Below are 70,586 nucleotides of genomic sequence, written 5' to 3' on the forward strand. Positions count from 1 at the left end.
CTCTAGAGTTGCAGAGGAGAAGATTGCGGTGGCTGAAGTTGCAATGGAAGAGGTTGCAGTAGAGATGCAACCAGAGGTAGTTGAGAAGTCAGAGAAGAAGAAGAAGAAAAGAAAAGGGAGAAAGGCTGAAGAGGGTGATTCTTCTCATCATCGAAAGGAGAAAAAGAAGAAAGAAAAGGATGATGACGAAGATGAATAAGCCAAGAAGGAAAGGAAGAGGAAAGAGAAGGAAGAAAGAAGAGAGCGCCGGCATGAGGAAAGGTGCCTAAGGAAAGAAGAAGAAAAGAAGATGAGGGCTGCGAGCCCAGAGAAGGATGAAGAATCAACCTCCTATGGGAGAACAGGGGGGAAACATCGCAATTAATGGAGCCGACGCAACCTGAAACAACACAAGTGGTTGCGACCGACGAAGGTGAAGAAAGAGAAGATACCCCCTGATGCGGCGTCGCAGGGAGAATGCGCCACAAAGGTCTACTGTTGACCCTCAAAGATTGATCTCCACATTAGAGAAAAAAGAAAGAAGGACAAAGGAAGAGGAAGAGAAACAAGAGAAAATGGAGCGGGCGAAACTCATCACCGGAGAAGGTGATAGAAGAAGAAGACTGCATGATGAGGAAGTTCGCCGCAATAACGAGATCTCAAGGCTTGAAGAAATAAGGCGGATTGATGAGGAACAACGCCTTTTGTTGGCTTCTGAGCAGTTTGTGGAAGAGTTTAAAAGATAAGTGAGAGAAGAGGAAGAAGAAGAAAAGAAAAAAAAAAGGCAGAAGAAGACAGAAGAGTGAGAGAAGAGAAGGAGAGGAAGCGCGAAGCCAACAAGCAGCGCTTAAATAAGAAGAAGGGCAAAGAACTTGTCGAACAAGAGAAGGAGGAACAACGCAAGGAACGGGAAAGAAAACATAGGTAACAATCCCGCCTTGCGTTAGCCAAGAGAAAGGGCAAAGCAGTCACAGAGAGCAGCAAGCCCGTGTTGGCAAAGGTGCGTCCATCAAGAAAGAAGAAGAATGATGACTTGTTGATGGAGATGGGCTTTTTCCCTGCGCCAACATCACTACGAGATCTGATCACGAGTGTGATCGTGGAACATGGTTGGGATACATTTTGCCAGTGCCCAGCCATTGTTATTTCAGAGGTGGTGAGGGACTTCTACCATGGACGACTACATGGCACCAAGGACGTGGTGACCATAAAAGGGCAAACGGTGTCTTTCAGCGCAAGAGATATTAATGAACTATACCAGATGAAGGATAACCTGGGTGCACCGGGCAACAAAATCATTGATGATCCCACGAAACAACAGATGGAAGATGCGCTGCGAGTATTAACGAAACCGGGCACGAGGTGGTCGGTTTCTTTAAAAAGCATCAGACCCTAGCGTCCAAGACTCTGCTTTCAGAGGCAAGGCTTTGGGTTTATCTAGTTAAGAAGCGGCTGATCCCAACTTCCTTTGACAAGACTATTTCAAGGGATCGAGTTATGGCCGCATATTGCATTACGCGCGGCATTCCAATCGATGTTTTCCGATTGATCGCAAGTCAAATTCGAGGCTTTGTGGGGCACATCAGAGGACAATACTTCTTTCCATGGTCTATCTCAAGTTTGTGCCTATCAGTGGGAGTAGGCATTGAGAAAGAGCCCATGCAAGAAGTTCACGGCCTCATCAATGTCAAAATCTTGAGGTTGCTCCTCAAAGACTCCCCACATTGCCCAGAGTTACCTTTAAAGAGGCCCGCAATCGATCTCAATGCACCGCAAGAACCCAGGCCAAAGAGACAGCGTAGAAATGATAAGGGAAAAGAAAAGGTCCAAGAATTACCATCGCAAGAAATAGTGCTGCTACGTCTAGGGAGGTGTTGATCAATATTCAACGCAATATTTATAAGGTCCATCGCCATCAAAGACAGATTGCGGAGCGACACCATGAGTACTTCAATTTTCTCATAGCATATCTTCGTGGTCCCATGGTGCCTCCGCATCTCAGGCAACAATTGAATTTTGAAGAAGCTCCTTTAGTACCACCTCAAAACCCTCCTCCAGATCCTCCTGCCCCTCAACAATGATTTCTACATTTTTTTTTGCGGCCATTCATTATTTTGTTATTCAATTCATTATTATTTTTTCTAAGTTAACGAAATTCTTTGATTCTTTGTACAGGCGACAATTTTTGTATTGCGTTAATTTTTAATTATTTGTATACTTTGTTAATATTTAATACAATTGAGTATATATTCACTCCATTTGCCTGTGCCTTTTTCTTTATCATCCTTTGTCAATATTTGCGATGTTCTTGATCTTCTACTCTTTTGTTATTCATTGCGCTGCCATGATGTATAATATGTTTATACTTAGAAACATTTCCCGTACTTTGTAAATTCTGACTAACACTTAGTTAATTTTTAGCTTTAGCAGTACTTTACCTTTTATCTTTCAAAGTTCTGCTCAAACCTTCTTTCTGAATTTTTTTTTCTAAGTGTTTGTCTAGTCTATCCAAACAACGTAATGAGGACCTTGCACATCTCTAAATTTAGAGGTGGGGAAGGTTTGAGCATATAAGATCAAGAATATGCGGTCATTGAGAAAATGCGTGCATTTTCAGTTAAAAAAAAAATTCATACAAAGCTCCAATGTCAGTGCAAGGGAAACCTCAAAAACATTCCCAACCTAATAAGAGTTAGTTGTGAAAGGAACCTGCTCATAGTTGGATGTTCGCATGAACCTGTGGGAGCAAGCCAAAACGAAGGTGGGTTTCCAAGAACAACACAGTATGAAAATGAAAAAGAAAAACAAAAGAAAAATAAATGCAAGAGACAACTCCTCTGATTATCATGAGTTAAAGTAGGAAATTGGCACACAATCGTAGTTGGATATTTGCATGACACTCGTGGGAACAAGCCAAAACGAAGAGTGTAACCATGACCAACAATCTCTAAATAAATGATGCAAAGTTTGACCATCGCATATAGATACATCGAGTTGTTTTGACAAAGAAGAGGTAAACATTCTATTTTTAAAACTAGAAAAGCATTTTTTAGCATAAATTTGTTATGTAAAAGAATAAAGTAGGGCTTTGTTAGGAATTAGCAAAGATAGGAGGAAATTGCGTTGTAAAGTAATGTGCCTAAGTGTAACACTCGGAGTAACCAATCGACGTAAAAATATAGGATAGGAATTCAGCTTTATTGCCTTAGTAGAAGATATGCTTGAGGACAAGCATATATCTAAATTTGGGGGTGTGATAACTTGTAGAAATACAAGTTATTTATACTGCCTTATTCAGATATTGCGACCAAAAGAGAGAAAATATGCGTTGATTGTTTGAAAATTAGCTAAGAAATACAATAAATATTAATTATTGCAAAGACACCCACTAATACCATTAAGATGGTAGAAAAGGATATTTCTATTCATTTTTGTAGGAAACCAAGTCACCGCTTGCGATCAAGACTCAGAGAGAAATTGAACAACGCATCTCCGTCACATTACGCCCGTCAAATCAATATTGAAGAAACGATTAACGCAATGACGGTGCAATGCGACAGTCGATCCAGAGCTGAACTTCACCCGCATGCAATAATAAAAACAACACCGCATGCAGACACACGATCGAAAGATGCAAATGAGCAACGCAAACGCGGAGGATTGTGACACGTGTACAACTAACCGTTGTGCATAATCGACAGACTGATTTCATAACAGAAGGAATATTTATTCCACCATTTTTGGACTTTCCATGATAATGAACTGGGGACCACAAGTCAGAGAGTCAAAGCCTTCAGCCTATAAATACCCTCAAAGAATTCACTGAAAGATATACTTGATACGAGGGATAATTGATATGAGGCTATTGAGAGAAAGCTGATCTGAGTGCTGATCGGAGGAAATCCGGAAAGAGAAGAGACAAGGCCAAGAGGTGAGTCTCAGTGCAAATCTGCCAAATCCCCGCCGAGAAGCTCTGTACTTAGATCCCTTCTATCGGTTGAGCAAGCCTGAGAAGGAAGCTCATCCTTCCATTCACTCCATTGACACCGACAAGCAATTCTCCATTTCAGATCTGTGCCAAGACGTTGGCGCTTATTTGTATTTGTTTCTAACTCTATTTCATCAATTGTATTCCATTGCCTTAATCTTTTCATTCACAACCATGTATCAGACACTAAATAGTATTATTGAATGTCTTGATCATTTCCATTTCCACTTCTCTGTCTATTTTCGTTCATCCCTAAATCATTTTCTCCGTGATGTTTTCTTAATCCCTTGGTGATTAATATGAATTAAACAAGTAACTTAATCTGTGCTAAAGAAATAAAGATGTTTAGCTAAAGCATACTAGATGGCATCTTCACCTGTGAGAGCAGAAGTGAAGATGCCATTCTGATCTGTCGAAAGAAGGTTAGAAGAATGCGTTAACTAAAGCAAGAAGTACTTCCAGAGATGGAAGCAACCTTGCGTTCATTACGTTTGTCCCTGTTTCACCACAGAGATGTGGGAACATGGCCGATCATCGAGAGGTGTACGCCAAGGGAAAAGCGGAACTGTATTTATGCCTTTAACGCAATTAAGGAACTTGCGATGTTTGTACTAATTATCTTTTCTCTTTTTGTTTCACACATAAGGCTTTCCACCGCATAACACGATCTTTGTATATCTTCACAGTCAGTCTCAACCTCGGTATCTTGTATCATCATATCTTAGGTTTATGTTATTACACTTTACCTTTACCGCAATTTACTTTATTATCGCATTTTATCGCTTACCTTAACTTTATTGCATTTTCAATTTCCTGTACACACAACTTTTTTATAAATTGAAAAACCCCTAGTCGCATGTATCACAAACATAACGCAATAACCTCAAACAGTCCCTGTGTTCGACCTCGGATCACACCGAGAAACTTGCAGTGGAATTATACTTGGTTCCAATTCAAGGAAACTTGTGACAACGCATAGTATACTACGAGATTCTCATAAATAACGCATATCTAGAAGTAGTATCACATATAGATAATAAAGTCATCATGTTAAAGACTAAAATTATGTTGTCAAGTTTATGGACTTGAACCTTGCTTGCATCTATTGTATGACTTAAAAATTTGCATAACAACAGGCGAAGCACGAGTGGATTCTATGTCTTCCATTGTTCAAGCCTCATTTCATGGAGCTTCTCTAAGCAAAAGGTCGTCTCTCGATCCAGTGTCGAATTAGAATATCGTGGCTTGTCTAATGCTGTCGCTAAGATTTTATGTATCCAATCAGTTCTCACTGAACTTGGTGTCAAAAACATCTCCACCCCTCTGTTGCTTTGTGACAATCTCAGCGCCACTTACATGGCCGCCAATCGTGTACTTCACAACCGGACAAAACATCTTGAGATCGACCTTCACTTTCTTAGAGAAAAGGTTGCCTCTAAACAACTTTCAGTTCGCTTCCTTTCTTCTGAGGATCAGCTAGCCGACATCATGACAAAAGCCTTACCGAGTCCTCGCTATCTCAGTTTGAAGACCAAGCTCACAGTCGCGGCAGTTCTTCGTTCGCTTGCGGGGGGATGATAAAATGAGTGGAACGTTATTGAAGAAATACAACATACTTTTATTCGTTTTCTCTACAATTTTCCTTCTCTACTTCAGGTTCCACTATTCAGTGGTTAAATGTGTATTATCTCTTTCATGGTTGTTATTATAGACCATTAACATTCTGCCATGTGGCTTTTTTTATGCTAATAAATAATGCTACACGACGAGCGATACTGGTCGTGAAGGCCGATCGTCTTAATCAATTTCTTCTATCGTTTATGCTCTCTACCAATCGTGTAGTAAATCTCTTCTGTCGTCTAAATCCTATCGTGTACTCTCCTTCGTGTACACTTCAACCCTATCGTCTACTTTCTATCGTGTACTTTCTGTCGCCTACACGATCAACCCAATCGTGCAGTCTCCTACCCATCATCTACACACTTTCCTCAATCGTGTAGACGCTTATCCTATCGTTCACCTTTTTCCCAACGATCGTTAGCCTTTTTCTCAACGATCGTCTATCCTTTTTCCCAACGATTGCTTAGCCTTCACCTCTCAACGATCGTTTAGTCTTTGACAACGATCGTCTAGCTACCCTTTCTTCTTCTTCCTAACACTGCCAAGCCGTTGCAATTTGAGTTCAACATCGAATTACTTATTAATTCAAGCGATTTCTTGTGCTAATTTGTTATAGTTTCCAAGTTGATGTGTTGTTATAAAACCAATTTCTATTTTTTAACTACTTCTGTTTTTCTCTTGAATGCAAAATCTGGAAAAAATGAAGGTAAATTTTAGCTACTTCTGGTATGAATCAGTGCTGATGTAGAGGAGAAAATCTTCATCGGTAGCCCAGGCCCTCGACGTACAGATTCGTTGTAGCCCAACCCCTAGACGTGCAGATGTGGTACTTTGCACTTTTTCTTGTTGTCTTGAAATCGTTTGCTAAATTGGATTAGTTTTCATCTATAGATTTATAAAGTGCCTGCGTCAAATTGGAAATCCTTGAAGAATAGGAGGCTGCAAAATTGGGATATGTAGAAATTAGAATAGGTATTATATATTTTTGCTACTTTTTGAAGCTTTGAATTTTTGAAAGATTCAAGATTATCCTCTTTATCTTACTAATTATATTGCTTTCCTTATCCATTGAATTATAGCAGGTGGCAATGTACATAAAAAAAGGTCTTCTACCCCAAGAATGCAAGTTTGGAGGAAACTAAGCTTGAAATTGAATTTAAGTTTAATGCATTGAGATACACTTCTTATTGACTTGATTACGAAATTTTTTGATATGTTCAATATTCATTGAAGAACAATAGTGGACATGTTGTGGGTTGGTTCTGCTCAATCTGATAGATTGAAACAAATGCTAAACATGACACCTTGTGGATCCTTGTTTCTATTCAATGCCTATTTTATGTGGAGTCTCTACTTTTATACTTTTCCGCAGTAGAAAGGAGGTTGAAGCCTTTTGTTTTAGTATATTTTTGCTCTTTTTATGTTAAGAAGAAGACAACTTGTTATTGCATAAATCACATCTATTTTGGTGTCCGTTATCTTGTTTATGTTTTTATTAGTGTTTGAAATGTTGATTGAAGATATTGGAACTCTTTTGTTGGAGTTATTTTGAGTTTCTAAATGAAGAAACAAACTTCCCCAAGTGAAATTGGTACATTCTAGTTTTGTTTGGTTTTAAATGAATTTTGTAATCAATGGATCTCTTATATCTTCAGACAAGCAAGATGCTTGTTTTCTTAAATTATATTTGGTGTCTAAAAAAACCATACTGGCTTATGCATGAGAAATTTAATAGTTGAATAGTTGGTAAGGGTATTCAAAAAAACCCGATAACCCGAAAAAACCGATAAACCCAACCCAACTTGTGCTGTTTGGGTTGGATTTTCAATTCATTTAGGTTGGGTTGAGTTCAAATAAACAAAAATTTTATGGGTTGGGTTAGTTCATGGGTTCACCTAATATAACCCGAACCAACCCGAATTTATTATTGACTTTAAAATATTTTATTTTGTTACTTATAACACAATTATTTATACATATATTGATTTTAATTTTATTTAATTCCAATATTTTAAGAATAATTTATTTTTCAACAACTCTTAAATGTAGTTTTTTTTGCACTTTAGAAAGAAAATATCCACTATATAAATTGAAATTGAGTTGTTAATCTTAATTCAATATATGAAAATAATTAAATTAGATTTTTACATATTTACGTTTCTCTTATTTTTAGAACAAAATTTTAAATAAATGACCCGATTAACCCGAACTAACCCAACCCAAATATTTTATGAAAGAAATTTACAATCCGAACAATTGAATTGGGTAAAAAAAAGTCTTTCAGTCCAACCCAACTCATGAACACCCCTAATAATTGGGCTTAAAATGGTTGCCATTTATAAATATATAATTTGGTGCAAAGCAAAGTATGTAATAATTGTGCTTTTGATTTGAAGAATCAATGTGCAAATACATGAATTGTGGCTTATCTGTCTTTCGTGAAAATTGAATGGTCGTAAAAAAGTTGAATATTATTTTAGTTTTTCAAGTAAAAAACTTTTTGTCCCTTTGGAAGTGTGTGATGATGTTTCTGAATATTTGCATAATTTTGTTTCTTTTAGTAAGCAATAATTTATTTGCTTTGTATCAACAGCATATGTCATATCTTTATAAAGGTTGTCGTCGTTTGTAGAGGTATATTATTAGAATTGATTTGAAAATAGTTATATTAAAAATTTGTAAGGTCTTAGAAGATAGTTGGAAATGGATTTCTCTATATTTATGAGGTTTATTATTGAAATAATGTTTCAAGTTTTTTTTTTTTTTTTTTTTTTGTTATCAGCTGTCGGTGGTTTTATTTGTTCTTTTAGCAAACTTAAAAGATTTTAATGTATTATGGTAATTTTTAGAGCTTGGACCTCTAGTTCTTGGTGGATCCTATTATATTTTGGAGTATGGGAACATAAATAAGGCATATGCATATTGGGGTGGGGGGTTTGTAGAAATCTTTTCATGTGTTTTCATATCTGCTACATTTGGTTGCAATGACATGTGTAGGGTGACATTGAATAAAATGGTTGATAGGATTTTTCAATTCACATTTGTCAAGTATCTTCACATGATTTTGGTTATATTATACAAGGAAGAATCTTATATTTCATGTCCTAAGCCTAACTGTGAAGTTGCTGAGCCATCATGGAAGACTTGTTTGTGATTTGATTATTTTGAAAGAGTAAAATGACTATCAATATTGCTAATATAGTATTGCTATTATCTAATAATGATTTTTAGTCGACATTACAAAAGGTAAACCTACTTATATTGTTATCATTGTCAATATTGAGGTGTTGAGTTGTACTCTAAAATTATTTTTTATTTTCTTACTAGGTTTTGCAAGAATCCATTGGAATAGTGAAACCACAAAATAATTGATTGATTTATAAGATTTTTTTTTAGGCCGTGGCAAAATTTTGGTTGTAATGTATTTATTTAAGATTTATTTGTAGATTGCACTTAGCTAGCTTATTGTACTTTACCAATAGTTCCTTAGTCGACCTCTTTGTAAAAACATTATGAACTTTATTATTATATATGTATGAAAGTCCTCCATGTTTATGTTGTTTTAATAGGATAAATAAATCACGTGTGATGACAGGGTTCAAAGAATTAACAAACTATCAATCCATGTATAGTATTGACAATACAAAAGTGTCATAAATATAAAGTTCTGTGACAATAAAAATGTGTCGGTGATAAAGTTGTTGATATAAAATGTTTGTCACGGTTCAAATATTCTTGACAATAAAGTGTCATATTTTAGATATTCTTGATAAGAAAAAAATAACATTATATATTCATTTTTGACATTTTATAATTGTCGCCAATACACATAACGTTACAGAAATAAGCCAATTTAGATTCAATTGATGACAATGATAACATGTCATAGTAAACTTGACGATGTCAATTTATGATTATTAGTAATTATTCATTGTTTACGTTTATTTATTGTCATGAGAAGACCAATTATAATATATTTTTTTTTAAATTGCCATTAATGTTATACTTTTACAAGCGATACAATAATTGAAAATAGCTGTCACGAATTTTTAATTTGACAGTTTTTAAATGTCATGAAATCTCAATTTTGTTGAAGATGACAGTTTATAATTGTCAGTAACTATTCATTGTTTATATTTATTTATTGTCATGAGAAGACCAATTATGACATTTTTTAAAAACTGTTATTAATGTTCATACCTTTACAGGCGATACAATGATTGAAAATAACTGTCACAAATTTTAAATTTGAAAGTTTTTAAATGTCATGAAATCTCATTTTTGTTGACGATAACAGTTTATGATTGTCAGTAATTATTCATTGTTTACATTTATTTATTGTCAGGAAAAGACCAATTATGACATTTTTTAAAACTGTCATTAATGTTTATACCTTTACTGGTGATACAATGATTGAAAATAACTATCATGAATTTTAAACTTGACAGTTTTAAATGTCATGAAATCTCAGTTTTATTGTAGTGTACTTATGATCTATTTTGTACCCTATAAACAAAAGGCCACTTTGTCATGTAAATTATTTAATTTGAATTTCAATTTGAATTATATTGTAATAAATGACAAAATAGGCATTATTTAAAAAATAAAAAGGTAAAATGAGGAGGTAAAATTCTCCTTTTATATTTTATTTTATATATGACTTAGATATACCAATACTTAGTAGGATGTATCCCTAAAGAAAAAAAGAAAAGAAATAAATATATTTTAGAGAAGATTTTAATTTATACTCTACACTTTGAGGGTTCTATCAATTTAAACCATGAACTAACAATTGTATCAATTTAAATATTGAACTTTCATAAATATATTAATTAACATCATTGGTTTGTTTTAGACGTTTGAAAATATCGTATATCATTCTATTAGCATTTTATTTTCGAGAATAAAAAGCCACGTACATAATGGGAAAGAAAATAAACTAAGTAGACATATAAATATGAGGTTTTTTTTTTCTTTATGTAATTTACATTTGATTGTTTTAAATTTATATCTTCAAATGACGTATGTAGTAAAAAATACATATTAATTATAATATTGTCCATAAGTCAATATTAATAAAGCTTAGGGAATAAATGGTTGTATCATAATTCTTAAATTGTGATTATAATATTGTCCATAAGTCAAAATTAACAAAGCATAGGGAATAATGTGTCCTTGAAAATATATTTTTATTAATATAATATTAAGCAATTAAAGACACAGTGATTACAGTTACATATGAATAGCTTAATTTCTTGATGATCTCTCAAGCTCTCGCTAAATGTGAGACTAAGTGTGAGACTCTCTCAATAAAACTTAAGTTCCCCCTAAGTGTGGTTTTCTCTCACCTTTCACGTAATTAGGCTCCCTCTAAGTATAAGAATATTAGTGAACAATCACTTAGGCTTCCCTTAAATGTGAGACTCTCTCTAAGTTTGAAACTTAGACTCCCTCTAAGTTTGAGAATCCCTTCTTAAATTGTAATAAAACGGTGAACAAGATCTTCTCAAGATCTGCAGCAGTAACATGCTTTCACAATCCCAAGGATTGATACACACATACACACATGCACGCACGAACGCACATACAATGTGGTCTTTCACATTACAATGTCCATGAATCACAATGTGGTCTTTCACATTACAACATCCATGAAAATGTCTTAGCTTGTTGCAAGACATGTCCCAGGTGATAGGAAGGCACACCAATAAATATGCACTACACATCAACATATAAGGAGCCAATCACAAAGCAGAATCAACACGATAAAGAACATATAATAATAACATGTTGTTCAAGTTTTGCCTGTAGTAAAATCAGCCAATTATATTGCAAAAACAAACTCCCCAACGAAATAAATATACAGTACACATATCAACATATAAGCAACCAATCTCAAAGCAGAATTAGCACAATAAAGAACATATTATAAAAATATGTTGTTCAAGTTTTTCCTGTAATAAAATCAGCCAATCATATTAAAAAAACAAACTACCCAACAACATTTATCGATGAATTTCATATTTTATTATTAATATACTTTTTATAATTATTGAGAAACTCAATCTTACAACTTTACACCCCTAAACACAAATTTATTAACTATAACATGTTAACCTCAGACTTATTAATTTCACTTAATGGTTCAAAAGCCATAACTCTTTCATATAATCTTTATCAACTGTATTATCATTTGAATGTTGAAAATGATGTCTTTTGTTTAATAATCCAAAATACACAGAAAAGTAACCTTTTACTACAAACAAATAAGATGAAAAATTAGAAGATTTATATACGTCTAACCACACATACCTTGTTTCTGAAAAATGGCTCAAATAAAATAAAATAAAAACTAATGAAACATGACCAAATTGGACCAAACTAATATTTTATGGTTTTCTCCAAATACAAATCAAAATGTCCAAATTTATAATGAAAAACCAAACCAAACTCCAATGATTAATTTGGTTTGGTTTGGTTTTTCACTTTTTCTATTTCTTGTTGTACTCTTTAAACTCATCCTGCGTTAGTATTTCCTGACCCATTTGGCTCGAGAATTAATCTAATATGACTCAGAAACCCTAATATAGACATCTTGGATCAAAACTTCACTATAAATGCACCATTATGACTTTAGAAGAAGTAAGTTCATCTCATCCTTAAAATTCTTGCTACTGTTAAAAGTCTCCACTTATGCATTAGAAGTGTTATGACAAGTATCATGACTCTCCTTGTTTTGCAGGTCATGTCTCACCTAATTTATATATTCACTGTTTCTATCATGTAAATGTTGGTGCGTTTTCTCCCATTTAAATTTTGTCAACCACAGATGGAGTTATCATTCAGGATCAGAAAAGTTTGAAGATTTTATTTTTATCGTTATTTATTTTTTTATTTTTTTTTTCAAAACTCATGGTGTCAGCATGAGTGGAAGCGACTGTTGTTAATTACATGATATTTTTTCAGTATGGCTCCATTGTATTGTTTTAATGTTTGTGAACATTAGGTTGCTGTGTTTTTTAAAATCGCTGTTGAAGCCTCACTCGATTACCCTCTCCAATACCAATGGCCTTTTTTCAGCTTAACCTCAAAGTGAAATAATAATATGGGCTTGGACCCATTAAGGCTACGAGAAGAATTGGATCTCGGCCCATTTCTCTATTGGGTCAAAATTTAGGCTCACATCTTTTCCGTCACCATGCAATGCTGCCACGTTGCAGCATATAGGACCAAGAGAAACATTTACATGTGAAGTGTCTAGTTCCTACCTCCACTATTTTATTGGACAAAAACAAGTATTTAGAAGGTTGGCCCGATAAATATCAAATTTAGAGGTTTCAATTGGAAAAGTAGTAAAAAAAATTTTAATTGTGAAAATGGCAAAATTGAATTAAATATTAAAAAATAATAATGATAAATTATCAAAACTGCCCTCACTTACAAATAAATACCTAATGTTCGTAAGTTGAAACAAAAAAAACTTCGGATTCATGCTAATCAAACAATTACCATGATAACCAATGTAGCCTATCAAAAGTCCAATCAACATTTACATGATATGATTACTACAATTCTCTAAGCATTGATAGAAAATAAAAAATAATTAAAACCAAAANAAAAACTAGATTTGAAAAACTTCTCCTCTCTCTTTGGTTTTCCTTTAAGAAAGAAATTAGGGATTTGAGAATTTCTTCACGCAACCACAAAAACCATATATTGGAGTTGTATGGCTGCCGATTACAAGTTCATGACAAAAAAAGTGAAAAAAAGGAAAAAAAAAAACACACCTTGACCGGCTAGTGGTATGTTATACAAAATGGGAAAAGAGAAAGAAGTTGTAGCCCGTAGGGTTATATATATATATATATTTTTTTTTTTCCTTTTATTCATTTTTTTCTTTTTATTGATTTGAATAATATTAAACTTGAATTCTAAAACAAAATCTAGACATTTCAAACTCAACTAAAATTTATTGGGTTGTTAAAAAATGAAATCTATATATATATAATTCCAAATAAGATTGACTCGTATATTTTCCCTCTTAAATTTAAAATTTACAAATTTCAAATCTTTTATCAACTTAAATGCAAAATATTCAATCTCGTATCAAATAAATTTAAATGGATTATCTTCTCAATTACATTAATTTTGACACTAAAATACAAAATTAAAAAGGAACAAAATCCAATAATTTGAGATAAATTTAAATTAACAAGATCTCAGAATATTACAGTTTATATACCAATGATATATTATTATATTATTATATTACATTAAAAAAATAAGTTATATAAATAGTAATAATATAAAAGAAAAAATGTACGAAATAAAAAAATAGTTAAACCGTGATAAGAATACAAATCCTTAAATATATTTAAAAAGTTGAAAAAGAATTAGATAACATTGAATCAATTTAAAAAAAGAAGGTAACAAAAAACTGAATTTGATAACAAAATATATAAATAAATTAAAAATGAATAAGATAAAACCAAATTTGATAAGAAAATGTATAAATAAATCAACAATGAATGAGATAAAATCAAATCGAATAACAAAAGATAGATTTAGATAGATAATCATGGAGAAAAATCATGAAGATACAAAAATTTTGTTATAATAACAGATCACAAAAGAAAAATTATGTTAAAATCTCATAAGTTTACTTTACAATTACATTGTATGTGTAAATGTAAAATAATTAAATCTCATAGCTTCATATTCATTGTATATGTAACTATATGATGAAATCTTTTATAAACATAACTATAATAATATGATAAGTGGTAAAATTAATTTAAAAAAATTGAAGAATATTTTAATGATTTGGAAAAAAAGAAATATCACTCCCTAAAAAAATGGTCATTCAAGGATATGGGAAATATACAACTAATTTATTAAGAATATATGTATATAATTATGAAAATCGTTAAAATGATAGCAAAAGTAGTATATAAAACAATTTAATCCTTCAAGGATATGAAAAATATAAAACTAATTTATTATGAATATATGTACAAAATTATGAGAAACAATTCAAATATTTGAATAAAATTGAATATATAAAAAGTAATGAAAAAGCATTCAAAGATTTGAATAAATTTGAAATTTGATTAGATAAAAAAAAAATTTGATAATATATGGATATTCAAAATATTAATTTTGTAGAAAAATCTAGATATTCAATTCCGGTGAGATTAATTCGAAAAGTAGTTAAACATAATCTAAATTAATAATAAAATATGGAGATTATGTTAACTACATGAGCAAAATCAGGAGAACAGTTGTTAAAATTAGCAATTATACTATATGCATAACTCGACCTTGTGTTTTATTATGCAATTACCGGATATCATGGAATTAGAAATTTGTGGCCATGTGCATGTCATGTGCCTTGCCATATTTCTTATTCTTGGGCGGTTTTGCCATTTTTCACAATGAAACCTTAAATTTTGCCATACACTCCAATTCCCCTATTTAGAAGGTCGGTTTGATAACGGTTTAGTTTTCGGTTTGATAACTGTTTAGTTTTCATATTTTCTTATCTACTTTTTTTTACCAGTGTTATAAAACTCAAGTTAAATTTTGAAAATGAAAAAAAAAAAAAAGTTTTTAATTTTTTTTTTTTTGTGAAATTTGTCTAAGTATTCAACTCTTGCACTTAAGAAAGACGCAAATCATTGTAATATATTAGAGGAAATATATTTAATTTTTCAAAAACCAAAAACAAAAAATGAAGGCCCCGTTTGATAACCATTTGGTTTTTTGTTTTTGTTTTTGAAAATTAAGCCTATGTCATCCATATTTCTTACAATAATTTGCATCTTTCTTAAGCACAATAGTTGAATTCTTCGCCAAATTCTAAAAAAAAAAAATAACTTTTTAAAAGCTATATTTTTTAGTTCTCAAGGTTTGGTTTGGTTTTTTAACCCATTGGTGAAAAGTAGATAACAAATGAATAAATTTGGATGTAGAAGTAGTGTCCATAGACTTAGTTTTCAAAAACAAAAACAAAAAAATAAAATGGTTAGCAAATGGGGCCAAAATGATTACCAAACAAAGTATTTTTATTTTTATGTTTTTAAAACTTGGCTTAATTTTAAAAACATTGGTAGAAACCATATGACAAAGCAAGAAATTTCAAGATGAAAATTGTGTTTATAAGCTTAATTTTTTAAGAACTAAAAACTAAAATCAAATAGTTACCAAACAGGATCAAAAGTATTCAATTTTGATTTTTTATGGTTTGTATAACTATCGTAGTTTAGTATGTGGTATGTTTTCTTTTTTACACGATAATGAGCTACATTTTCTATTTCATTGGATATATTAATTAAAAACATATTTTAAGTCGGATTAGATGATAAAAGGAAAATGAATCAAATTTTTTGTGGATAAAAAGTTTTTCAAAACTATTTATTAAGTTTAACTAAACCAATTAGAATAAAAATGGAATTAAATGCCAAATGAGTATAGCTCAACTGTTTATACTATCAACCTCGAAGTTAGAGGTTCGATTCCTCTCCCTACACATTATTAAAAAAAGAAAAGAAAAGAAATAAGATGGCATAATCCAGCTAAGCGAACTCACTTGAATTTCATGTGTCGCCAACGATAAATTTCTGATTTGGAGAAAAGGTCACTTGCAAAACAAATAAAGTAACACAGTGGTGTGGTGCTTAAGTCAATATTTTACACAAACGCCAGGGCAAATAGTTTCTAGGGAAGAGTTGAGCTTACCTTCCCCAGGATTGTCATGCCTTGTTTATAGTTGAGTTCTAGAGGTCTTCTTTATCCTTTATGGAGAAAGAAGTCTATTTCCTTCTCTTATTTCGAAATTAGACACGTGGGGCTTAGGCCTGAGGATGTTCCAAGAAAGAAGGCCAATCCGATTGGCCTCGCTTAAAGAGGTTTCTTAGCCTCAGCCTCGGCCTCCAAGACCGAGGCAGGCCTTGGGCTATAAAGGCCCAACAAAGTCGAGGAGGGCCAAATGGGCTCTTTTAAGCCCAACACTTTTTTCCTCTATCTATTGGAACTCTCCTGGACTTGCTTCTAGCTGGTTTCAAGTCCCTTTTTAGGGTCATTACCTTTGACCTTTTACTGGTTCGAAACTAACTATAACAGTAGTCTCCTACTCGCGTGTTGAGACTTATGGTCAGCCTTGATCGGATGCTAAGGTCTCAATTTGGAAATAAATTTGTGGTAGTTATTTTTTCATATGTGATGGCATAAAGCGAGTGTATTTGCCCATCTTAAGTTCACTTTTGGACCTATTGATGCTCTTCCCTCAAGATGTACACCTCTTGATTTTTGGGTTGAGCGTGTGACTACTTTGAGTGGTTTATTTTGATAAATTCTCAAGTGATAATTCGATTATATTTTTAGAGTGGATCTTTAATTTTTAGAGGTTCGGTTTACAAACCTTCCTTGAAAACTCCCCGGAGTTCACATTCATAGGTTAACTTACAGGGTTGCTAAAGTATACACAACATACACCTTTTGTAATTATTAATAATAAACATGATAACAACAACAATAATAATAATAATAATAATAGTGAGGATAGTAAGTCATACAAATTTTTAGGGTGTGGAATGTGTCATGCATATGGTCTCCTCATGATATTGTACACTTGTCAATCTAGGTTTGGTTGGAAGCAAGGAAAAACTGATTGAGGGTTACGTGGTGTTGATCCAACGGTTAAATAAGTATGCGAGGCATCACACACGCCTTGATTTAGTGGCTCAGGTCGGCCTCGGCTACTGCGGCTAAGGTAGAGCTAATGCGTCTGCCACTATTGTGGCAGACAGGCGCATCTTCAGCCTCTCTCTCTTTACTACTTTCAGTGCCCCAAGAATTTAGTTGTTCCACTGTTGTAAGGAATTTTGCTAGGGTTATTCAAAGCTTTGATAAGGAGACGAAGCATGACTATAACCTTATTACTCAAGAAAACCTAATCCTTGTTGGTCTTGCAAACTCGGAGTTCCCAAAAAGTTAGCCTTTTCCTTACTAATTTCAAAGAGAAAGAATTGTTGTGTCGTTGCTCCATGTCGACCTCGGCCATTGAGGCCAACCTACCCTGTCATTTTTTCCCTATTTTTCTCATTTTTTTTGGCTTTTCATGCCTTGCAGAGATGAGTTTCCGCAAGGCTTCCTTCTTTGAGAGCATAAGAAGAGGAAGAAAGAGAAGTAAAGATAAAGTTGGATCTTCTTGTATTCAACCTGATGTCGACACCTAGGATCCTAATGAGACGAGGTTAAAGTGAACTACCTTCTTTCGGGCCACCATCCTTCCTCTGAAGGCTTGCATCAATCTTCTTGTTGGATTTTATGTTCTAAAACTCGTGGTTTGTGAACATAAACGTATTCTATTTTTTCAATAAAATTGTTATTGAGGTTTATTTAGTAAAAATGTTATTGAATATGTGAATTGCACATTTTAAACTTTAAATCCAATAAACTAAGAACCCTTAGCTATAACATGAATACTTGAACTTCATGTGGAGACATAAAAGTGGATCAAGTTCGAGTAATAGCCAAAATGGTCTATAGTAAAGGGATTAGGTTGGGTACCTTATCCTTGTGACACTATGGATACAGCCCACTTTGTAATTGTTACAATAGTTGTGAAGTGTTACAAATGATGTGATCCCAATTCGTTCGTGTAGAGCCATATGAGTGGAGGTATCCTATGCAATGAGTTTGCACAAGACCGAACCACGAAATAGTTACTTTTACTTTATAACTTCGTTTACTGATAAAATTGACTATTTCAAATCGATGACCTAGATAACTCGATCTTAATCCTGAGCTAACTATGAACTCCTGTTTATTCGGGATTATCCTTTAATCTGCATAGGTGAGAATGGCTTAGCATTGCCGACTCAATAAGCCTTCTATTTTAGGGGTAAGACCGGGTGGATAGCTGGGGATATAGTCTTGCAAGACAGAATTCACTCATACCCCCTTCTAGAGTTAGTAGATCGGTTGTTCTTTTAAGTGCTGAATCCAAGTCTTGAACAAGGGGCCTCGTCCTCTCTAAGGCTTGAAAGGGGCTCGGTTTGATAGTTGGACCATACACCAATTGTTCATTAAAGAATCAATGGGACTTAAGGAGGAAGATGTAATTATAGGGGTAAAACGAAAATTTTGACCCAATTGCAATTACGAACTACTTGTGAATGATCGACTTATTAATCATGGTTAAATAAAGTGGATAAAAATATATCTACAGTGAGGAGAGTGCAACTATTGCCTTTAGTGGAGTGTCTTGATAGTTAACGAATGTTGGTTAGTTAGGTCAATGAGATTAGCTGGTTAATCTCAGATTGTTGGAACTCATGATCTGTAGGTCCATTAAGTCCCCTTGCTTGCTCATATTGGACTAAACCTTGGACCAGTATAATGAGAGATTTTGAAACGTTCAAATTCGGATTAGAGGATTAAATATTACTTATATATGATACAATTAAATATTTAATTGTCGAATTAAACAAAATTGGAGAATTGGAAATATTTAAATGTGATTTAAATATTCCATAGATGAATAGGGATTCATGTTTTGGGATATGTGTTTTATTAATTTAATTTGATGTTAAATTAATTTGATTAATTAAATTGTTTAATTAATTATTTAAAATTAATTAATTTAAATTTATTTTATTTTTTTGAATTTATGAAATTCAAAAAGTTTGAAATTAAATTTCATTTTAAAATGTTGAATTTTAAGAAATTCAATTTTTAAAATGGAAAATTAGGATTAGTGGGATTTTCCCACAAATTCCACTAATTTTACACCTAAAAATTCCACTAATTGCATGAAGATATGATGCCAATTTTATATACAATATGATTGCATGTATTTTGACTATAAATTGGAGAAAAATTAATTGTTAAAACTTCATGCAATTTTGAAGAATAGAAGAAGAATTTGTTCTTCTATTTTCTTATACCAAAACCACTCTCCAATCTCAAATTCCCTTAAATTCTCATAAAAATTGGATCTCACAATCCGTTCCAAGATCGGAGAATAGCGGGAAGACTCTAGTGGTGGTCCACAAACCGTTCATGATCAGAATCAAGCCAAAGATTGCTGGAATTAAGAGTTTTAAAAAGGTTATATTTCTAAATCCTAATTGTCTTTGTATGAACATGTATGCTTAATCTCTAAAATTGATGTAATAAGAGTGCTTAAGATCCTAGTCGCTTTCACATGTTAAATGTTAACACTTCTTGTCTGCAGAGTACTTATGCTTCTCACGATATTAGTGGAGGCTCTAATGCTTCTTCGTGTTTTTGTTCTTCTCGAGGAATTTACTGAAACAAACCAAGTAGATCTTCTATCATGTAGCTTCCAACTGTGGCAAGGAGTTAGCTATCAAACTAGGACCAACGAAGTTGGTGCCATCAATCCTTCTGAAGCTCTCACCTTGGCTCTCTATAGTCTTTAAGAGGTAAATACTGTGCTTTATAGCATTCTTTGAGGTCAAGTCGAGCCATTTTTTTTCTAAAACTAATATGTTCATTTTTTTTTCACAACAACTTTTTCCTACGATCTCCGTTTCGAGCTTGAGCCTGATTAACCACATCAACACCTTATAGCAAGATCATGTAGAGTTGGTTCAAGTTTGAGCCAAACTTGCCCACCCCCAACAGATTCTTGAAAAAGCGAGGAGCGGAGTTTTCTCCAATAATATTAATTTCCAGAACGTGATTATCCAGCTTAGAGCTCAACTGAAAGAAGCTAAAAAATATCTTGATTCTACCAATTACTTGGTTGATGCATTTGAAAAGACAGAGAGACACATAAAAATGTAAATGACGTCATGAAGGTCGGGCTCACTTGATGGTGCGAGAAATCCTCTCGTTGATATCTTGGCCAAGACTATACCTTTTTGTGTGATGCTTACATCAGACATTGGGATAACCCTGATCTTCCCCCCTCGTCGAATGATTTTGACAGGGGTGCCGAAAATGGTGACATAGAGACTGATCTGGGATAGAATGACGAGTGACCTGCCTTTGTTTGCAAATCTATCTTTCTTTCTTTTTATATTGCCTATGTATCTTCTATTTTTTGGACATTGTAAGGAAATTAGACTTATCTCCTTCTAGTAATGAAATATTTTCTTTTTCTTTCATCTAAATTTTCACACTTTCTCCTTTTAAGTGCTTTGGTTGAAATTGCTAAAATGAAATATAGAGATTTAGCCTCGGTCGGGTCGAGGAGAACGTGGTTCCTCCTTTACATTATGTATGTATGAAAATAATGCAAAAGAAATAAGAATTTCACCTCGGCATCGGCCGCAATTTCTTTGGATTGAGGAGGGCAAAACTTCCTCCCTTTACATTATTTATATATGAAATTAATAATATAAAAGAAATAAGATCTCGCCTCGGCCTCAGCCACAAATTTCTTTGGGCCAAGGTGGACATAGCTTCCCTGTTTATATTGTTTACGTGTGAAATTAATAATTTAAAAGAAATAAGAAACTCATCTCGGCCTCGACCATAAATTCCTTGGGCTGAAGAGGGCATAACTTTCCCCTTTATGTTATTTAAGTATGAAATTAATAATGTAAAGGAAATAGGAAACTCAACTCGACCTTGGCCACAAATTCCTTGGGTCGAGGAGGGTATAGTTTGCCCTTTTTCATTGTTTACGTAATTAATAATGTAAAAGAGATAAAAAGAAAAAACTTGTCTCGACCTTGACCACAAATTCCTTGGGCCGATGAGGGCATAGTTTCCTCTTCTATGTTATTCACGCATTTAATAATGTATAAGACATAGGAAGCTTGCCTCGACCTCGACCAAAATTTACTTGAGTCGAGGAGGGCATAATCTCTCCTTCAACGTTGTTTTTATCATGCGTAAGCAATAAATAGATTTAGAGAAGTAAAACGCTAATCTGAATTTTGGCCTCATCCTTACTTTTAAAGGCTAAGAAGGGGATAAATTTCTTTAGTTTCAATCTGCCCTTTTCTTTGGCCACAAAAGCCAAAGAGGGCACAAATTTTGTCAATTCCAATTTGGTCTCATCCTCGACCATCGAGGCCAAAGAGGGCACAAAATCTCGTGAGTTTTAATTTGGCCTCTTCCTTGGCCTTGCCAAGGAAGACGCAAATTTCTTCAGTTTTAATTTGGCTTATTCCTTGGTCACCAAGTCTAAGAAGGACACAAATTTCTTCGATTCTAATTTGGCCTCATCCTCAGCCACTGATAGCTTTAAAAAAGAGCTATAATTTCTAGCTTAATTTAGACTTGTTAATGGGTTTTTAATGTTAAATATGCTATTTTGTAGGTATTGAGTAACCAAGAGGTAGAATTGACCATTTGATGAGAAACGAGGTTAATTTGAAGTAATTTGGAGGTAATTTAAGCATCCGAGCTTCAAAGGAAAGGAAATAACCAAACTGCCCCTGATTAAAGCGTCGCAACGCTCATACATGCTTAAGTGCAACACTTGCACAATGCTAAATGGCAGAAGTTGAGGATGTAGGGCAGCGTCACAATGTTACCCTGGCATTGCAACGTTGTGATGATTAACGGAATGCCAATGCATTTGTGCTTACGTGTCTGTCGTAAGCAAACGTCACAACAGCATTGTGATGCCACTCCATCGCTTAAGGGCTGGATTAAAAAGAGCATTGCAACCTCTTCCGCGTCGCAATGCTATGACTGTAATTTAAATATGTTCTTTCCGAATTAGGTAAGGGGAGGGAGGAGAGTTAGGCCATCTTTGACAGCTAGTTGCTCGGTTTTGGTCATTCTAGACCAAAACTTATGAGATTTCCTTTCCTTTTGAGTTGTATTTGTAAATCTTGGCATCCTGAGTCGAATTCAATGAATGATTGAAGACCACAACATTGATTTTTTAGGTTTGTAGGGATTTTCTTGAATTCTTTGAGATTTCTTATGGATTTTTGATTGGATGTTTCTGTTTCTTCATGATTTCCATTCTTTGAATTAATTTCTTGTACAAGCATATAGGATTGATGAACTGAGGACTTGACTACTTGTATGTTTGTTTTTGCTGTGTGTTTTTTATGTCTGTAAATGCATTGAAAGCATGCTTAATTCAGTAGCAACAGGTTTTAGTTTGATTTATGGCATGATGTCTAGGCTATCTAGGATCACCTAATTGATAACAAAACCTAAAGATTAAAATGCATTAGGATAGATTTGGTCATTCTTGCTTAATGTCTTAATCAATCCAAGAACGTAATGCAATTAACTAAGTAAATTGCCTTTATAACGAGCTTAGTTAATTTAGGGATTAACGACATGTTGGTTTTCATTAGGGAGTTTGTATGGGTTGTCCCTACATTTGATTAGACTCAAGAAATAGTTAATTCAAGCTGTTTTCATAATTAATCGATGATTAGATTCATTGAAAACCCTACAACTCTAAACCGACAAAGGTAATCTTGTGTTCAATCTCTTATTTCTCAATCTATCTTACTTTTTCGCACTTTAATTTTCGCATTTAGTTTTCCTGCCAATCAAAATCAAAACCCTCATTTTTATCGCTTTCCATAGTAAAATTTAGCTTAGGTGAGATTAAATCCTGACCTCCATGTGGTTCGACTCTATACTTGACGCTTATGTTACTTGCTATCATAAGAAGTAGGTTTCACCAATATAAAAATATTTTTTTGTTTCAGTTTGCAGTTAAATTAACGACATCGATTTTTGTAATCAAACAAAATAAAGGTCAAAGAGGGTACAAATCTCTATAATTCTATTTTGGCCTCTTCCTCGGCCACCAAGGCCAAGGAGGACACAAATCTTTTTAGTTTCAGTTTGACCTCTTCCTCGACCACTAAGGGCAAGGAAGACACAAATTTCTTTAGTTTTAATTTGTCTTCCTTGGTCACCAAGGACAAGGAGGGCACAAATTTCTTTAATTTTAATTTGGTCTCTTCCTCGGCCACTAAGGCCAAAAAGGGCATAAATCTCTTCTTGAACCTTCAGAGGCTCAACTTTCCATGGGTGAGCCTTGGATTCCACCTCGGCCTCTTCCTTCATATGTCGTTTCTTTGTCATTAGTTTTCTTAGGTCAGTCTACAGAGTTATTTGATTTTCCATTCTACAATCTTCAATTCCACCTCGACTTAGCCTCGTTGGTGTTTTGCTCGACCTTAATCTCTCTATGGATGACACCGAATTCTTTTCAAGATCCATGATTTTCTTCTCTTCCTCTTCCCTTAGAGTCTGAGGCCAAGGCGGGAGTTTTGAATAAATTGATCGGATTTTAACTTTTTTGGGTTGCCTCTCTTGTTCAGAATTGCTACTTTGGCTTCATTCTTCCCTTATTCACGGATGTATTACAGATTCTTTGCAGATTACATGCATTCCCCATAAACAGGGCCAATTGTTGATGGAAAAATCTAGTAAGTGAATTCACCTGACTTTCACGTATTGCGAACGGTAAATTTATAATTTGGAGAAAAGGTCACTTGCAAAACAAATAAATTCACACATCGATATGCACAGATACTCCAATGCTTAAGTTAATATTTTGCATAAAGGTCAAGGCAAGTAGTTTTTAGGGAGAAGTTGAACTTGTTATATTTTACGTTCTAAAACTCGTAGATAGAAAAAGTAAATAATTGATTGTCATTAATAAAGAGTTATCGACGTTATTTCAATAAGTGTTATTGCTTGTGTTAAATTTGTTTTGTCTTAATAACCCAAAATCCAATAAAACTAACATCCTAGGCTATTTTATGAGTCTTGAACTATATGTGGAGACATATAGGGATCAATATTCAAGATACAGCTTAAATGGTCTATGGTATAGGGATAAGATTGGGTACCTTATCCTAATGAAACTATGGATACAACCCACTTTGTATTTGGTACAAACGTAGTGATCCAACGCATTTGTGTAGTCAACATGCGACTGCGGGTATCCTATGCAATGAGTTTGCATAAGACTGGACCGTGAAATAGTAACCACTAGATGTAACTCCACTGGCTAGTTAGGTTTATATATCCTGAGTCAATTATGAACTCCTGTTCACGAGGGATTGTCCTTTGATTTGTATGAGTGAGAATGGCTAGTTCGCCGACTCAATAAGCCTACAATTTTATAGACAAGACCGAGTGAGGAGGTAGAAACATAATAATACAAGATAAGATTTTATTCCTTTCCGACAATAGGGTAAGTAGATGAGTGTTCCCTTAAGTGGTATTTCCGAGACTTGAACAAAGGGTCCTACCCTCTCACTGGCCTGAGAGGGGTTTCTATTTAATGGTTGGACCATAAACAGGTTGTTCATTAGAGAAGCACTGGTACTTAAGGATAAAGAAGTAATCCAGGGGTAAAATGGAAATTTTGACCCAACTGGTATTACGAACACTTGTGAAAGACTAACTTGTTGTTATTGGTCTATATCTGTGGACACATAAATTTATCTGTATTGAGAAGAATGCAACTGTGGATCTTTAGTGTAATGTACCCACAGTTAACGAATATTGATCAATGAGGTTAATGAGTTTAGCCAATTAATCTCATATCATTGGAGCTTCTGATCTGTAAGTCCATGAGGTCCCCTTCTTAGCTGTAAAGGGAATTGAGGTAATTACGTCTTGAATAGAGTTTGAAATGTTCAAATTCACTTAGGGAAATGTATAATGATACATTATAAAATAAAGTTTATATTTTTATTAAACTTTATAATATAAATTTAATTTTAGATATGATTCAAAAATAATTTTTGAGAGAATTAAATATTTGAAAGAGTCAAATATTAAATTAATATGAATTGGATTCATATTAAAACTATAAATTAATATTATGTGTATTTGATGCACAATAAAACTATAGGTTATGAGAGAAATACAATTGAATATGATTCACATGTAGGCTAAATAAAATATGTGATATTTAATTTGGTAATTAATTAATTCTGATGTCGCAGCTTTACAATGCTGCACTCATCGTTGCAACGCTACGACATGTGTGACGCAAGGGTTTGCGTTGTGCGCAGATCAACTGCGGTTCATGATGACTCGATTTGGCTCGGTTGGTTCATGGTGGTTTGGTCCAATTTTGTATTGGGTTGGCTTGGTTCGTGGTTTTGGGGTCCGGTTCGAAGTGGTTCGAGTTGGTTTGGTCCGGTTTTGGAGCGACAGAAGCTGTTTTAAGATAAATTTATAAAATTATTGTAATTTATTGCTTTATTTTATCCTAAGGGCCAAATTACTGATTCATTTGCTATTTAAATGCTTTCTAGATGTCATTTAGATAAATCCCACCATAGGTTAAGTATGTTCATGTATTTTAATATATTATAAAAATTATAATGTATGGTATTAATGCATGATATATATAATTTCATGAGTTATTTAATATATTTTGATTTGTTAAATATATGAAATTGAAAAAACATGATGCATGACATTACTTAGGTAAATATAAAGGATTATATTTATTAATGTTTTGTGTATGTTTGGTTGATTTTCATGAATTGTTTAATATAAATGTTATATTGATAAAGTTGAAAATAAATTTGCATTGAGCATGACACATCCATAGTTTAATATAATTGTTATATTAAAGTCATGGAATGCATGTAATATGGTTTTCTTATTAATTAGAATTTGATTGTTAATTAATTAAACCATAAAAAAGTGATTATAGGGTTAATAATTATTTTTGTAATAGTTATAAAATTAATTTTTAGTAACCGTTAACCTATAATGGATAGGGTTTCTTAGGATAATATTCAATAATTGCCTTTCCTTACATTAGTCTGTTGAAGCGTACCTTTGGGATCTAAAAATGGTAGAATCACATTTGTGGGATGAATTAAGCTAGTTAATAAATCCTTAACCGAAAAATGGTAGTTAAGAGTTATAGGAATAAGAGTTATTCTAGTATTAGTAATTAGCTGAGATTGTCTCAATTCAGGAGAGGGTAGTTGGTCACCCTTTGTTAGTTGTTGCTCTAAATCTCTAAAATATTGTTGAAAAAACTAAATCAATACCCAAATAATAATTATTGTAATTCCCTAAACTCTTTTGAGCCCAACTTTGTTTTCCTCTATCTGTTTGAATTCTCATGGGTCTGCTTCTAGTCGGTCTCAAGTCCGTTTTCAAGGCTAGGTAAGTCTCTTGGTTCTTTCATTACCTTTGATTTTTTACTGGTCCGAAATACCCAAGTAATAATGAAACTAAACTGAAACCATGAAATTAAAAATAAAAAAAAAATAAAAAAGGAAAGGAAAAGGAAAAAAAAAAGCCTGAACGATAAGAATTAACTTTGAAATTTAGCTTATTTTGAATAAAATTTGAATCTTTCTTTAGTTTTCCATGTTTTAAAACATTTTCATGTGGGTTTCTTCTTCTTATTATTATTTTCGAAAACATATTTTCCACATTGTTGAAATTATAGAAGCATCTAAATAATTTAATCGAGATTTCAAATTCATTTAAAAGTTCTAAACTGACTTTAAATATTTATCAATCTTTCTTCCTCCCTCCTCAAATTCCTTAATCGTAAACATAATGAAAATAAAGATAAAAAATCATAGTAAAATTATTATGTGAATATCAATAATATAGATTTATAGACGTGCGTAATAATTATTGAGTTGGTTTCATCAATTTTTCTTACCTTTGACCGTCACCAAGATCTTATTATTATTTTAAAATATCATGATCCTATTATATTAGATAAATTTCAACTAAAAACTAAAATAAATATATATACCTTTTAAGAAAATATTTACCTTCTAATTTCCAATTGAAAATGTAATTAACTTCAAATGTCACAGAGACAAAAGTATGAAAATCAAGTGAATAATTTAGTGAAAAATTCCAAGTTGGTAAGTTTAATTTTTCCCCCCCCCCCCAAAATAACTTTTCTTTTGTGAGTAATTTGAAAAATTAATTATGGTGATGGTTGCAATTATACGTTCAAACTTTCAATCGAAAAAAGTTGGGTCTCTAAACTTATATACAAAAACCCTCAAGCTTATAATAATGGTAGAAATTGGATCCCTAAATGATAAAAGTTGAATCTTCAAACTTATACAAATATTAAAATTTATATAATTATGTAAGTTTTGAAGGTCTAATTTAACCCCATTTTAACACTTATATAAGTTTTAGGGTTCAATTTTTTAAATTGAAAGTTTAAAAGTATAATTATAATTACCACCATATTTTAGAGATAATTTTTGTAATTTGTCCCATTTTTTTTATATATAAAAAATTTAGTTTCATTTTAGAGTTTAGACTTATATAGTTATATTTGAAAGACATTTATTGCATTTACTGTCGAGTTTAGAAACGAGTGTCCATTTGTTAAATGTAATATAAAAAAATTAAGAATGCGATAAATGTCTTTAAATATTATGCTCGCTCTCTTATGCTTTCTCTAACATAAGGTAGAAATTACTATTACAAAATTAGGCTTTATTAAAGCAAAAATTAATAAAGAAACATTTGGGTGTGTGGTTGTTATAAGCTTTATTTAAAAAAAAAATATTGATCTAAGTATATTTCAATGGATAAGAAATAACTTATTATGCCAAATGTTAATATTCATTCCTCATCCTTACATCCTTGAATTAGAAGTAGAAAAAAAAAGTTACTTAATGAATTTAAAATATAAACCAGAAACTAAAACTTACATATAATTATAATTTAAATTAAAGGACGATTATGCCAATCGACTGTTACATTATATTCACTCATTGTATTGTTGCAATCTCTGTCTTTCAACTCATTCTTATAATTATAAAACTAAATTGTTATAGATCATTTTGTTTCATGAAGATATTTTTATTGTAAATTTTCGTGTGTATATTTTTATAAAATAATGAAACTTTAAAGATTAAAGTTCAATTTACAACAATCATAGCAAATTTCGAAAAAGATTGGAGTTTTAGCACTTACTTATCATTACCTAAAACGACTTCCCACTTTGCTCAACACCACAATATCTTTAAAGCCTAATGTGAAGAAGAAGAAGAAGAAGAAAAAAAAAAAAACTCAATGAGAGCTAAAGAGAGAAATTCTTAGAAGCCCCCTACCGGATTGTATCGATGGCGACGTTGAAGATTCGATACAGAAAATAGTTGAAGGAGCAGTGAAGTACGAGCAACGACGATGGCAAATAGGATTTGTGAAGGAGAGACAACCAGAGTGAGAAAATAGAGAGAGAAAAGAATGAAAAACCCAAACCTACCCCACTTACCGACGAAGACGAGGGTAGTGGCAATGTGAATGTTGAGCCAATGGTAATCCAATAGGGAGAAATGGAATCGAGATATGGTGAACTATCTTCATGTGATTTCACTTAAATCAGCTTAATATAATCTAATAAAATTTCTCCTGCAAAAATCCTACCAAATCAATTAAAAAAAATATCATGCAATTCTTCTTAAATAAATGAAGAAAAATAAAGGAAGATGAAAAACAACTCAAATTAAAGAAATATCGAAATTATTCATTAAGCATTTATATCTAATATTATTTTAATTTATAAATTGTATACGCTTCAAAATTTTATTTAAAATAAATTTTAATAGAAGGTTAAAATTAATTCATTGCATAATAAGATTGAAATTGTGAATCTATGATACAACTTTAATAATAAAGTATAAACTGATTTGTTCCCTAAACTTTTTAAATTAAAGTTTGAAAACTTGAACTTTAAAAAAATTAGACGGGCAAAAATTTAAAACTCTGCTTTTGTAACTTTTCGGAATTTAAAATTATTCAAAAATGAAAACCCAAAAAAAGAAAAAGAAAAACATCTAATTTTATTTAAAAAGATTTTGTGAAGCTTTTATGTCAATAGTCGCTTTGGCCGAGTGGTTAAGGCGTGTGCCTGCTAAGTACATGGGGTTTCCCCGCGAGAGTTCGAATCTCTCAGGTGACGTTTTCTTTATTATTTTTTTTTTCTTCTTATTTTCCTTTTTTTGTTCTTCCTCCGCCACTTCTTTTTTCTTTTTTCTTTTCTTTTTTTTTTTTTTTTAATAATTTGATTTAGTTTTGCAATCAGTTTTATCCTCTTTTTTACTCTTAAAAACTGAAATGCATTCATGTAACTCATTTTTGCCCTCAATTTGCATAATTTTTTTTTAAAGATAAATATTTAGAGTTGTATCAATTTAAATTATAAACTAATAATCGTATAATTTAGACTTTGAACTTTGATAATTGTATCAATTTAAACCTCATACTAGTAATTGTATCAATTTAAACCCTAAACTTTCATAACTATATCAACTTAAATTCTAAACTTTCATAAGTGTATTAATTTAAACCATAAACTTTTATAAATGTATCAAAATAAAACATAATGACGTGTTTAAATTGATATACTTATGAAAATTCATGATTTAAGTTGATACACTTATAAAAGTTCGAGGTTTAAATCGATACAATTATTAGTGGGGTTTTAAATTGATACAACTCCCAAAGTTTAAGGTTTAAATTCATACGATTATTACTTTAGGGTTTAAATTAATACAATCCCATAATTCAGGAGTATAAATTGATATTTACCCTTTTTCTAATAGTCACTAGTGAATTAGGAACCAAGATAGAGGACGAAACTTTAAGATATAATGTAAATTGAAATCATGTTTGATAATCATTTGATTTTTTTTTTAAAATTTTGAAAGTTGTGTTTGTTTTTTTAATATATTTTCTTTAGATAGTTTTCTCTTTGAATTCTTAACCAAAATTTAAAAATATAACTATATAGTATTTTTGTTTTCAAAATTTTGTTTTTGTTTTTGAGATTTGACTAAGAATTCAAATGTTTTTTTTTAACAAATGTGAAAACTATGCAAAAGAAATGACGAATACATAAACATTGATAACGTGTATTCTTTATTGAATCAATCATGTACCATTTACAATGAAAAAACAAATATATATACAAAGATTGTAGAAACATACAAGGACAGTAGTTTAGATATGAAAGTTCTAAATTATAGCTCTATATACATGGAAACCACATATATGGGAACATCCCTCCTCAAACTTAGGTGGTAAGATGGAACCCAACTTGAGTTTGTGATGCAGTTGAGTGAAGAGACCAGTTGACAATGCTTTGATGAAGATATCAACAGGTTGCTCTGTAGTGGAAATAGAATGTAAGTGAACAATATTGCTTTCGAGATGATGACGAGCAAAGTGGCAGTCATTTTCAATGTGCTTAGTACGTTAATGGAATACATCATTGTTAGCAATTTGAATAGCAATATAATTGTCATAATAAAGCATAGGAGATTGTTGAGGAACACACCCATATCACTAAGGACCCGAAAAAGCCATAGTAACTCAGAAGTAGCATTAATAAGGCAACGATATTCAGGTTTTGTGTTGGAACAAGAGATAATATATTGTTTCTTAATTCGCCAAGAAATGAGGGAATCACCTAAGTAGAAACAGTAATCTATGTTGAAACGTCAATTGGTAGGATCCCAGGCCAATCTACATCACAATATCCAAATAACACCAAAGATGACTGAGAAGAAAACTAAAGTCCATCATGGAGAACCCCTTTGATATAACGAAGAATGCGAAGCACAACAGTAAAGTGTATTGTCCGAGAAGCAGCCATGAATTGACTAATAATATGAACAACATAAGCAATATCTAGTGAGTTACAGTCAAATAAATTAGACTACCGACCAGTTGTCGGTACAAAGTGTAAACCTGAAACTTTTTCCCTAAGATCCCCAAGTTAGGTTGCTTGTGGAGTTCGCTTGGGGTGCTTAGAAGTTCAAGCTTGGAATAGGTGCGGCCTTTGGAGTGTTGGAAAATGGAAGCTTAGGCTTGAAGAAGAGAGGACTAGGTAAGTAGTTATGACGTGGAAAGTGATTTCACACAAAATGGAGTTAGCAAGGAATGAAATTACTAAATATTGAAAAAGGGGCAACTAGGCATTGAAGATGTGTACAAGGGAAGAAGAGGAAACCATTCCATGACGTAAGCTTGGTAGGTCATGTGCGGAAAGTAAGCAAAGGAAGAGCAAGGAAGGCTTGACTGAGCTTGGAGATGGCATGGGAGAAGTTTGGTGTGAAAACACGGTTTGGACAAAGAGATGTATGGCCTAGGCGTGGAAATCAAAGGAGTTGAGGCATTGAACTTGCATGATGGGCTAGAAAATGAGAAGGGTAAGCATTAAGAAGGCTACCCTTGGAGGTTATTTTGGCATAAATCAAGCTTACACATGATGGGAACACATGGTGCAAACATGCGATGGTTAAGATTACTAGGCATTGGGAATTTGAAGGATAAAAAAGGCTGTTCGGTGGAGGACTCATATCTAGTAGGAAGGATGAAGTGGTTTAAGGAAAAATAGCCAAGTGTAGAGAAAATGCTAGTTGGATGCATAAGTGCCTAGTTATTAAACAAAGAAGGCATGCAAGAAGGACTATAAATTAAGGCTTCAAAGATGAGGTCAATTTGGCCATTTTACTCGACTAAAAGAAGGAATTCTGAAGCCACTTAAAAGCTTGATGAGTGAGAAGGATGCTCTAGGCTTTTATGAAGAATTTTTAATAGATTAATGCTGAAAACTTAAGGAAATCAAAGGTAGTGCAGATTCTGGACTCCATCGAGCAAGCTGTGTTGTTTGGAAAATTATGACATTTATAAGAGGAAGTAAGAGCTCCAATCTTGAGGTAAGCTATTTAAGGTTTTCTAAGAAGATCATAGAAGGAAGTTTAGATTTTAATGAATGGGTTTTATGTTATATGTTCTAAAAGTTGAATATGAAAATTAGGAGTTGAAGAAGCAAATAACTGGTTGATGATTGAAAGAAGGAAGTAGTTTGATCAACTGGCTCATGTAAAGAAGGGGATTTTTAGCCAAGTTGAAGCTCTCTGAATGTAGAAGTTGCTACTGAGATGCCATGGAGGAACTTGGTCAAATGAATACTCAAAAGTGAAGGAAACTCAAGGAAGATTTGAGTTTCGAAGCAACCGAAGTAGGTTGAGGATTTTGATGCATTTTAAATCATTGAGGAAGAATTAGAAGCTCAAATTTGAAGGTAAGCTTCCTAAGACATTTATCGACAAGTTTTATGAAGGAATTTTTTTTTTTTTTTTTTTAATTTGGACTAAAATTGATGCTATAAGTGCTGGAAAATAAAGGAAGTCAGAAAAGGGGTTGTTGGCTGAAGAAGATGATGGCTGGCATTGAAGGGTTGTCGCCAGTGGGCTAAGATCAGCGCATAGGTATTGTGTTGCATGCACATCGCGCACACAAGGACGATGTTACCACACACCTATCGCCGACAGCCTGTGTCATGGCTAAATGTAGCGCCCATGTAACCAAGAAAAGTAGGCGGCCAACCATGCTATGCAGTGAAGAAGTGCACCTTGGCTTAAGGAAGGCCGTTTGAGTGAAGGGGTACCCAATGCTTTAAAGGGTTAAAAGGGAGCTAGATAAGAGTAAGTGACTTTTACTTTTTAAATGTATTTTAAAGAGCATGCTTATGATATGTTTTAAGCAAAATTTGCCTGTGTTATGCCCAATATAACTTGTTTATCTATGGTTTTCCGAAGAGGATTACGTTATGATGTTCATGTTGTTTTCAAGTTATGTTTTACAAAGGGCCACATGTTGATGTTATGTTTTCAAGGAAATGATGATATGTTATGCTTTCTAAAAGGTTTATGAAGTACTATGTTTTCCAAAGTAGTTTAGGCCATGCTATGATTTCCAAAGAGATTTGTAAAAATAGATTTATAAACTCAAAGCTTGTTCATGTTGAACACATGATATGGCTTAAATGAAATAATGTTTCTAAAGGATGCCCAAGCTTTAAGATTCTCATACATGAGCTAGATGCTCTAATGTCTAAGGCATGGTTTAAGCATCATACGTTCTAATTGAGCTAGATGCTCTAATGTTTTCAAATATGATTAAGTAAGGTTTATGTCAAAAGGAGTTTATGCTATGATTTTCCATGATATTATTGATAGGTTAGATCTTGCAATGAGTGTATGCTAGGCAATGGTTTACCAAAAGGCTAACATGCGATGATTTTCATTGAGAATTTATAATAAGCATATTATAAACTCAAAGCATGATTTCTGAGTTTTAAAGAGTATGATATGATTTATGAATTGAAGTTATGAGATGCTAAGTTTTCCTAAAAGTATTTTAATAAGCATGTTGGAATCCTCAAGCATGTTTAATGACTTTTAAGTTTTATTTTCCTATGATCTCAAAGGAGAAATTTAATAAGCAATATATGATGTTTGTGAATAGAATGTGGTTTAGGAATAAAATGATCAACTACTGGCTAGGTACCCTGGATTGCTAACATATGACAGAGACGTTTGATGAGAATTGTCAGTATACACTGATGGAAAATGCCAACGTACTCTAATATGTCTACTTGGGAATTATCTACATGTGCATATGGGGATGGGATAAGATAGGGTACAGTCAGGTATGTTTTCCAGTTTTATGGAAAAGTTTAATAAGTTAGTTATCATTAGTGAAGGAGAGGGGCTGATGATAGTCAGTTTGTTGCTAGATCAAAGTATGTTTTCCTGATTTCATAAGACTAAATGAGTTTAGTCTCTAAATTTACTTAAATATTATGTTTGTTATTCTAAAGTCTTAATGCGAATGTTTTATGAGTATGATCTTCATCAGTCAAGGAGATGAAGCAGATAAATGACAGTTTTATAAAAAGCTAAGCATATTTTCTTGGTTTGAGTGGAGATTTATGATCTCAACCTCTGGTCTTATTTAGGTGTTCTAATATAATTTTTCCTGGTTATGTATTCACATACCATGCTTAAAGTATTAAAGGTTTATGCATGAAATCTCTGGTTTTAGTTGAGATATTTTTATGTAAGTGATATTCTTGGTTTTATTGGAACCTAGTAAGAAGTTTTCACAGATTTTAAGAGAAGTTAAATGAAATGCTTGGTTTTCTGATTTCATAAGAAAGACTAAATGAGAGGTAATATGTCAAATTGTTCCCTATTTTTCACTGAGATAAGTTAAGACTTCGATGTTTTATGCTAAGATTATGTTTTTAATGATTTCTTTAGAAAAATTGAATGAAGCTTATGTAATACTCTATGTTAAGATCTAGTTTTATTGCCCTCACTTATTGATTCTGATTTCGAAAAGGAATTTCCATAGTTAAAGCTTATGTCTTATAAATTATGCCACTCACTAGGCTTCCCAACTGACGCTTTCGAATGTTTTGTCCCCTTTCCCCCCAAGTAGCAAGAGAGTTCCAAGGTTCCAAGGTTACTGATTGTTCATCAGAAAAGGTTCAGTCTGCCACCGACTCAAGTGTTTCACAAGTCAAAGGTTTAAGAGAGTTTTGATGTTGTTCTAGAACTGGTTTGTAATTAATGAGCCTCTATGGAGGTAAAGTCAAGGCTTGGCTTATAAATAAGTTGTATTCAGGGTTGTAATATTGGGAGTGGAGTTTATAGTTGTGAGGTTTTAAGTTATGTTCTGTGTTAGTTATGACTTACATAGGTATACAAGTTAAATTTTGAAACAAAACAGGTTCAAATACTAAGTTTAACAGGTTCTGTTGGTAGTAGATATCACAAAGGGGTTGGCATCTATTGCCCTTACTTCTCCTCTTGAATGAAAAAGGTAAGCTCGGGAGGGGGTGTGACACAAAGTGGCATCATCAAGAAGAACACCATCAAAAGGAGTCAAAAGACATTCAAATCTAATGAAGTTAGTGATGTGATAGAATCAGAAATACCAGATCGAGCCAAAAGATCTGAGGAATACTTTGCTTGAGATAAATAATAACTATAGAGCGAGAAGAGGCCCCAAGACAAGAAAATAACTGAGTGGTCCCAACTCTTTCATATTGAAGTGTTTCCTAAGGTAACACCGCAAATCAAATTTGGCCTGATGATCATCATCACTAATAATCATGTCATCAACATAGAGAATAAGAAAAACAATACCCTGTGGATTTTGATGAGTAAACAGTGCAGTATCATGTGAACTAGATGTAAACCTAAGTAAATAGTGCAGTATCTTCTTCCTAAAGTCATCGTTGATGCTTAGATTCGACCGCCCATAACTCAAATCCCGATTGATGGGATTGCTCGACTCGATTAAGTTCATCCTATGTCATTGCAATTTAGCCCCGCCGACCAACCACTCTGTCAATATCTGCTTCCGTTCAAATCCATTGATGTAATTGCCCAGATATGATCTCATTCAACATGCTCAAACTCGTCTCTTGTGGGTTTGTTGATCTTGGATTTAATACCTGTTGTTGTCCACCAGCTATCACAACTGAAATCAATTTTCCGCTCGTGAATTTCTCCATCGTTCGCATCTATTGTCAATTTACCTCTTTGATTCTTTATCGTTGAAGTTTTTTTTTCATACGTAAATTGTTTATGCCAAATATTGGCTAAGAGAAAACGCACCTGACCTCCACGTGACATCAATGGTAAATTTGTAATTTTTGGGAAGAAAGAATCTGTAAAACAAAGAAAAATGGCTATGATGCCTATGTTAGTAAGAGAATTGTAGAATAAGAGAAGAAGTCAAAAGTTTAAGTTACCTTATATGGAGTTATAATGATGTATTTCTAGGGGATTTGATCTAGGATTTATCTTAGTCCAACTAAGATTAGGGTATGAGTTTCCTAATCCTAGATGAGCTAGGTTATCTCTCAAGCCAAATGACCAAGGCATGCATTTAACATGCCCTGTTCATCAAACACCGAGCCTCAATCTCGGTCTCATTCTTGGTCAAGATCGAGGTTGAGGCCAATCAACCCAACATCCTTGCTAGGCATGCCAGGGTTTCATCCCTTAAGGCCTAACTATCTGGGTCTTTAGTCATTAGGCTAACATAAGAGGCTCGACCTCGGTTGGGGCCTAGGTTAACTAGTCCCAATTTTTCATTAGGCTTATCCCTTCAGTCTTCTCTTGCTCTTCTTTGACCATTTTACCCTTGATTTTAGATTCCACCCAAAATATTAGCCCCTACTTACAAGTTGGGGTTCGTGGTTTTCCAAGCCATTTGTTGCGGGTTTTTAATTCTAACAATCTATCTTGGGAGTACAATCTCCTCTTCAGTCTCCACGCTACCTTGTCACGAAACTTAATTCAGACTTGCTAGGGGCTATTGGGCCTATCAACCCAAACCCTTTTAAGGTCTGAATGATTTTCTAATGCGTTTCTCCATCTCATGACAAAGTTATGCGCTAAATTATGCCCAACTCACCCCAAGGATAGGCCCGATAATGGGTCATTGCTCTTCTGACCTAAGGTAGGCCTCGGGTTATGAGCAAACCTGGAATATTATTTGACCAAGCCTGTTACAACTCAATCAGTCATCTTGGTATCTTTCTCCACCCAGAGGGCGGAGTTATGGTTACTTTACCCATCATTTTCTCAGGTTGGTCATCGCTTTCGTTTATCTTCAATAATCATGTAGCTTGATCATAAGTCTAGTAGCCTTTTTGCTTATCTCTAGTAATTTAATCATTAGTCTCGTAGCTTCTTTTCTTATCTCTTGTAACTTGATCCTTAATTCGTAGCTTCTTTGTTTATCTCTTGTAACTTGATCATTAGTCTTGTAGCTTTTTTGCTTTATCACACCCAAGTAAAGTTAATTTGCCTATCTTTTGTGATGAATTTTAGTCTGACTCGTGGTTGTCTGATAACTTGTAGAAATACAAGTTATTGTCACTCAAAAGTTGGAACAATTAGGGTCTTAAATGATAAAATCTCATCATTCTTAGAGAAAATGCATGGAATTACTCAAACACTATCAAACTTCTACAAGAGTGTTTATTACTAAAAAACTGTGGCACTAACGCATAATATTGTAGGATTTCAACAAAGAATCCAAGTGTCGTAGGCAACGTCAATGCATAGGCACGCGTCGAAGGGATTTCAACATAAGAAAGATTCATTGATTCAGGTTGTTTGTGTCAAATCACCAGTTGCAAGCATGGGCATCTACAGTTGGCGGCGTCTGAAAAGTGTCTGAGTGTTAGGCGGTTGACTAGGGTATGGAATTTAATGCTGCCTCATCACCAAGCTGATGAAGAACAATGCCTATAAATAGAAGAAATTCCACCAGATGAGATGATTTTAGTTCAATTTGTATAATTTTGAAATTTAGAGAATTAGAGTCGTGTTGCTGTGACAAGAAGAATACAAGAAAGAAGAGAACCACCCCAACCGTCGATCAAGGAGTGGAGAAAGCTTAGGTCAAGAGAGAATTTTCTTCCATTTCTTCTATAAGTTAGTTGTACACGAATTTAAATTGAGCCGAAGAGGACAAGAGATTGTACTCTGCGGCTTAACTCTTTTTTTTCATATGAATTCTAATTCTCTTCATCTCATTTGATTGAGTATTGATCTTGTAAAGACAATCAGTTTCTTTATGAAATCACATATTTGATCTACTACACTTCGCCACTGTTTATTTCTTGCTTTACGTTAGATGCATCTATAACTTCATACAAAATCCATTTCTAAATGCCTAAGCCAACTGAATCACTTAGTAAAAGCTACTTTAGCTTGAATTATTTGAGAGAATAAGCAAGCAAGCATTAAGTTAGAGATGCTTGGTACATCTAGAGATAGACGCACTAGTGTTCTATTGCATTCTGTGACTAACGCATACATCCTAGAGATAAGGAATTGTATGAGATTCGCATTAAGAAGTGTTAAATAGAAAGTAAGCAGAAATCTAACGCATAAACGGAGATAAAAAAGTCATTTCCATCTGCATCACATTCTTGTACGTATACGTTTCACTTAGATCGGTGCATATCCCTTGCACTAAACACCATTTTTACACGACCCCTTGTTTTCTACTTGACCTTTTTGTATCTTCTTGCACGCACACAGCAAACTTAGTGTAGATAACTCATTCCGCATTCACTTAGAATACTTCTACATCAGCTATAACGCAAGCTCTGCATTAGCTTTAATCTAAATCCCTGAGTTCGACCCTGGACTTACCAGGAACCTGAGTTGGATCTGATGCAGGAAAACTTGAACGCATAAAGAGGAGTGTCATGCGTCCCTGCACACATCACTAAAGCATCAACATATCAATCATATTTGCACTCTATTTTTTCAATTACCTTATACAATACACTCCTAAGCTCGCATCACGAATCCGACGAACATTGTCCCTAAATTTTGGACTTTAAATTTGATTAGTTGACTGAGAGGTGGCCAACCCCTAGTTTTTCACCAAATATCTTTATTAAAAAAATTGTTTGAGTCTCAGTTGGGTTTCTCCTGGTAACTTTTCTATTTTGTGAGTAACTAAGTCTTCTTTTGAGGGTTTTCAGCTATCATTATAAAATCTTGCATCTAAATAATTATATTTAGTTGTATTGCTTCCAGAATTCTTCATTAATATTCCTTTTTAAGGATACTTTAATCAATAACTTAAGATATGTATAAAATAGTGCTAAAGTAAAACTTATCATGTAGTTTGCAATTTTGTAGAGATTCTCTAGGTTGTTGCTTCAAATTTTGCTTTCATTGTAAAACCTCCATTGACGCAAAACGGGTAGTGAAGTACTTGGCCATCGAACCTTGTTAAGTAATAATGGCATCTCGAATATATGTGTAACTCCTAAAAGAGGATGAATCAATCTTTGTCTCAGCCTTAACCATTTTAGGCCCGGCCTCGGCTGTCTGAGTTTAGCCACAATTACCCTTATCCTGATCGGGGGGTTTGTTGTTACTTCTGTTTATCATTCTTTCAATGACATTGGCTTTAACTTATTTGCCTTTGAAGCCCCTAGCTTTTTGTCAGATTTGAAGTCATCTTATGAAATTAATTTGATAGTTGCCTTGGAAATCTTGTTCAATAGGGATACATATTCTCCGTAACTCTGGCTATTTGTTTGATAGGGAAGTATATCCCCTGTAAATCTACTTTTTGTTTAATAAGGAAGCTTATCCTCTGTGTAGCCTCCTACTCAAGAAATATTCTTCTTAAAGAAAATGTTTGATTGAGTATGAAGTTTTAATATCTTCAAGAAAAATAATTCCTCCTAAAATGAAGTTGACTTGAAGCTTGGTTGGTCAGCTTAAAATCGACCTCGGAAGGTTAGCCTCGACCTCAGCCTTGGTTGGTCAACCTTGGATGGTATCTTTTTTGGATAAAACTTCACATGTTTGTCTTTTGGTCTCTAGTGCACTCCTTGACCTCCACCTCATCCTTGAACTATCTCTAGATCTTGATCAACTAAACTTTCCATCGGTAAGGTTGAGCCTCGGCCTTAGCCACTTTTCACAGTGTGTGTGGTGTACTTGGACACATATGGATGGTGAAAATATTTTACTTTGATGCACTTAGGGTTAGCCTCGATCAGCTCCTTATGAAATTTTGATTGTAAATTCACGTTTCATTAACAATTTTGAGCCTAAGCCTCGACCTTGGCTCTTTGCTTTAACTTGGTCTCCTCAGCCTCTATTGTTCACTTTAACTTGGTCTCCTTGGCCTTAGCATTGGTTACCTCGGCCTTTGCTCTTTGCTTTAACTTGGTCTCCTCGGTCTTAGTCTTTGCTTTTCATTTCAACTTGGTCTTCTTGGCCTCATTTTGATATCCTGAACCTCAACATGAGTAATCTTGGTCTCAACCTTGACCTTTTCCTCTATCTTGGATCTTCGCTTCAACTTGGTCTTCTCAGCCTTACCATTGTAGCCTCACCCTCACCCTCGACCTTTGCCTTTGCTTTGGACCTTCGTTTTAACTTGACATTAGTAGTCACAGCCTCAACCCCAGCATGGTAGCCTTGGCCTCGATATCGGTAGCCTCGACCTTGGTTTTTGTAGTCACGGTCTCGGCCTCGGCTTTGGTAACCTTGATCTGGCATTGGTAGTCTCGACCTTGGCCTTGGTCTCGACATTGGTAGCCTCGACTCAAGTTGTCTTGAACTCGGCTTCGACTCTTTGACACGTTGACCTCCTTTGATTTTGATCTTGGGGATCTCATTCATCCATGGCTTCCGCCTTCAGAATTTCTTTTTTAACATGATTGCGAAAATTAAGCCATCATGACCCCGAGTTTATTACATTTTCCAAGTTCTCAATCTTTACAAAGGTAGATCACTCTCTTCCCCACAGACGGTGCCAACTTGTTGATGCAAAATTTTGGCCATGAAAAAATGCACCTGACCTCCATGTGACATCAATGGTAAATTTATAATTTTTGGGAAGAAAAGACCTACAAAACAAAGAAATATGGTTCTAATGCCTAAGTCAGTAAGAGAATTTTAGAACAAGAGAAGAAGTCATAAGTTTAAATTACCTCATATGGAGTTATAATGATGTATTTTTAGTGAATTTAATCTAGGATTTATCTTAGTTCAACTAGGATTAGGGTATGAGACTCCTAATCCTAGATGAGTTAGGTTACCTCTCAAGCCAAATGGGCCATGGCGTGCATTTAACATGCCTTATTCATCAAATTTCGAGCCTCGACCTCGGCCTAATCTTGGTTGAGGTCGAGGTCGAGGTCGACTAGCCCAACATCCTTGCTAGGTGCGCTAAGGTTTCATCCCTTAAGCTCTAGTTATATTGGGTCTTTAGCCATTGGGCTAACATAAGAGGCTTAACCTCAGTTGGGACCAAGGCCGATCAAGCCCAGTTTGTCCTTGGACCTATCACTTCAGTTTTCTCTTGCTCTCCTTTGACCATTTTATCCTTGATTCTAGATTCCACCTATAACATAAATAAAAAAGGAAAATAAAATCTAAACAAAATCCTTTGAAATATCTAAAAAAAAATGGTGTGGCCTATAGTTTTAGTTAGAGGGTAAAAATGGAAAAAAATTAAATAAATTACATCCATTAGAATCAATAGACATTTTCTCATTAGAAACGAAAAATACTACTCCCTCATTTTAGACATATATTGCAATTTCTCGAACAAAAACAATTATTTTAAAGGTCTGTTTGAGAATTATTTATTTTTCAATTTCAAGTTTTAAAAATTAAGTTTATAATTACCCATCCCACCACTAAATTTCTTGCTTTCTCATCTACTTTTTTCTTATCAACATTTTAAAACCTAAGCTAAATTTTGAAAACTAAAAAAGTAGTTAAATTATTATTTTATTTTATTTTTTTTGTGAAATTTATCTAAGAATTCAACTCTTGCACTTAAAAAAGATGTAAATCATTGTAAAAAATTGGGAGGAAATATATTTAATTTTTCAAAAACCAAAAACAAAAAATTGGTCCCGTTTGGTAACCATTTTGTTTTTTGTTTTTGTTTAGCCTATTTTCTCCCCTTTTCTTCCAGTGATTTGCATCTTTTGTAAATACAATGGTTGAACCGTTAGCCAAATTCCAAAAACAAAAATAAGTTTTTGAAAGCTATCTTTTTTTTTTGTTTCCAAAATTTGGTTGGTGTTTTAAACCATTGGTAAAAAGAAGATAACAAAGGAAGAAATTTAGAAGTGAAAATAGTGTTAATAGACTTAATTTTAAAAATACACAAAACCAAAAATTAAATGGTTACCAAATGGGGTTGAAATGATTACTAAATGGAGCCTACCTTTTTTTAGTTTTTAATACTTGACTTGGTTTTTAAAAATATTGGTAGAAACTATATAACAAAGTAAAAAATTTTGAGACGGAAATTGTGTTTATAAGCTCAATTTTAAGAATTAAGACCTAAAAACCAAAAACCAAATGGCTACAAAACAGGATCAAAAGTATTCAATTTGATTTTTATGGTTTATATAATTATCATATTTAGTATGTGATATGTTTTCTTTTTTTACACGATAATCAACCTACATTTTTTTATTTCATTGGATATATTAGTTAAAATACATTTTAAGTCAGATTAGAGGGTAACGGAAAACTAATCAATTTTTTATGGATAAAAAGAATGTTTCGAAACTATTTATGAAGTTTAACCAAACTGATTAAGAATAAAATTAGAAAACTAAATGCCAAAATGAGTATAGTTCAACTTATGCCAAATTTAGTTTCAGTATAGTTTTAACTATACTCATTAGTTTTAACTTTGAGGTTGATAATACAAATTAAGTTTCAATATAGTTCCATTATTATGTATTATCAACCTCAAAATTAGAGGTTTGATTTCCCTCCCAACGTAGTATTAAAAAAAATATATAAATAATAATGGAACTATACTGAAATCATAAAATTAAAAACAAAAAGGCTAAACCATTAGAATTAACTTTGAAATTTAGCTTATTTTGAATAAAATTAAAAATTTTCTTTAGTTTTTCACATTTTAAAACGTAGGTTTCTGTTGAATTGGGCCTTTTATCTACGAAATACAGCAATTCAAAGAGGCCCAAAAACATCTTGGAATTCAGTCTGACCCAAAGCAAAAAAAAAAAAAAAAAAAAAAAAAAAAAAAAAAAATGGTAGCTAGCGTGTGGATTCAGGGAAGGCCACATAGCTTGAGCAATTTCTGATGGGTAAAAACTCTTCTCCGTCAACCAGTCTTACTTCATTCTTATATTTTGTTCTCTCTCTCATGGCTAAACTACCTTTCTTCTATCTCTCTCTGTCTTTAATATTTTTGAGAAAAATAGATGAACAAGATGAAGAGATTCAAGCATGCAATTCAGAAAATGTAAAGAGGAGGAGAAGATGAACACATTGATTATAGTGGTTCGATCTAAGGAGATCTACGTCCACTCTCAAGGTTTGAATCTATCTTTTATTCAAGTTTTCTTTGAGTTTTCACTCACTCATTTCTTTTTTCTTCTCTCGGTATTTCATACAAGAGTTCTTTTTTCTAACAATAAAACTGAGAAATTAGTTTATTTGTTACTAATAGAAATGTTTGTTTCTTGTGAGGTGAACAAAGAGATGAAACTCAGTTGCATGAGCTTCCGACTTGAGGTAATTTTATAACTCATTTCTTTACAACTCTCTACCTTGAGCTAAAAGATTAACTCAATGTTCTTTTTGACAACTTCATTTTTCAGCTGGTTTGTCTACTGCTCTGAGTAGACTTGGGCAGTACTCCAACTTGGTATGTATTACTGCCTTAGTTAGGAAATCTGCTAAATTTTCTTGTGTCTTAACCTTTTTTATTTTGACTTCACCTTTCTCCACCTCGTTTATGATAAAATGTAGTCAAATATCTACATATTTTGTTCTGTCATGAAATTGAAAATTTTTAATGAGCTGTATGCACTTTGGTTGTCACATTTTATATTTACTGAATTTTGACTAAAGCCAAAGTCTTTTAAGAGTCCTTGTAGCCATTTTGCTTCTTTTACAGCTTCTGTTAAAGCAATGAACTCTGTTTATGTGGTAGATAAAGTTGCAATAGACTGTAGGTTAGACTTCTTGCTTATAGTGTTTTCCCCAAACTGAAAGACATACCCTGTTAATGACCATCGTTTATCTAAATCACTAGCAAAGTCTGAATCTGAGTAGACTATTAGATTTAGGCTAGTTGTGTCAGGATGTTTGTAAATGAGGCATTTCTTTTGAGTTCCTACTAGATATTTATATACCAACTTCGTAGCTTCCCAAGAGGCTTCCCATATATCTGTTCACTAAGCTGGAACAGTGAGCTAAATCAGGTCCAGTACATACCATTAGGTACATAAGACTGCCTATAGCACTGAAATAGGGAATTCTCTCCATTATTTTCTTCTGTTCTTCAGTAGTAGGAGAGTCTTGGGCTGAAAGCTTAAATATTGGGCTAGAAAATTACAAACAACCTTGGCTTTTACCATGTTGAACCTTTTTAGAACTATAGATGCATATTCTAGCTGACATAAGAACAGATCCCCTTTGCTTTTGTTTTTGTAGATCTCCATTCCTAGGATTCTTCTTGCAGCCCTTAGGTCTTTCATATCAAACTCCTTGTTCATCTAAGCTTTAATCTCATTGAGTTCAACCATATTTCTGAAGGAAATCGACACTCGAGATTTCCATGAGCAGCGGAGCAAGACTATTTCAAATTACAATCATGAATCAACAATACATTTACAGTCGACTTCAAACATAAACGATTATGCAAATTACAGAGAAATTACAGCATGAACATCAAATGTACAAAAAGACAAACTCTATACGAACATCGGCAGAAGCGTCTCCATGCTCTAATGCGCACTCTGATCGATCACAGCAACCACGAGCGCTCTATCTACACGACCGCAACACTGCACGAACACTTCGCACTCGTCCTCAACGATCTCCTCGATCACGAACTCCTCCACAACACGAACTCCTCCGCAACACCACGAACAGACTCCTCCAAAGCACCACGAACGGCCTCCGGAAAACCTCGACAATGTCGAGTTGAGTCTGACACCACCAACAAGGCGACCTTGGTATTCTCGGTGTGAGAATCCAGAGGGTGGGCTCTGTTTAGACTTGGTGTGAGGCAGAGGAACGGAGGAAAGACAGATCGTGTACACGACTGGGCAAGTGGGAGAAGTTGGAGACCTATCGTATAGGTCGATGCCCAATTGTTTAGATAAAGCTATGCGATCGTCTAGCAAAAGCTATAAGATCATTTAGCTCTATCGTTTAGCTCGGTCGCATCTACACGATCATTTACCTTGGGCCAATGATCATTTAGTAAACACTGCACGATCGTTTAGCTAGCACCTGCACGATCGTTTATTTAGCCCAGTCATCGTTTAGTAAATCTGTATTTACTTGACGACTTCTGTGAGTTTCTTTTTGCCGGAGAGAACTCAAAAAACTTTTTTAACTTTTGTAAAAAAAAACTTCCTTTTTAAAATTAGGAAACTGATTTCCTTTATACTCACGGTTACCATGATCAGTAACCACCTATTTTGGTTATTTAAAAGAAAAAATATTAATTATCTAATAATTAATATTATTATGAACATAAATGATAACCAACTTATCATACTATATTTATAACCTATAGTTTTAATATTTCATCTCATGAAACATATATACCATAGTTCTTTTCCTATTCCATGGTACTTAATGTAAATCTCATTTACATCAATCCTCCACTAGATGTATCTTATACATCATGCCGATTACATCATATATAATCAAGATACCTCTTGTCAATTTAAACATTTCAAATCAACACTAAGAACTTGATCCTTCAACATGAATCCAAGCTACCAAGGGGACCTCATGGACCTGTAGATCCGCAGCTTCAACGGTACGTGAATAACTGACTAAACTCTTTAATCACGGGATCCACCATCTGTTAACTGCCAGGCACTTCACTAAAGACCTACAGCTGAACTCTTCTCACTACAGTTATATTATGTGTCCATCTTAACCAATCAGCAGTGTGACAACCCTTCACAGATCGCTCGTAAGTACAGTTGGGCCAATAACCGTTATGCCCTTGTAGTTACATCTGTCTCTTTAAGTACCACTGATCCCTCTAATGAACATAAATCATAGTCCTACTTTGACCGAGTCTTCTCTTCCAAAGAGAAGCTATGGTCATTATGTTTAAGCCCTGAAATCAGCCCTTAAGGGAACAATCTCTCTACTTATCCCTGCTTCGGGAAAGAAGTGAATTCTATATTGTGAATTGAGTTCCCAACCCCAAAAAGGTAGGCATGTTGAGTTGGAAATTTGGCCACTCTCATCCATACTAATCAAAGGACCGCCCTCAAAGACAGGAGTTCACAAAACACTCAGGATTGAGGTCGTGTCACCTATGGTTATTTAGGTGAGATGCAAGTCTCTAGTATCAACGACGTTATATACAGAGTCTAGTCGTCTCGTGGTCTAGGTCTTATACAAACTCTTTGTATAGGACACCTCCGCTCGATGTCTCCACATGAATGGTCCGGATCAACCATATGTAGTAGTTTACAACACTTGCAAACCTCTGCAAAGCGGGTTGTATCCATAGTGTCACCAGGATCATGTATCCCACCTTAATCCTTATACTACAGACCAAGTTAGGTTATCACTTAAGGCATGATCCACTTATATATCACATATACATGCTTAAGTTCACATAAGATAATAAAGGAGCTTTGTTTATTGGATATGAGTAAATGCCAGAATTAAATAACACTTATTTTATTCATTGAACAATGTGTATCTTTACAAAACAATGAGACTCTGGGAGAATTAGGACACCAATCCCAACAATTTTTTCTAGCCAATAGCATATCACCAACATACAGAAGAAGATATACTTCTTCCTTGTTTGCACATTCATTTATATAGACACAACAAGAGTCATAACTACTTCTTCTAAACTGAAGACTGGATATAACTCATCAAAACGTCTATACCAGCATCTAAGGGACATATAGGGACTTTTTCAGTAAACACACTAAGTCTTTTACCTCTTTCTTCTTATACTTTTCAGGTTGTGACATGTAAATAGTTTCTTTTAGTTTTCCATGTAGGAATATTGTGGTCACATCTAGTTGTTCTAACTCTAAGTTTTTGCAAGCCATAATAGCTAGAAGTACTTGAATGGAGGTATGCTTCACCATAGGAGAAAAATGCCATTGTAGTCTAGCCCTTCCCTTTGAGTGTACCCTCTAGTCACAAGTCTAGCTTTATAACGAATCCCACCTTCATCTGCCTTCCCTAACTTCTTCTTAAAGATCCACTTGCAAGACATTACTTTCTGTTTATAAGGTAGAGAGGTCGAGGTTCATGTCTCATTCTTATACAAAGAACTCATCCCGCTGTTCATTGCCTTCACCCACTGTTTACTCTCTTTACTATTGGTAACTCATCCCGCTGTCTCATTCTTATACAAAGAACTCATCCCGCTGTTCATGTTTCATTCTTATACAAGGTTCATCATCATTGAGGTCATCATAGAGGTTTGCAAAAGTTATATAATCATCTTCTTTATACCACTGAGATGACCTTATTTCTCTTCTACATCTATCTCTTGTTAGGGTATAGTTGGATAGGTTTTCAAGCTGAGGTTCTTGGGTTGCTTCTTTTACTGTGTTTTCTTTTTCTTCAAGCTGATCAGGGTGATTAATTTGAATAGGATTAGTAAAGGTTTGTTGATTGTTAATTACTTCCACCTCAGAATCAGCTTAAAGCAATATTTCATCACCATTATCTATTGTTGTAGGATTCTTAGAATCCATGTAAAGAACTTCTTCTTTGAAAACTACATCTCTACTCACTACACTTCGGTTAGTTCTGAAATCTCATAGCTTGAAAGCCTTAATTCCTTTAGGATAGCCAATGAACACACATTCACTGCCCTAGGTTGAACTTTTCCTTGCCTTATGTGTGTAACTCACACAACCAAAAGGTTTTAGAAAGGATATATTAAAAGGGTGCCCTGACCAAACTTCTATAAGGATGAAAGCCCTAATTGCAGTGGAAAACATATAACCTAAACTCGTTATTAATTTGGTTTTTCTAAAATACTCATACATTGGGCATTCCTAGAAAAAATACAGAGGCAAATCAAAAGAAACCTACTATAAAATTGTCCTACGTTAAGCATGCATAAATTAGTTCTACAGAGAAAGGAAGAAGAAACCTTACTTTTGTACAACCACATTGTAAAACTCCTTTAGATCGAAATTAACAACATTAAGAAGCTACCTCCCTATTCTCTGAGAAACTTAAGGTGTTTGGTTTTGTGGGAACCAATTGAATTGAAAAAAAGATGAAGAATTCTTCAAAGAGTCAAGATCGTACAACATTATTCTGTATTCTCAGAAAAAGGGCAACCAATACTCCTGCAAACATTTTGCAGGAGTTTTATCAAAGGAGAGAGAGAAAGATGGTGAAACGTGGGATTCATCCCACGTTCCTGTTAACTCTCTACGTGAGAGTTAACTGTTAATAAAATGAATAAATTAATATAAATAATTAATTTAATAATTAATTAAATCTTATTTAATTAATGAATTCATTTAAATCATATTTAAATGAAACATCATTCACATAATCTATAGTTTTAATTTAATTAATTTAATTAAATCAGATTAAATTAAATTAATAATTAATTAATTACCAAATTAAATATCAAATATTTAATTTAGCCTACACGTGAATCATATTTAATAATATTTCTCTCATAACCTATAGTTTTAATGTGCATCAAATACACACTTATTTTTAACCTATAGTTTTAATATGAATCCAATTCACATTAATATTTGAATTTTTTTCAAATATTTAATCCTCCCATAAATTAATTTTGAATCATATCCAAAATTAAGTTTATATTATAAAGTTTAAATAAAATATAAACTTTATATTATAATGTATCATTATTTCCCTAAGTGAATTTGAACATTTCAAACTCAATTCAAGACATAGTTACCTCAATTCCCTTTATGAGCTAGGAAGGGAACCTCATGGACCTACGAATCATAAGCTCCAACGATATGACATTAATTGACTAAACTCATTACTAAATTAATCAATATTCGTTAACTATGGGTACACTTTGCTAAAGACTCGTAATTGCACTCTTCTCACTGTAGATATATTTTTGTATCCATGGATATAGACCAATAACAGCAAGTTAGTCCTTTATGAGTGTTCGTAACACCAGTTTGGTCAAATTACTCTTTTACCCCTGAGTTACCTTTGTATCCTTAAGTACCAGTGCTTCTCTAATGAACAACATGTTTATGGTCCCACCATTAAATAGAAACCTCTCAGGCTAGTGAGAGGGTAGAGCCTTTTGTTCAAGTTCTAAAGACACCACGTACTCATCTACTTACCCTAAAGTCAAGAAGGAATGAAAACCATCTTGTATTATCATGTTCCCAACTCCTACTCGGTCTTGTCCCTAAAGTGGTAGGCTTATTGAGTTGGCGAACTAGCCACTCTTACCCATACAAATCAAAGGACAATACCCATGAACAAAAGTTCATAATAGACTCAGGATTAAGACTAAGTTGCCTAGGTCATCCTATTGAAATAGAAATCTAACTAGTCAATGGAGTTACATCTAGTGGTTACTATTTTGCGGTCCGGTCTTATGCAAACTCATTATATAGGATACCTTCACATGCATGTCGCCTACATGAACACGTTGGATCATTGCGTTTGTATCAAATAGAAAGTGGGACGTATCCATAGTGTCAAAAGGATAAGGTATCCAGCCTTATCTTTATACCATAGACTCTTTAGGTTGTTTCTTGAACATTAATCTCTGTATGTCTCTACATACAGTTCAAGACTCATCAGGCAGCCTAGGATTTTAGTTTATTGGATTTGGGGTTATTAAGAAAAAATAAAATACAATACAATCAATAACAGTTATTTAAATTGTTAGGTTTTATGCCCTAAAACTTGTAGATAGTAAATGATATTAATTAACCGTCATCAATAAAGATTTATCGATGTTAATTCAATAATTGTTATTGATTGTGTTGTACTCTATTTTGTATTAATAACCCTAAATCCATTAAACTAACATTCAGGGCTGCCTTGTGAGTCTTGAACTATATGTGGAGACATATAGGGATCAATGTTCAAGAAACAGCCTAAAGGATCTATTGTATAAGGATAAGGTTGGATACCTTATCTTGATGACACTATGGATACGAACCACTTTTTATTTGATACAAACGCAATGATCCAACGTGTTCGTGTAGGTGACACGCGAGTGAAGGTATTCTATGTAATGAGTTTGCATAAGACCGAATGGTGAAATAGTAACCACCACATGTAACAACGTCATTTTATGTTACTTCCCTCGATTTTATGCTACTTGTTTGCTTAATATGTCAATTTTATAGGTAAAATAGTACCGAGAGCAATTAGGAGTCAGTTCAAGAAGTTTGGAGTAAAAATGATTAAGAAGAACCAAGAAATAAAAAAAATTGAAGATAATCAAAATAATTACCAAAATGTCATCAAAGGCAGTATCACGACCCTCCTAGAAGCATTAAGCAACTCTTGAAGACAGAACGCATCATATTGCTGCACAATAGGGCAGTGTTGCAATGTTGCCAGGAGTGTCACAACGTTCTAGAAATTGACGGAATTGTCCACGTGCACACACGCGCGCCTTGCATAACCCAAAATCAACCAAGCGTTTCGACCCTCACCCAACGGTTCTTGACTTTTTTTACGATTTAGCGTTGCAACGCTATCCATAGCGTCGCGACACTACATCTGCGAATATAAAAACTTGTCTTTCATTTTTAGCAAAGAGGGGCAGAATTTTCTTATAGAGTCCGGAGTTTCGCTCAATATCAGTTCATCTCCTTGGTAATTCTCTTCCATTTAGGTTAGATTTTCATTTCTTTCTTTGATTTGTAAACAATGTATTGACTTTGTTCTTAGATTTGTCTATGAATTTGTGAAGTAAATTCTTCAATCTTGTCTCTAGTTCAAGAATTCTTTGTACATTTCTTGAGTTTTCTACTTTTCTTTAATTCATTACAATCTGAATATATGCTTCTTTGAATCAATTTGGACTTCTAAAAGCATGTTTAGGGACCAGTATCTTTTAAGCATGTTGCCAAGATTCTTAATTTTGTTATAATCTTGCTTGAATATGTTGCTCGAATGTATTCATATATAAAAATGTCTAACTAAGATCTACTAATTGACAATAGTTAATTGTGTATTTGATGGCTATTCTTAGAATACATTAATTGCTAGATTCAAAGATAATTTTAATTAATTTAATATGGCTATCTTGACGATTAATCGACACAATTAAATTCTCGAACTTAATGCATATGTTTTCTATTCTATATGGATGGTATTGAATCCAATAGGATTAGAAACATATAGGTTGATTAGAGTTAGGTCTTCCAACTTTAATCAATGTTTAGAATGGTTTCTTGATTAGATTTTTACTAGCTATCTGCCATTGTAGAAGTTAGCCTAATCGAGGCAAGCAAGTAGTTGTGTGCATAATTCGTTTGCATAATTAATTCGTAGAAATCAAGGATTGAAATTGCAAAGGATGTCTAACTTGAACTAGAAATGAGATTGACCAATTCTTGTTTACATTTATTCTTTTTCTTTTAATTTCAAGTATGTTTCTTGCTTTATCAAAACCCCCCATTTTTACCACTTTAATATTTGAATTTAGCTTAAGAAAAGATTAGAAATAAGCCCTCCCTGTGCGACCTCGTACTTACTACTTATGCTACTTGTTAGTATAAAATGTAGGTTTTGATTATTTATAAATATTTTTGTTTCAATTTAGAGTCGAATTAACAATATCGATTCGAGAGCAAACACCTATGTAATGAGTTTGCATAAGACCGAATTTCGAAATAGTAACCACTGGATGTAACGTCGTTAACGAGTTAGCTTCCTATTTTATTTAGATGACCTAGGTAACTTAGTCTTAATTCTGAGTGTATTATGAACTTCTGTTCATGATGGATTGTTCTTTTTTTTGTATGGGTGAGAGTGGCAAGTTTTTCAACTCAACAAGCCTACCATTTTGGGGACAAGACCGAGCAGGGAGCTGGGAACATAATGATACAAGATGAAATTCATTCATTCCCAACTTCAGGATAAGTAGATGAGTGTTCCCTTAAGTTGTGTCTCCAAGACTTGAACAAAGGGCTCTACCCTCTCATTACCCCAAGAGGGGTTTCTATTTATTGGTTGGATCATAAATAGGTTGTTTATTAGAGAAGCACTGGTACTTAAGGAGTCAGAGGTAACCCAAGGGTAAAATGGTAATTTGACCTAGTTGGCGTTACGAACACTTGTGAAGGACTAACTTACTGTTATTGATCTATATCCCTGGATACATAAATATATCTACAGTGAGAAGAGTGCAGTGTCGGTCCTTAGTGGAGTGTACCTACAATTAATGAATATTGATTAATTGGTTGATGAGTTTAGCCAATTAATCTCATATCGTTGGAGCTTCTAATTTGCAGGTCCACCAGGTCCCCTTGTTAGCTCACTAAATAATATTAAAGAGGAATGATTTTAATTGTTTAAATCAATTTGAAGAAATTGTATATTAATATGATTAACAGGTAATTGATTGTGGATGTGATCTATAATTTAAATTAAGTTGGAAAGAAACATTTGAATGAGATTTAGATTCACAAAGAATTAATTAATTAATAGAGAGGTGTTGCACATAGACATACGATGTTTATGGTAGTTAAATAGATACATTAAATTATATTTAATGTATAAATGGTTATTTAATTAATATGCTAATTAATTAAATAAGTGTTATTTAATTAATTGTGCATAAGAGTAAATGGGGAAAGATTTGGAGAATGGGCTAATCTTCCCCATATAAAGTCTTCCTTATGGCCCTTTTAAGGTAAGATTTCATTTTGCAATTTTTATCCTAGCCACTAAAGAAATCTTCTCTACTCTCTCTAAAGAATTCTCTCTCTTCACCCTCTTCTAATAGTTGGATATCACCTATCCTTCTATTGGAATCCTAGAGAACAACAAATTTATTCTCGTGGTCGTGTTTGTTCAAGGAGATGGTCATGTTTGTTGGAAAAGCGAGAGGATAATTCTAGGAGCTCGAGAATCTTCAAAAGTAAGAATGATTCTTCCTTCTTATTTCCCTTCTTCTCATGCATGCTTTTAACTTGTTTATCTTTCTATATTGTGTTTAGAACACTGTATTTTGTTTCTTTAAAAATGAAATTTTGAGATGGAAGACGTTCACACGCTTCCACTCAGGATTCAATCCCAACAATTGGTATCAAAGTCAATTTCTTGCATCTTCGTTCTTCATATTTTTGAAACAAAAATCAATTCAGATGTGGGTTTTTAAATCTGCATTTTGAATGAAGGTTTACAAGATTGGATGTTTCGATTTTGGCACTTAGATTACCTTTTTTGAATATGATTAAAATGTAAGAACCTGTTGTATTTTTTGATATTTTAATTCTTGTTTCAAGTCTGTAAGTCCGTGGCAATCGATAAAGCAACTATTACTGAAGATATCAGGAAAAACAGAGGCATTTGGGGCAAGTTCGGAGCAGAAAATGCACAAAAATGAGTATTCTACTTTATAGTGTCACGATGCTACAATCACAGCGTTGCAGATGCTGCAAGGCGAGGCGTAATGTGAGGGAGTCGTAGCGTCGTGACGTTGCCCCTCAGCGTTTTAACTCTACGAGGGTGTGAGGAACCTGGTTGTGGCGCACGTACAGCTGTTGAAGGAGGTTTTTTTTTAACCTAATTTTCTTATGTAATTAATTAAATTGATATAGTATTTATATTAATTTAATTAATTAATTTTGCATTAGGGTGCCAAAATTGGTCCAATTTTTGCTTTTTAAATTAATTTAGCTATGCATTGGATTTATGTTTAGATTAATATTTGAATTCATATTACATATTGTATGTCATATAATTTCAAAATACCCACCTTAGGATAAACATGTACATGCATCATAACTAAATATAAGAGTTATATTTTATGGATGCATGATTAAATTTGCATGCTCATGCATCATGATATAAGTGTTATAATGAATAGTGGAATGATGTATGTGAATGCTTGATTTTCATGTATGATTTATATAAGTGTTATATTTATGAAATGAAAATGGAATTCGCATTAAGTATGACATTGCTTAGATAAATATAATTGTTGTATTTAATTAATGTCATTAGATGCAAATTTATAGTTTTAATACAGCATTAAAATATAAATGTTATGTTTTTAATGAGATAAATTAAAAATCTATAATCAAGAGTTGCATGCAAACATAGGACCAAATTAATCTTAAATGGTTTAAAATTAATTCATCTATACTTATGTTGGAAGTTTTTCAAATGATATTAGAAACATGTTAATCTTTTAGTTTGTTGTAATAAAATTAAAATAAATTTCGTTAAAAGATTAAATTTATAAAATAATTTTCCAAAATGGACCTTTGTCTAAGGAACGTTCTGTCTAGGCAGGTATTTAAGCTGACAAAAACGGAACATCTCCACCTGAGAACCGACCTGGAAGATGAATTGGGCAAATATTTTATAAGCACACAATAAAGGATTGATTTTATTAAAGAGTTTAATAAATGAAATCGAGTATTGTTAAATCATTCAATATAAATGTTTTATTGAGCAAATTAAAAGGAATTAGATACATTCATTAGCCAATTTTTAACTAAGATAATAAAATCCTAAAAATATTTGAATACCTTAGTGGCAGGAAATTGATATATGATGTATCAAATTTTAGCTTTCACATCCCTAAGAGTTCACACCGTGAGATCCATGCTCGGCCACGTTCGCCCTGGACGCGGCTTCCCTTCGGAAAGTGTTTGCATGGGACAATAGCAAGGTGAATGGGGAAAGTGTTCATAGTAAGCGGGAGAGGGATGTGCGTTAATGTATCCTACGGTTTCGTCCATTAGGTTGTACTATGAGATTTCTATGATCTGTATGCGTGTCGTCTTGGAGCGACCATCCAGTCAGAGAGCCTAATGTTAGGAGTCGGAACAATGCAAACTCCAATAATGGATAGGTTTTTTAGGTCAATCTTCAACGATTGTCTTTCCTTACGATAACCTGTTGAAGAATACCTCTGGGATCTGAAAATGAGAGGGTCACACTTACAGGATGAATTAAGCTAGTTATTGAATCCTTTACCAAAAAACGGTAGCTAAAAATTATAGGAATAAGAGTTATTCTGGTATTAGTAATTAACTGAGATTGTCTCAATTCAAGGGGAAAGTAGCTTATCAACCTTCAGTGGCTATTGCTCTAAACCTCTGAAGTATCATTGCAAAAACTAAATTGATAGCTTAATTAGGGTTATATGATTACATGTGTTTTTGCTAAATTGATTAGATAATTAAGTAATGGGTTAAGAGAAATATAACTAATACGGTTAATTGTTATTCATTTTAGCATGTCTTCCACAATCATTTTCTTGCTTAAAAACGAAAAACTAATCGGTGAAACTATGCGATGTGAAAATCTAACCTGAATACGATCCTAGATATTGATGATATGCAGTTCATCTTGATGAGGGAATGTCCTTCAGTCCTTGCTCACAATGCATCCTAAGCGTTGAAGGATGCTTATGACCGTTGGATGAAGACCAATGGCAAGGCTCGAGTCTACATCTTGGCAAGCCTGTCTGACGTTCTTACCAAAAAGCATAAGGCCATGATGTCTGCACATCAGATCATGGAGTCCCTCCGGGAGATGTTTGGACAACTGACCATTCAGATCCAACATGAGGCCCTTAAGTACATTTACAATGTACGCATAAAGGAAGGTCAGTCAGTGAGAGAACATGTTTTCGACCTGATGGTCCAGTTCAATGTCGCCGAAATGAATGGTGCAGTAATCAATGAGTAGAGTCAGGTATTCTTTATTTTGGAATCTCTTCCGAAGAGTTTCCTTCAATTCCATAGCAATGCGGTTATGGACAAAATATAGTACACCATGACTACTTTTCTCAACGAGTTACAAACTTATGAGCCCCTTATGAAAGGTAAGGGACCAAGAGAAGGAGAGGCAAATGTTGTCCATTCCAAGAAGTTCCACAAGGGTTCATCCTCGGGAACTAAGTCTGTTCCTTCATCCTCTAGCTCTATGAAGATCCAGAAAAAGAAATAAGGGAAGGGGAAGGCTCCCGCTGCTGGGAAGAGCAAGGGCAAGGGTAAGGCCGACAAGGGCAAATACTTCCACTGCAATATGGATGGTCACTGAAAATATGATCATAATGCTTAGATACTTGATTTGGGAGCCACTAATCATCTTTGCTCTTCTTTACGGGGAAATTAATTCCTTCCAGCAGCTCGAGGAAGGTGAAATGATGCTCAAGGTTGGAATGGTAGATGTCATTTCAACTCGTGCAGTGGGAGCTGCTAAGTTGTTTTTTGGAAATAGATTCTTATTTTTAGAAAACTTATACATTATTCCTAAAATGAGAAGGAACCTTGTTTCTGTTTCCTGTTTAATTGAACAATCGTACTTCATTTCCATTTCATCTAATGAAGTGTTCATTATGAAGAATGGTGTGACTATCTGTTCAACTAAACTAGAAGACAGTTTATATGTGTTAAGAACTACTGAATCAAAATAACTTTTAAATCATGAGATGTTTAAAATTGCGAATGCTTAAACTAAAAGGCAAAGAATTTCTCCCAATAACAATGATATGTATCTTTGGCATTTGAGATTAGGTCACATAAATCTTGATAGTATCGAGAGATTGGTAAAGAATGGACTTTTAAGCAAGTTAGAAGATGATTCATTACCTCTGTGTGAATTCTATCTTAAAGAAAAAAAATGATTAAAAGACCTTTTAGTGGAAAAGTTTATAGAGCCAAAGAGCCCTTAGAGCTCATACATTCGTATATTTGTGTTCCAATGAATGTAAAGGCTAGAGGAGGGTACGAATACTTCATTTCTTTCATAAATTATTATTCAAAGTATGATTACTTATACCTAATGGAACATAAGTCTGAAGTCTTTGAAAAGTTCAAAGTGTATAAGGCTGAAGTTGAAAATCTATTAGGTAAAACGATTAAAACACTTTGATCTGATTGAGATGGAGAGTACATGGATTTAGAATTTCATAACTATATGATAGAACATGGAATTCAATCCCAGCTTTCAGCACCTGGTACACCTCAGCAGAACGATGTATCAGAGATGTAGAACCTTATTAAATATGGTTCGTTCTATGATGAGCTATGCTCAATTGCCCAACTCATTTTTGGGGTATGCAATACAGACTACAGTTCACATCTTGAACAATGTTCCCTCGAAGATTTTTTTTTAAATACCTTTCGAGTTATGGAGAGGGCGTAAACTGAGTTCACGTTATTTCAGAATCTGGGGTTGTCCTACTTATGTGTTAGTGATAAATCCTAAGAAGTTGGAACCTCATTTAAGGATATGCCATTTTGTTGGTTGCCTTAAGAAAACGAGAGATGGTATGTTTTATGACCCTTAAGAAAGTAAGATGTCTCTATCGACAAACACTACATTTTTGGAGGAAGACAACATGAGAGATCATAAACCACATAGAAAAATAGTATTAAGTGAAGCTACTAAAGAATTAACGAGGGTTGTTGATGTAACTGTCCTTCATCAAGAGTTAATGAATAAGCAACACTTCAAGTCAATCTCGTCCTTCTCAATCGTTGAGAGTGCCTCGACGTAGTTGGATGGTTGTGATACAACCTGACCATTACTTGGGTTTAACTGAAACTCAGGTTGTCATACCAGATGATGGCGTTGAGGATCAATTATCCTATAAACAGGCAATGAATGACGTAGACAAGGACTAATAGGTCAAAGTCACGAATCTTTAAATGGAGTCTATGTACTTCAATTCAATATGGGAGCTTATAGATCCACCTAAAAGGGTCAAACCTATAGGATGTAAATGGATCTACAAAAGAAAGAGAGATGTAGCTAGAAAAGTACAAATCTTCAAAGCTAAACTTGTAGCAAAGAGTTAATACCCAGAGGGATGGGTTGACTATGAGCAAATTTTTTTCCATGTTGCTATGCTTAAGTCTGTAACAATTCTCTTGTCCATAGCCACATATTATGACTATGAGATATGGCAAATAGATTTCTAGACTACTTTTCTGAATGGCAATCTTGAAGAGAACATCTTTATCTCTCAGGCCGAGGGGTTCATAACCCAAGGTCAGGAGTAAAAAGTTTGCAAGCTGAAACGATCCATTTATGGGTTGAAGCAATTGTCCAAATCTTGGAACATTAGATTTAATACAACGATCAAATCTTTTGGTTTTGATTAAAACGTTGATGAACCTTGTATCTACAAGAAAATCATCAATGATAAAGTAGCTTTTTTAGTACTTTATATGGAGGATATCTTATTTGTCGAGAATGATGTAGGGTATCTTACTAACATTAAGGAATGGCTGGCAGCCCAATTCCAAATGAAAGATTTAGGAGAGGCACAATATGTACTTGGGATCCAAATCATTAGGGATCATAAGAACAGAACACTGCCTTTGTCTTAAGCAACTTACATTGACAAATTGTTGACTTGATATTCGATACAAAACTCTAAGAAAAGTTTATTACCTTTTAGGGACGGGGTTCACTTGTCTAAGGAACAGTGTCCTAAGATACCTCAAGAAGTTGAGGATATGATATATATTCCCTATGCTTTAGTTGTGGGCAACTTAACGTATTCTAGGAAGGATGCATTGCAAATTCCACTATGGATACATCGACTTTGATTTCCAAACTGAAAAGGATTCTAGGAAATCCACATCAGGATTAGTATTTACTGCGAATGAGGGAGTTGTAGTATGGTGGATCATCAAGCAAAGATGCATTACAAATTCCGCTATGGAGGCTGAATATGTAGCTTCTTGTGAAGCAACAAAGGAAGCAGTTTGGCTCAGAAAGTTCCTAAGATATTTGGAAGTGGTTCAAATGTAGACTTACCAATCACCTTTATATTACAATAGTAGGATAGTACCAACTCTAAATAACCTCGCAGTCACAAACGAGGAAATCATATTGAGAAAAAGTATCACCTGATACGAGAGATTGTGCAACAAGAAGATGTGATGTCACAAAGATCACCTCAGAGCATAACATTGTCGATCCATTTACAAAGGCTCTCTAGGCTAAAGTGTTCGAGGGACTTCTAAAGAATCTAGGTCTATGGGACATGTACATTGTATAATCTAGGGCAAGTGGGAGATGTGTAATGGGTATATGTATGCCCTAGTTTATTGTATTTATTTACCATATTCCCATTGTTTTAGATTCTAATATTATGTATCACCCACTGACTAGAGTTTTAGTCCAAGTGGGAGTTTGTTGGGTTGTATGTCCTAAAACTCGTAGATAGTAAATGTTATTAATTGACTGTCATCCATAAAGAGCTATCGATATTAATTCAATAAATGTTATTGATTATGTTGTACTCTATTTCGTCTTAATAACCCTAAATCTAATAAACTAACATCCAAGGTTGTTTTATGAACCTTGAACTGTATGTGGAGACATATAGGGATCAATGTTCAAGAAACAACCTAAAGAGTCTATAGCAAGAGATTGTTGGGGATGATGCCCTAAATCTTGTAAGGTTCAATAGTTTGTAGACACCTATATGAACAAACATTTTGTAATGTAATAATATGAGATATTTTATTCACTACAATATTTGAAATATGAGATATTTTAGTTGCATTAACCACAAACCAGTAAACTAAGATCCTTGGTTATCATTGTAACTTAAGCATGTATGTGATGACATACAAGTGGATCGTGCTTTAAGTGATAACCTAAATGGTCTGTAGTATATGGATAAAGGAGGGAAACCTTATCCTGATGACGCTACGAGCGTGGCTTGCTTTGTAGATATTGGGATTGATACCCTAAAGTCTTATGTCCTGTAGTTTGTAAACAGTTTGTACGAACGCGTGTGTTGTTAATATATGATATTTACTTCACATCTTATTTTTTGTTTAGTTGCTTGTTTTATTTGCTTTACCACAAACCAATAAACATAAATTCCCTGGTTATTTGTATATGACTCAAGCATGTATGTGGTGACATACAAGTGGATCATGTCTTAAGTGATAGCCAAAATGGTCTGTAGTATATGGATACAGGAGGGAAACCTTATCCTGATAACGTTAAGAATGCGACCCACTTTGTGGAATGGTCATAAGTGTTGTGACTTGTCACAGATGGTCTGATCCTGATCATTTGTGTTGGGTACATGCGAGCAAGGGTGTCCTATACAAAGAGTTTGTATAAGACCTGACCACGAAGTGTTAACGTCTCGTTATATAACACCGTTCATGACAGAGACTTCACTTCACTAGGATGACCATAGGTAACATGACCTCAATCCTGAGTGAGTTGGGAACTCCTGCCATTGAGGGTGGTCTTTTGATTTGTATGGGTGCGAGTAGCAAAGTCGCCGATTCAAACCTACCATTTTGGGGATTCGTCTGATTTGGGAGCTAGGAACTCAGCTACACAAGATGGAATTCACTCCTTCCCCGAGACAGGGATAAGTAGATAGACATCTCCCTTAAAGGCTGATTCCGGGGCTTGAACGATGTGATGCCACACAGCATCTCTTGGCCCGAGAGGTGTTCACACATAATTGGACTATGTTGTATTGTTCATTAGAGGAATCAGTGATACTTAAGGAGTGAGATGTAACTACAGGGCAAAACGGTAATTTGACCTAGTTGTACTTACAAGCATATGTGAAAGGTCATCGTACTCATGATTGGTTATATCCGATGGATATAGAAATATATCTGTGGTAAGAAGAGTTCAACTGTTGATCTTTAATGGAATGCCTGACAGTTAATGGATGGTGGATCTCGTGGCTAAAGAATTTAGTCAGCTATTCACGGACCGTTGGAGCTTCAAGCCACATGTCCATTAGGTCCCCTGGGTATCTTGGATAAAGTCGAGAACTAGTATTTGGGTTAATTTGAAATGTTCAAATTGACAAGAGGAAGTTCGATTATATATGATATAATTGGAATGGTTAATTATATATGATATAATTGGCTAAATGTATGAGATACATTCTTTTGGAGGAAATTACATATAAATATGATTTATATGAAGTAGAGGAGAAAATACTATAGTAGATATGTGATACCAAACTATAGGATAAAAATATAATATGATTATATTTATTATTAATTAATTGGTTAATTATATGATAATTAATCAAAAAATTCACGTTTGGACGTGGGTTAGTGAGGCAGCGTCTATTTATTGTAACCGATTAAATAAAATGAAATTGTTTCATTTTGTTTTTTCGTTCAATCGCCCATCGTCATCGTCCGAAAAAGAAAAAATGAGTATCGCGTCGTGTAGACGATGAGATGCTCGCGTATCATTTAACACGCACGCGCGCTAGACGATCGTTTAGGTCAGCAAGCTTCATCGCTTAGTAATTTACTAAACAATCGCTTAGTATCGCAAGGTAAATCAATTACCTGGTTGCACGCATCGTGTAGACGATGAGATGCTCGTGTATCGTTTAACGCATGCGTGCTAGACGATCGTTTAGGTCAGCAAGCTTCATCGCTTAGTAACGCACGGTAAATCGTTTACCTATCGTCGCGCTACGCGATCGCATAGATGATCAGGCTTCGCATCCTCGTTGTCGTCTATGCGGTCGTTTAATTACGCTTCTATCATCTAGTGCGCGCTGAACGATCGTCTACCTACTGGAGTTTACTACACGATGAAGACCTCCTGGCGGTTCAAGACCCGGTTCGCCTGTGAATCGGTTTGCTTGATGAAAAATGTAATAGATAGAGTTTTTTCATTCCGGTTTTTGTAAAGGCTCATCCCGATCCATTAATCCTTTATTTTTTTACATGAAATATATGTTTTTTATATGTCATATGGTATGCACATATAGTAAATCCCACCTTAGGTTATGCAACGGTCATACATCATCTCTTTATTGTAATTGTTATAATTTAGAGAAGCATGATTTAATTATGTAAGAGCATACACATGCATCATATAATATAAGAGTTATATTTATGCATGCATAAAAAGCATTGACATGCATCATGTAGGATTGTATCAAATGCAGCGGAAGAACAAGGATCATCTAAGTATTCAAATTCACTAATTTTGGCATAATATAAAGCATGCTTCTGCAGAAAAATGGGTTTCAAGGCATACCTCTTGAAAAACTTCTTCAAAACTCCATCTCCAGCTGCAATCTTCTCCATATCTTATTGTAGACCACCTCAAGATCTTTTCCACTATTCTCTTGGTGCTCTAGATTGAGTTGTGGGACTCAAAACAAACTTGAATCAAGGGATGAAGGAGAAAAGCTTACTGCTGCAACAAGGTTGAAGAACCTTTCTTCAAACTAGTTTTTCTCTAAAAAAACCTTTTGATTGCATGCACGATTTTTACTCTAATCTTCTCATTATATTGCAAATCAACATGCAAAGAGAAGAGCTGCATGAGTTGCAACTCATGCTTGGAGAAGACAAAGGCAAGATAATGCATTGTGTGTGAGCTAGTTACTTCATAGATGAATAATGGAAAAAATCCATTTCTCCATTTTAAATGTATTTTTGTTTTCTTTTCCTTTTTCAATTTTATTCAAAAATCAAATTTTGATTTAAAAAACTATTTTATTTTAAAAAAATAAAAATTAATTAATTTCATAAATTAATTAATAAATAAAACTTAATTAATTTAATTAAATATTAAATTAATTTTAAACACATATCCATCTTTATATATTTGAATCATATTTAAATTATATGATTCTCCTATTCCATTTAATTCTAAAATTAAACATATAATTATATCTCATATAATTACTAATTCCCTTAATTCTAATTTGAACGTTTCAAATTAACTTATCACGTTATTCTAGAGCTAGTCTGTTACGAGCTAATAGGGGGACCTCGCGACCTATAGATCATAGGCTCAACCGATTCGAGATTAATTGGCTAAACTCATTAGACCAGATTAATCTCCATTCGTTAACTAATGGGTCATTCCACTAAAGCCCTAGTTGCACTCCCCTCACTGTAGATATATTATGTCCACATGATTTAACCATAATCAACAAGTCGACCCTTCACAGGTTGTTCGTAATAACGGCTAGGTCAAATATCTGTTTTACCCCCGAGATTACGTCTTATTCCTCAAGTCCTACTGATCCTCTAATGAACAACTGGTTTGTAATCCAATCACCAAACCAAACTCTTTCAGCCCATTGAAGGGGTGGGGCCCCTTGTTCAAGATCAGGATTCAGTACTTGAGAGAACAACCTTTCTCCTATCCCTAAATCGGGTAGGTATGAACTCTGTCTTGCACCCTATGTCCCCACCTATCTATCCGGTTTTACCCCTAAAATGGGAGTCTTATCGAGTCGGCGCTGTTGAGCCAACCCTCAAATATGAAAATCTAAGAGCAATCCCGAATAAATAGGAGTTCATAGTTAGCTCAGGATTAAGATCGAGTTACCTAGGTCATCTAGGTGAAATAGTCAGTCTTAAACCGTAAACAACGTTATAAAGTAAGAGTGACTTATTTCTTGGTTCGGATCTTATGCAAACTCATTGCATAGGACGCCCTCACTTCTCATGTCAGAACATGTATGAATTAAAATCACATCGTATTTAGCACTTTACAACTCTTTGTAACAACTACAGAGTAGGCTGCATCCAATGGTGTTACCAGAATAAGATACCCAACCTCATTCATGTACCATAGATCATTTTGACTATTTACTCAAACCCGATCCACTCTTATGTCTCCACATAAAGTTCAAGTACTCATACAATAGTCATGGGTCTTAGTTTATTAGATTTAAATTTTCATACAATTTATAAGATCAATAACAAGTATATTGATAATAGAAAATGTTTATCATTTTACAAACTACGAGTTTTTAGAACATAAAACCCAACAATACTCCCACTTGGACTAAAACTTCAGTAGATCAATATACACAAATATATACAATGTTGAGTTTACATGGAGAGAATAAAATGTATAAATACAATACACTAGGACTAAAACTCCAGTGGATCAATATATACAAGTAGAGGAGAAAATACTATAGTAGATATGTGATATCAAACTATAAGATAAAAATATAATATGATTATATTTATTATTAATTAATTGGTTAATTACGTGATAATTAATCCAAAAATTCACGTTCGGACGTGGGTTAGTGGGACAGCATCGGTTATTGTAACCGATGAAATAAAAATGAAATTGTTTCATTTTGTTTTTTCGTTCAATCGCCCATCATCATCGTCCGAAAAAGAAAAGGTGAGTGCGCGTTTGTGAAAATAAAACGATCGCTTAAAGAATCGAGAGCCTATACAATAGTCGCCTCGCGCCTAAACGATCGCACAATTATTCTTACACGATTGCATAGCTTCTCTAAACGATCGTATAGTGTGCCGATTTTGCTAAACGATCGTATACCTTTTCCTAAACGATCGTTCAGTAAAATCTACATGATCGTGTAGCTTTTCCTAAATAATAAGCACTTCTGCTATGCGATAGCGTCTTTTTCCCTCCCACTTGCTCATCGCCTACACAATTCGTGTTTCCTCCTTCCTCTACCAAATTCACCAAAGACCACGCATTGGGTTCTCACTCCGAGAATACCTGATGATGAGAAATTAGATGTCAATTTACTCGACAACTAAAATCCCTTAGACGCAATATGCGATGCATGTTCTTAAGGTATGCATTGATAGTCATGCGTCGATGGTCATGCGTTGGAATGAATATGCGTTTACAAATGTACGCGATGACCATGCGTCCTGTCACAAGTTTTCTTGCGCTCGCGCCAAGTATAACACGGACGAAGTTTCTCGGGTGATCCGAGGTCGAACTCAGGGACTTGTAGCAAAATCAATGCAGTGATTGCATGCGGCGGTTTAAATAAAAGAATGATGGAGGGGTTTCTACACTAACACTACTCCTACTTGTAGCTAACAGACAACGCAATGAGAATATGTATGAAAGGTAGAGACACTACAACTCTTGACATGAAATAAATGAATGGAAAGAATAGATAAAATGCGGAGATGTTTTCATTGTAATACTTAAGAGTGACCGCAAGGGAAACCTTAGTCAACGCAAGCCATGCGATCATACTACACACACTTGAGCCTAACTCTAGGACGTATGCGGTGGATATGTAAAAGTACCGAGAAGCCTATACCAGTCTAAGCCCCTATAACTCGCTCACGTGCTTTCGTCGCATGAGCGTGATGGTCGCATATAACCACCATATCCTACTTCCTGACGCATGCAATATTCTATCTGTAGGGTGCACACGCTGTGTGATAGCAAACGGAGCTTATTCCTAAGTTCCCCATTCTTGCTTATGCAAACCTAATCTAGCCCTTCCGAGCATCGATTCTAACCTAGCTCTCTCAAGTCAGGTTCTTTCTTTAGACTCTCTCCCGAGTAGCTCTAAAGTTGCAATGGACGCATACACAAGACAAGGTAACCGCATGAACTTGGCTAACATAAGATTATTCCTATTCTTAGTGAACAACGCATACATTGCTTAATGCGACCAACCACTTACCCTCCCAAGCAGTTAGTTGTTGCTGACTTTACTCATAGACAAGTATTGCGTTAGCCTATAGATAGGCGTTGCTACAGCTTCACACTAAGCAATAAGGTTACTCACACACTCACGCAACACACACCTCTCGATGGGCTACTATATGCTTCATATCCCGAATCCACATGACTAAGTATGTGATACCCAAGCAATCTCACTAAATGATGCAATGAAGTTAAAGATGTTAAGCAAAGAAGATGGAGGAGAAGTCGAAGGAAATAGAGAAATGCATTGAAAATAAATTGTATTAATTCCTTAATCACAAAATGTCATACAATACAATATAAGAAAAGAAAGGAAAATGAAATGACCAGCTGGAAGCAAAGACTTGCTTCCAGCAGATGTGCATCAAGGCTACCGATGGTGCCATGGATGGACGATGGAGCTGACTCTCCCGAGAACTAGCTCCTGTCGAAGGCTCTGATCGTCACTCGGAATGGAGGAAGGAGGTGAAGAACTCTCAAGTGTCTTCTCACGCATTTGTCTGGATCACAGGGAAAACCCTAGGTTGTAGGGGTAATCCCCGGACCATTTGGAATTCTGCTCATGGGCTTCTTTATATAGAGCTTGAATTGTCGACAGCATTAATGGACTGCTCTGATTATGACATTCGCTGTGTTTAGTCCTTTCTGAATCCTTGCTGCTAACGGCATGGTAGGTGAAATGTCAACATCATCTTTTAATTTTCTCGAGGTAGATGCGTTGATGCATTCATTCCACCAACCTTGCGTTGATCCCATTAGTATGCATTATCGTGTAGCCGCAATCGTACAGTGACCGCATTTGCTTAATACCGCAACTCTGCACGATGACCACAATCGCTTGACGATCGCAACTCCTATGCGATGGATGCATACGGCTGATTACCGCAACATCCATGCGTTGATCGAGCACGTTCACTTTTGCGATGGAGAGTTTCTCCGCATGCGGTCGTCTATGCGGTGGTCCGATTTTCGCATTTGCGTTCACTTCCTGCGTTAGCTACAAAAATAAAACATTGAACTCATAATAATGTATAAAAATGAGTTAGTTGAGATTCTTGATGTTGAACGCCGCAAGCTAAATTTCTCGTGAATTCCTAACATAATTGCCTCATATTCTGCTTAACAACCCTCATAATTCTAAGTAAAAGGCCTAAGATGACATGCATTTCTGCATGTCATCAATACTCGGGGCTCTTTTCTGGTGGTGTCGTCCCCACGACGTTCGTATTCGCGGTTGTTCGTGTTGCTGCAGTTGACGCTTTCGCTGGGCGTTGGTAGATCGCGTGGAGGTTTTCTTCTACTTTGAGTGCTGAAGTTTGAAGAACGTCTTCAACTGGTATGACACTCTTTCCCTTGTTATTTTGTTGTTCATAGCATGCCGATAATTAGTGTTTGTTTGTATAATTGTATGTTTTGAATTTATAATGTGTATTTCGGTCACGGTGAGATTAGAGCGATCCGAACACGCTTATGGAACTCTTTGGTAAGAGATCCTTCAGTAGATGTTACAAGTGTTGTAAAGTGTTACAAATGGTCTGATCCTGGCCATTATGTATTAGATATGTGAGCAAGGATGCTCTATACAAAAGAGTTTGTATAAGATCGGACCACGAAATGTTTAGTCTCGTTATATAACGCCGTTCATAATAGAGACTTTCATTTCACTAGGATGACCATAGGTAACATGACCTTAATCTTAAGTGAGTTGGGAACTCTTACCTATGAGGGCGATCATTTGATTTGCATGGGTGTGAGTGGCTAGATCACTGACTCAAACTTACCACTTTGGGGATTCGTCTGATTGGGGAGCTGAGAACTCAGCTACACAAGATGGAATTCACTCATTTCCCGATTCAGGGGTAAGTAGATAAATTGCTCCCTTAAGGGCTAATTCCAGGGCTTGAACAATGTGGCGTCACACCTTCTTTTGGCCCGAGAAGGGTTTACTCATAGTAGGACTATGAAGTATTATTCATTAGAAGAATCAGTGGTACTTATGAAGTTAGATGTAATTACAGGTGTAAGACGGTAAATTGGCCCGACTATACTTACGAGCAATTTGTGAAGGGTCATCATACTATAGATTGGTTATATCTAATGGATAAGGAGTTCTGTGAATTTAAGTTCATCCTCTCCAATAGAGACATTTCCCCTCCCATGTTTCCTTGGCTTCTTGAAGCCTTTTCTATAGGGATTCTTCTTTCTTTAATGTCCTTCTTTATGATAAAAGAAGCATTTCAAAACATATTTATCCCTCTACGCACGATGCCTCTTCTGAAAATTAGATTTTTCCCTTTCTTGAGAATTATTTTCCCTTGGAAAACAGTTATTTAGCATCACCACTACCTTTAGCTTCAACTTTAAACTCTAACTCTTTACTTCTCATGGTTGTTATTACATTATCAGTAGAAATCGAATTTGTACCATATTTCAATGTTTCCTTCACATCTTCATTGTTTTCATGGATAGAGTTTATCAAAATATTTGCTTCATTATCCTCCTCTAACTTGTCCCCTTGTTTGAGCAAACTCAGTGGTGAGTTTTTGAACTCATCAAGATTGACAGGGCTCATACTAAATGAAAACAACTTCTCCCTCATATAAAGCTTGTTAGGCACATCTTTCTTCAAATAAATCTTCTTCAGCTTTGCCTTTATTGATAACTTTTTCAAGATCAGTGCCCCATAAACTGCTTCTTCTATATTCTGCTTTTCAGCATTAGTGAGAGTAGTGGACAAAGTCTTAGGATCTTCAATTGCTCTTAATGCCTTCATGAAGCAAGAAAGGTTTGAACTATTTTCATTCATAACTGAAACTCTCCATTTCCTATGAATGTCTCCACCTCACAATGTGTTAATGCCATTGATAACTTTTTTATTGATCTTGACAAGATTCTCGGAGCTTTCTTGATTTTCTTATTTGTAGCTCTAATACCAGTTGTTGAACTGGGTCTTTTTTCTACGAAATACAGCAATTAAAAGAGGCTAAAAAATATCTTGGAATTAAGTCTGACTCAAAGCAAAAAAAAAAAAAAAAGAGTAGCCGCCATGTGTGGTTCAGAAAGGCCACATAGCTTTAACAACTTCTAATGGTAAAAACGCTTCTTCCTCAATCAGTCTTACTTCATTCTCATATTTTGTTTTCTCTCTCATAGCTAAATTACCTTTCTTCTATCTCTCTTTCTGCCTTTACTGTTTCTGAGAAAAATTGATGAACAAGATGAAGAGATTTAAGCATGCAATTCAGGAAATATAAAGAGGAAAAGAAGATGAACACATTGATTATAGTAGTTCGATCTAAGGAGATCTACGTCCACAGGCATGAATCTCTCTCTTGTTCAAGTTTTCTTTGAGTTTTTTTTTATAGAGTAAGAAATTCACACTCATTTCTCTTTTCTTCTCTCGGTAATATATATTAGAGTTTGTTAGTTTTTTCTTTAAGCAATAAAATTGAGAAATTAGTTTATTTGTTACGGTTAGCTCCTCTAACAGAAATGTTTGTTTCTTGTAAGGTGAACAAAGAGATGAAACACAACTACATAAGCTTCTGACTTGAGGTAACTTTATAGCTCATTTCTTTACCGTTTCTTCTTCTTATTATTATTTTTTATGACAAATTTTTTATTACTTTGAAATTGTTTTTAAAAATATAATGACAAAAATAGGGTTGGATGGAATCTTTTTCTAAGAATAGGTGTTTTGGGAAACTATTGACAAAATTTGGGTAGTGAAATCGTGTACCAGGTACATGATTTCCATGTGGCAAACTCGTGTACCAGTTCAGCACCACGTCGACTGACTGGTTGACCGGTCAGACGCAAACTCGTGGACCCGGACCATGATTTGCTTTTTCTTTTCTTTTCTTTTTAAGTTTGTTGACTATTTTTTTTTTTAATCGTAGATGTACAACAATATTAAAACTTTAGGAATTGGTCCACAAATTCCTTCATTATTAAACTTAATTATATATCTAATCTACAATGAAAACATCTTGCACTCATATTAAAAAAAAATATATCATGATATTAAATAATATTTACAATTAGTTCTTTAATTTACAATTTGAAAACGAAATTTTACATGAAATTTAAAAACGACCCCCCCTGGCCCTTACCCCTCATGGGGGTTGTCTTCGTGTCCCTCTAAATTAGGTTCACCCTATTGTCACTGTCGTCTACGACGAATACGTCTTCGATCGGTGTCAGCAATATTGAATCGTCTTGTTTGTTGAATAATACCTTCTACGTTGACCAATGTTTGCTAACACATTGAACCCAATTTTGGTAAGTTGTTCTGCACTGAATATTGTTGAACATTGCCGATAAAATTATTTTGTACAATAAAAAAAATAAATATTAAACAATATTTATATCATATATATGGAAAATGTCTGATTTTAAATCTCTTACCATGCAGTAATAGTAAACGTCGTCAGTTGTGATAAATCGCCTCGTAATCAAATTGTACCAGGGAAAGTAGTCGTCTGATACAACTGGCCCATTTGTTAATTCTCCCTGTACACAACGATCATGTCGTCCATGCCAGTAGGATAAATATTCCACATGGATTCGACGCTAGACTTGGTCGTGCTTACCTCTCAAATCAATTTGCTGTAGTGCTGGGAGTGTATAAGACAACGAATGTATCGTTTGTCGCAAACCAAACTGTCTCAACACACGATCTGGATGATGTCACTCTACTATATGGAAGCATATAAAAGGGCTAATAGTCAACCAGATGTCTTCACCATCACGACAATAATCAGGTAAGGATGACCAAATCTGTTGTGTGTATGGTGTCCAAATAATCTATCAAAAAAAAATAATAAGTATACATATAAAATATTTTAAATATTTATTTATATATACATTTGCTACCTGATTTTGCATCGGTATGTCGAATATTTTTCTGTACACGAGTAACATATTTGCTGATTGTTCAAAGGCAGCTAATACACCACTCCATCTAGAATTATAAAAAAATAAATTAATTTATTTCTTACATAAAATGGTAACGAAATAAATATATAAATGAA

General features: G+C 34.2%; 1 long non-coding RNA gene and 1 other non-coding gene across 2 annotated transcripts; both read left to right on the plus strand.

Moving 5' to 3' along the window:
• Positions 1-29,401: 29,401 nt before the first annotated feature.
• On the plus strand, positions 29,402-29,483 carry TRNAS-GCU. The gene has a single exon. It is a non-coding gene; the product is annotated as a tRNA-Ser (tRNA).
• A 13,606-nt stretch (positions 29,484-43,089) lies between these two features.
• On the plus strand, positions 43,090-53,733 carry LOC120070938. Its single transcript, XR_005480080.1, has 3 exons — positions 43,090-43,452; positions 43,539-43,585; positions 53,385-53,733. It is a non-coding gene; the product is annotated as an uncharacterized LOC120070938 (long non-coding RNA).
• Positions 53,734-70,586: the final 16,853 nt, after the last annotated feature.

Source organism: Benincasa hispida, chromosome 2 (genome assembly GCF_009727055.1).
Source record: "Benincasa hispida cultivar B227 chromosome 2, ASM972705v1, whole genome shotgun sequence".
Lineage (NCBI taxonomy): Eukaryota > Viridiplantae > Streptophyta > Magnoliopsida > Cucurbitales > Cucurbitaceae > Benincasa > Benincasa hispida.